This window comes from Henckelia pumila, chromosome 2, assembly GCF_033568475.1.
Source record: "Henckelia pumila isolate YLH828 chromosome 2, ASM3356847v2, whole genome shotgun sequence".
Lineage (NCBI taxonomy): Eukaryota > Viridiplantae > Streptophyta > Magnoliopsida > Lamiales > Gesneriaceae > Henckelia > Henckelia pumila.
The window spans coordinates 37,605,269-37,677,357 of NC_133121.1; the positions used below are offsets into that span (position 1 = coordinate 37,605,269).

A 72,089-nucleotide genomic window follows, 5' to 3' on the forward strand; every position below is an offset into this window, starting at 1 on the left:
TCCCATACATGATACTACCTATAGCTGACGCATATGGTACATGTGTCATATTCTCTATCTCTGCATCAGTCTTGGGACACATAGACTTGGATAAAGAAACTCCATGACACATGGGTAGATGTCCTCTCTTGGACCCATCCATTGAAAACCGTTTCAATATGGTGTCGATGTAGGTTGATTGAGTGAGTCCTATCATTCTCTTAGATCTATCTCTATAGATCTGTATCCCAAGAATGTAGGATGCCTCACCCAAATCCTTCATCGAGAATCTACCTGATAACCATATCTTTGTTGACTGCAACATCCCTACATCATTCCCAATGAGTAGGATGTCATCAACATAAAGTACTAAGAATGTCACAGCATCCTTAACTACTTTCTTGTACACGCATGGTTCCTCCGGGTTCTTGATGAAACCAAAATCTTTTATTGTTTCATCAAATTTCTGGTTCCAACTTCTTGATGCTTGTTTTAGACCATAAATTGATCTCTGAAGCTTGCATACCTTATGCTCGCTTCCCATGGATGTGAACCCCTCAGGCTGCTTCATATAGATTTCTTCCTTAATGTCTCCATTAAGAAAGGCAGTCTTCACATCCATTTGCCATATCTCATAGTCATACCATGCAGCTATGGTAATAAGGATTCTTATGGACTTGAACATTGCAACTGGTGAAAAGGTTTCATCATAGTCAACTCCTTGCCTTTGAGTATAACCTTTTGCCACCAATCGTGTCTTGTAGGTCAATACCTTACCATCAGGCCCAAGCTTTTTCTTGTAGATCCATTTACACCCTATTGGAACAATTCCATCAGGAGGATCTACTAAAGACCAAACTTGGTTTGTATGCATCGAATCCAATTCAGACTGCATAGCTTCAAGCCATAAATTTGAATCCGCATCAGAAATTGCTTCCTTGAAGTTTCTTGGATCACATCCAATGTCGGGTTCATCTTGATCCCCTTCAAGAAGAAGACCATATCGAACAGGAGGTCTAGAAGTCCTCTCGGATCTTCTAGGTTCAGGCGTGTCCAGTAATGGTTCCTGAGGCGTAGGATCGTTATTTTGTATTTCGGGTTCTTCTCGAATTTCTTCGAGTTCCATCATCTCGCCTTTCTTATCCAATAAGAACTCCTTCTCCAAGAAGGTGGCATTCCTTGAAACAAACACCTTTGTTTCAGCAGGATAATAGAAATAATATCCGATTGAATTCTTCGGATACCCTACAAAATAACATAAGCTGGATCGACTATCCAACTTATCTCCCACTGTCCGCTTCACGTAAGCAGGACATCCCCAAATCCTCAAGTACGAATACTTAGGAGCTTTGCCATTCCATAACTCGTATGGTGTTTTGTCCACTGCTTTAGTGTGGACGTTGTTCAACAACAATACCGCCGTTTCAAGCGCATAGCCCCAAAACGAAGGTGGAAGCTCAGTGAAGCTCATCATGGATCGAACCATGTCCAACAAAGTTCGATTACGACGCTCCGATACACCATTCAGCTGTGGTGTCATAGGAGGAGTCCACTGAGAGAGAATCCCATTCTCTTTCAGATAGTCCAAAAACTCGGTACTCAAGTATTCTCCACCTCGATCCGATCTAAGTGCTTTAATACTTTTACCTAGCTTGTTTTCTACTTTAGCCTTGAATTCTTTGAACTTTTCAAATGCTTCAGACTTATATTTCATTAAATATAAATACCCATACCTTGAATAATCATCAGTAAAGGTAATGAAGTAGGTGTGGCCATATTGAGTCCCAACTCTAAATGGACCACAAACATCTGTATGGATCAAATCCAACAGATTTTGACTACGCTCAGGTTTCCCCTTAAAAGGAGATTTAGTCATTTTTCCTTTTAGGCAGGATTCACAAGTAGGTAGAGAGTTAATATTAGACATATCAAACATGCCCTCTCCCACTAGCTTGTTCATCCTCCTTGAGGAAATATGACCTAGCCTAGCGTGCCAAAGGTTTGCCGGGTTTTTGCTATCGATTTTCCTTTTGTTTGTTGTTGCCGGTTTATCAGCATAATTTATTGGAACGTCTTTTAGTTTTAAGTTGTATAGATCGTTTTCAAGTTGTCCATTTCCAATCAAACATTCATTCTTGTAAATATTGCAAATCTCATTCACAAAATTGCAAGAATAACTATCTCTATCAAGCATAGAAACAGAAATAATGTTTTTAATCAAATCTGGAACAAATAAAACATCTCTCAAAAAACTTAAAATTGTTCTGCAAAAATGTCTCCTATAGCTTTGGATTTATCTCTGGAACCATTCCCGAGCCTTGACTGGGTCTCACCCATCCTTAGCCTATTACTTCTTGTCATCATTTGCAACTCATTGCAAATATGAGATCTACATCTGGTATCCAATACCCAAGAAGTAGTATTAAGAAAAACATTTTAATGTAAAACATACCCTTTGCAGTTCGCAACTGCTTGAGGTATTCCTTGCAGTTACGTTTCTAATGACCGGGTTTCTTGCAGTGATGGCAAACTTGTTTAGACTTGTCCAATTTTGCATGTAACATTTGGCCTTGAGATCATGGTCCAACCATTTCTCTAGTTCGGCCAACCTTTCGGCAGTTACATCAGCCGGGGCTGTTTTCGGAGAAGCCTTTTCTAACACTTTAGAAAATATTTTCCGAACTTAGGACAATCTTAACTTATGGAATCATTCTGTATTGTTTGCGCCAGTAAGTTTGTTTTGTTGGAGAATAGAAACATGTGGATTACTGAGATGAAACAGACAATTATCGATGATTGTTTAAGCAATTTACTAAGACATAAAATAGGCGAAATTTAATTTTATGAATCTCACTCCCACTATTTTAACGATTTCACTACCCTCTAGTGAAAACGGGAAACTTTTTTCTTAGTGAGAACATGGAGTCCAATTGACAAACTTATGGTCCCGAATAATATCAGTCAACCATAATTCTCAAAAGGTAGAGCCCAATTGCTTCCAAAGCAACCCCCATGTATTTACCTCATGTCCAATAAGGGCTCAATAATATGACGCCGTTTATAGTGACATGTCAAGATGACCCATCAATATTAAGTTGTGATGGACGGTCGCCATGTGGATCCCCAATAATATGAGCCGATCCCATGGGAGTTCCACCCAACTTACAACATGTGTCGATCCAATGTACAGCTTTCCGACGGACGGGCCCCCCCAATAATATGAGCCGGACCGTATCCGCGGGTAGCATCACATACATTGACCGTTGATGGAAGGTAGGAACATTTAAACAAATTTAAATTTCCTTTATTTATCTTGATATCAATTTTAAATCATTTTTAAAATGAGGGATTTTTAATTATGAAAATTTGTCTCATCATTTTTAAATTATTGCATGCTTGCCGGATTCACGCAATTATGTCTAAAACATGCATACAATCATAATATCATATATTATATATAGGATGATCGATTCCATTTCTAATTGACTCGTGGTTGCCAATCACGAGTCTTAGTCCAATCCTAGGTAATATGCAGTATGCAATGCAATCCTATTACATTAGCTTCCAATTTACATTTCTTCGTCTTTATTGTCTGCTGGGCCCACCATCTTCAAATCTTGATCTCCCACTAAATCTAATGTATTTACAATAAATAGCAATGACAAGTAGGGGATACATTTTAGGGGTGGGAACGGGCCATAAACCAAGCCCACTTTTATTACATATGACATTCATATTGGGCCATAAACCAGGCCCATTAATAAAACCAACAACAATAAAACAAATGTAAATTCCTAACATACACCTACAAAATTGGTCATGGCAATCGATCATCCTTATCCAATAACATTTAATTCAAAATTAATTTATTGGATATCATGCATATGGCAATTTAAATTTAAACAGGATAAAATCATATTTTATATATAAAATCATATTTTACATATAAAATCATATTTTACCTTTTATTAAATAAAATCATATTTTATCTACTGAATCTAATTTTATAGATAAAATCATATTTTACTTAATATATACATAAGATCAAATCTTATCATCAATTGTACCAAAAATAATTGATTTCAAAATTCAATTTAAGGATAAAACATTAAAATTTTCCAAAAATTCAAATTTATCCAAAAATCAATTTTAAAATTTTCGGACTCGAACAATTCGATCCGATGCCTCGTGAATCAATCAAAAACAATTTTTGACCGGACCAAAAATAAAATTTTAACAAATTAAAATTAATTTAAATAAATAAATAAAAAAATAATTTTTTTTCCCGCGGGCCGCCCGGGACACTCCCGGGCCGGCCCGCACCCGTGGGCGCGGGCCGGGGCAGCCCGGCTGCCCCTTTAGGGCAGCGACAATCGCTGCCCTGGCGGCGACGTGCACCGCCGTGGGCGGCGCTGTGCGCCCCCTTTGGGCGGCGCCGTGCGCCGCCCGGGGCAGCGACCGTCGCTGCCCCACCGGGCAGCGATCCAATCGCTGCCCGGGTTTTGCCCGAAAAAAAATTTTTTTTTTTTTTTTATTTAAAATATTTATTTTGTTTTAAAAAACCAAGACTCAAAAATTTTTGTACAATCGATTAATTTAATCGTTTGATCTGAGCAACCTGGCTCTGATACCACTGTTGGAAAACTGGCGTTCAGATCAATCACGATTGATACCCGGTGCAGCGGAAGTTTAAAAATTTTATTATGGAACAATTCCATAGTGTGGGTATCAACCGTTTAACGATTAAATTATAAGTGTGTGTAAAATTAAATAACAATTATTAATTTTACCTTCAATCTCGAAGCGAGATTATTGGACACCACACAGATTTCTCTGCGCTTCTTGTATCTCCCTGGAACTGATGAACAAGCTTTCCTTCAATCAGGTCCACGAATAGAGGTTTAATCCCTCTGATAGATTGCACTAGAAAATCTATCAGAAGTTTTCTACGAAGAGAATAAACGAATTTGATTCGTTATTCCAGACTGCAATTCAAAATCACAGACCGGAATTTCTCACGCAGAGAAGGGAGGGTGTTCGGCCACTTTGAGAGAGAGGAGGCTAGGGTTTTCGAAAAACCTGTCTCAAATTATGACCTGTTGTGTGTAATTTCTGTACTGCAATAACTTATTTATAATGCAGGCCACTAACACCTTAGGGCCCATTAGTCATAAGTTGAGGCCCGACAAGCAAAGCCCGCATGTTCAGAAATTAATATAAAATTCATCGTGACTCCGATTGATGAACCGATTTCACCAATGTGCACAGAAACCATTTCTGCACATTTTAAAGTCAAGATAAATTTTCCTGAATCCGAATTCAGTGGTTTCCAAAAATGTACATCCCTATGTCATTTTAGGAAATCCTACTCCCTTACTCTTATTTAAGAAGTCCAACTTCTTTATTCATTAAATTTAACTCTTTAAATTTAACTATCTCAACGGGGATTAAAACTCCATTACACTGTGTGACCCTCAATGGTTCAGGGATACAGCTAGCCGTGGGCTCACAACTCCTTGTGACTCGGAACAACGATTTCCGACTTGCCCAACGAATCATGGTAAAGCGCCTAGCAACATCGCCCCATGATTCCCTAGGTATCACTGATAGTGCCTACAAGAACCAGTAGATTTTGGTTAGCGTACAGTACGGTCCCTTCATCCAAATATCCCGATCGAATCAACAACCATTGGTATATCGAGAGTCGCTCAAGATTCGATAACTATGCAATACATCTTGAAGATCAAATTAGTGACATCGCATGTGCTACTAAGAAACCATTTCTTAAATCACATCAAGTACTCTGGCCAGAGATTCGTCACACTAATATCTCCTCAGATCGCATAGGATATCCACACTCGCAAGTATGTGGTGAATCCTTGACAACAATGCATCGACTCCTATATGTGTTGTAACTGTACCCAATCCCGACACCTGATGACCCCCATAGAGTCGGTAAACGAGTCAAAGCACAGTACTAGCATATAGAGTCTCCATGATGTTTCAAGTAGTAAGGACTAATGGTGTACAACCAAAACCGCGGACTTTATCCACTCGATAAGTGATAACCACTTGGAAAGTCCGGATAGGGTAGTTCGATTATTCATCCTATGAATATCCATTTGCATGCTTCGAACATCTCCATGTTCCCTACCAATGAAACGTGGTACTCCGCATCGCAAATGCTAGTCTCAAACTCGAGCGATCCTTATCCTTATTATCGGACGGCTCAATCGACTAGGAACAGTTTAGAATATACAGTGACTATAAGATGTATTTCATGATAGACATCCCCATGTTCTACCACATCTTACATACACTATAGTATATTCAAGGTCTTTATCAAAACAACAATAGTATATCATAATATAACAATATGAAGAAAGATAAAGTCATTGCCATTAATAAAAGTGTAAATTACATTAAACAAAAGATCGTTTGTACAAAGAGTCATCAAAGCCCATAGCCACAAGTTGGCTCACTAGGCACCCACTCTTTCACGTATATATAGTCTTATACATGAAACAACATGTTTGAAGGCGTAAGGATGCAACCCATGACAGAAAAACCCAAAAAGAGTCGTGACTTTTCAGTCTGCAGAAAGCGCGCTCGGTCAGTTATTTTTGACCGATCGAGTGCCCCACTTTTGACAAACTTTCAGTCTCGCTCAAATAAGGGTGCGCTCGGTCGGTATAATTTGGCCGACCGAGCGCCCAACTTTTATGGAACTTTCGGCAGACGAGGGCTGCGCTCGGTCGGTAGTTTTTTACCGATCGAGCGCACTAAAAAAATAATTTTTTTTTCTTTAACCAAATTTTATCCAAAAAGAATAATTGATCATAAGACCTCGCCTCTCCAAGCCACGCCCCGCCGCGCGTGCGCGTGTTTGTTTGTTGCATCGATTAGCGTCTTGCCCCTTTACAAAACATCTGGTGCCCTAAGGGCCCAATCCCATAATCCAAAGTTGGATTATATAAGGTGAACAATGAAAGAGTGGGTGCCCGGTGAGCCAACTTGTGGCTAAGGGCTTTGATGACTCTTTGTATAAACAATATTTTGTTTAATATAATTTACACTTTTATTAATGGCAATGACTTTATCTTTCTTCATATTGTGATATTGTGATATACTATTGTTGTTTTGATAAAGACCTTGAATATACTATAGTGTATGTAAGATGTGGTAGAACATGGGGATGTCTATCATGAAACACATCTTATAGTCACTGTATATTCTAAACTGTTCCTAGTCGATTGAGCCGTCCGATAATAAGGATAAGGATCGCTCGAGTTTGAGACTAGCATTTGCGATGCAGAGTACCACGTTTCATTGGTAGGGAACATAGAGATGTTCGAAGCATGCAAATGGATATTCATATGATGAATGATCGAACTATCCTATCCGGACTTTCCAAGTGGTTATCACTTATCGAGTGGATAAAGTCCGCGGTTTTGGTTGTACACCATTAGTCCTTACTACTTGAAACATCATTGAGACTCTATATGCTAGTACTGTGCTTTGACTCGTTTACCGACTCTATTGGGGTCATCAGGTGTCGGGATTGGGTACAGTTACAACACATATAGGAGTCGATGCTTTGTTGTCAAGGATTCACCACATACTTGCGAGTGTGGATATCCTATGCGATCTGAGGAGATATTAGTGTGACGAATCTCTGGCCAGAGTACATGATGTGTTTTAAGAAATGGTTTCTTAGTAACACATGCGATGTCACTATTTGATCTTCAAGATGTATTGCATAGTTATCGAATCTCGAACGACTCTCGATATACCAATGGTTGTTGATTCGATCGGGATATATGGATGAAGGGACCGTACTGTACGCTAACCAAAATCTATTGGTTCTTGCAGGCACTATCAGTGATACCTAGGGAATCATGGGGCGATGTTGCTAGGCGCTCTTACCATGATTCGATGGGCAAGTCGGAAATTGTTGTTCCGAGTCATAAGGAGTTGTGAGTCCACGGCTAGCTGTATCCCTGAACCATTGAGGGTCACACAGAGTAATGGATTTTTAATCCCCGTTGAGATAGTTAAATTTAAAGAGTTAAATTTAATGAACAAAGAAGTTGGACTTCTTATTTAAGAGTAGAGGAGTAAGATTTCCTAAAATGACATAGGGATGGGCATTTTTGGAAACCACTGAATTCGGATTCAGAAAAATTTATCTTGACTTTAAAAGGTGCAGAAATGGTTTCTGTGCACATTGGTGAAATCGGTTTATCAATCGGAGTCATGATGAATTTTATATTAATTTCTGAACATGCGGGCTTTGCTTGTCGGGCTTGAACTTATGACTAATGGGCCCTAAGCTGTTAGCGGCCTACATTATAAATAAGTTATTGCAGTACATAAATTAAAAACAACAGGTCACAATTTTCGAAAAACCTAGTTATTTTCTCTCAAAGGTGGCCGCCCCCCTCCCCTCTACTCGGGAAAAATCCAGTCTGTGAATTTTGAATTACATTCTGGTTTAACGGATCAAATTCGTTAATTCTCTTCGTAGAAACTTCTGATAGATTTTCTAGTGCAATCTATCAGAGGGATTAATTATCCGTTCGTGGACCTGATTGAAGAACAGTTCGTCCATCAGTTCCAGGGATATACAACAAGAGCAGAGCAATCTGTTGGTGTCCATAATCTCACTTCGAGATTGGAGGTAAAAATTTATAATTGTTATTTAATTTTTACACGCACAATTTAATCGTAAAGTTTTGATACCCATTATGGAATCGTTCCATATAAAATTTTTAAACTTCCGCTGCACTGGGTATCAATTCTGATTGATCTGATCGCCGGGCTATCCAACAAACAATACATTGAACATGTTTCGATGTGGGACAACTTTTTCTCCAATTTATTTCACCAAATTAAAATTTTTGCATCAATTTGGACAAGTATACAAGTCTTTTGGACAAGTACTTCAAGCCCATTTCATGTCATTTTATTCCAACAATTCATTCAACATTTTTTTTCCAACAATCCCCCACATGAATGAATTTCACGTATATTAGCATTCTCACTAGAAAGTCATTTTGAGTTATTGGTACATCAGGATAGGTAGCTTGTGGCCTTGAACCTACCTTAGTAAAATAATATCGGATTTACTAGTTGCATAGTGACGCGATGTCTTGAACTAGTCAACCGTTTATGTAAACCAAGTCAATAGTACTTACATAACTATATTCTAACATATTTTGTTCTCACATTGTGTCCATTTTGGCCCTGGACCGTATCTTAGATTCATAAGTGTTGCAATCAAAGCGGTCAATACTTTGCACTTATATAGGTGATCTCCTATCAAGAGTATCATGTGTTACTCTACCTCATAGGTATAGGAATCATTAAAAGAAAACTTAACCTCACCACATTTTACAGGTCATTTATACTTGGATATTTCAGGAATGAGCAAGTAACAATTCCAAGCACTCAAACTAATATTTATAACTTAGTTGTCCCATTGAACCAAGGTTTTGGGATCTCCAATTCTCAAGGTTGGGTTACCGCTATAAATATTTTAATTTGTGGATTTTAAACACATTCCTCCTAGTAGTTTGTACATTTGATCTCTATTTATACTTTTTGTAAGCGGATCCGCAAGGTTTTCCTTGGACTTCACATAGTCAACCGAAATAACCCCATTCGAGATCAATTGTCTTATGGTATTGTGTCTCCGACGAATATGTCGAGATTTACCATTGTACATACTACTTTGTGCTCTTCCTATTGCTGACTGACTGTCACAATGAATCGTAATGGAAGACACCGGTTTATTCCAACATGGAATATCTTCTAGAAATTTTCGAAGCCACTCAGCTTCTTCTCCAGCTTTATTTAGAGCAATGAACTCAGACTCCATAGTCGACCGAGCTATACACGTTTGTTTAGAGGATCTTCATGACACCGCTCCTCCACCGATTGTGAACACATATCCACTCGTAGACTTGGAGTCTTTTGTATCAGAAATCCAATTTGCATCACAATATCCTTCTAGGACCGCAGAATATTTTGTATACACTATTCCATAACTCGAAGTGTATTTCAAATATCCAAGCACTCTCATTAGTGCTTTCCAATGATCCTCACTTGGATTACTTGTGAATCGACTGAGCTTATTTACGGTATATGCAATATCAGGACGGGTACAGTTAGTTAAATACATTAAACTACCTATCACCCTTGCATATTCCACTTGTGAAACAGGTTCTCCTCTATTTTTGGCTGAATGTGTACCCAATTCCATAGGTGTTCTAGCCGGAGGACGATTTGTGGCATTAAATCGTTCAAAAACATTTTCTACATAATGATTTTGGGATAACATAATTCCAGCAGGAAGTCTAGATACTTTAATCCCTAGAATAATATCACACAATCCCAAATCCTTCATGTCAAAATGTTGTCTCAACATTTTCTTGGTTTTCACAATCAATTCATGGTTGCTTCCCATGATTAACATGCCATCTACATAAAGGCAAACAATTACATATGCATTTATAGTACCTTTAATGTAGACACATTTATCACATTCATTTATTGTGAAACCATTTGACAACATTGCAGTGTCAAACTTTTGATGCCACTGTTTAGGTGCTTGTTTAAGTCCATACAATGACTTGACAAGTTTACACACCTTTTGTTCTTTTCCGGGTACAACAAACCCTTCTGGTTGTTTTATATATATTTCTTCTTCCAACTCTCCATTTAAAAATGTTGTTTTAACATCCATTTGGTGTATCTCAAGATCATGCAATGCTGCAATAGCTATGAGAACACGAATGGATGTTATTCTAGAAATCGGAGAGTATGTATCAAAGAAATCATATCCTTCCTTTTATCTAAAACCTTAAACCACTAGACGAGCTTTATATTTATCTATAGATCCATCTTCTTTGTATTTCCTTTTAAGAATCCACTTGGACCCCAAAGGTTTACATTCCGGAGGGAGATCAACCAACTCCCATGTATGATTATGCATGATGAAATCTATCTTATTTTGTATTGCTTCCTTCCAAAAAGGAGCTTAAGGAGTTGATAAAGCCTCTTGAAGAGTTATTGGTTCATTATCTAACATGTATGTTAGAAAATCCGGACCAAACGACTTTTCAACTCTTATACGCTTGCTGCGTCTTGGTTCTTCTTTGGTTTGTGGAGTTTCAATTGTGTTTTCATAAGTTCGCTTGTTCGAACTTATTTCTTTCCTTTCTTTACAAGGAAATATATTTTCAAAGAATACAGCATTCCTTGACTCCATTATTGTGCCTTCTTTTACATCACAAATCGTTGACTTATGCACTAAAAATCGATATGCACTACTATTGTATGCATAACCAATAAATATACAGTCAACCGTTTTAGGACCAATTTTTATTTGTTTTGGCTTTGGTACATCGACTTTAGCCAAACACCCCCACACTTTGAGGTATTGGTAAGAAGGTTTTCGACATTTCCACTGTTGATATGGTGTTTCATCTTTTCATTTGATTGGAATCTTGTTTAGAATGTGAGTTCTGAGAGAATCGCTTCACCCCACATATTTTGAGGTAAGCCAGAATTTATTAACAACGCGTTCATCATTTCTTTCAATGTTCGATTCTTGCGTTCTGCAACGCCATTAGATTGAGGTGAGTAAGGGGCTGTCGTTTGATGAATGATGCCCGAAGTTGAGCAAAATTCTTCAAAAGGAGCCACATACTCTCCACCTCGATCACTTCGAATCATTTTAATCTTTGAATTTTGTTTATTTTCAATCTCAGTCTTATATTTCTTGAATGCTTCGATTGCCTCATCTTTGCTTTTCAATAAATATACATAACAAAATTTGGTGCAATCATCAATGAATGTTATAAAGTACTTATTTCCACCTCGTGTGTGTACCATTTTTAAATCACATACATCAGTATGTATTAATTCAAGTGGCGCAGTACTTCTCGTGACATTATGAAATGGAGCTTTAACCATTTTCGATTCAACACAAATCTCACACTTGTTTTGTGGATTTATTTTAAACGTATGTATTACATTTAAATTTGCAAGTCGTTGCAACGTGTTGAAGTTAACATGTCCTAGACGTTCATGCCATAAATCATAACTTTCAGAAAAGTAAGCAGAACCAACAATTTTATTCTCCGCCTCAAGGCGGAAAACATTCATTACATTCAATTTAAAGAGACCACTATCTTGGTACCCTTTACCAACAAATACACCAGATTTGGTTAATACAAATTTATCAGATTCAAAAACCATTCTAAATCCTGTCTTACTCAAAAGAGAACCCGAAACTAAGTTCTTCCGAATGTCTGGCACATGCAGCACATTCTTGAGCGTCACCTCTTTGCCCGAGGTCATTTTCAACACCACATTTCCCACTCCAACAACTTCAGACGTTGCGGAGTTTCCCATGAACAGCTTTCGATCCCCAACGGTGGCATAGGTGGAATAAATATCTTTATCGGCACAAACGTGGCTCGTAGAGCCGGTATCGATCCACCATCCTCTTGGATCATCCACCATGTTGGTCTCACAAATAACGGCACTTAAATCAATATCATTAATTTCTAAAGGTACATACCTTTCTTGAACCATGTTCACTTGCTTTGGTTTCTGATTTGCGTTGGTTTTCTTTGGAAATCGGCAATCCCTTGGCATATGATTTGGTTTGCCACAGTTGTAGCAACTTCCTTGGAATTTTTTCGCTTTCCCCTTTTGCTTTCCATCATGGAGGCGCTTCCTCTTGTGACTCGTACTAGATTCCGCCAGATTTGCTTTGGCCTCGATTTTCATCATCTTTTTATTTGACTTGGCCTCAATATTCCTGTTGTCCTCCTCGATGCGAAGTCTCACAATTAGATCTTCAAGTTTCAACTTCTTACGTTTGTTCTTAAGGTAGTTCTTGAAGTATTTTCACATCGGAGGCAACTTCTCAATGATAGACGCAACTTGGAATGGTTCATTGATTTCCATCCCTTCGGCCAATAAGTCATGCAAGATGATTTGTATCTCTTGAACTTGACTCATCACAGTTTTTGAGTCTATCATTTTAAAGTCCAGATATTTGCCAACCACGAACTTCTTTATACCGGCATCTTCAGTTTTGTATTTCTTTTTCAAGGAATCCCAGAGTTCCTTGGCCGTCTTGACAGAGGAGTAGACACTATAGAGAGTGTCATCAAGGCCATTCAATATGTAGTTTCTGCACAGAAAATCTCTGTGGTTCCATGCATCAACAGCGGTCCTCCTTTGGGTGTCAGAATCGCCATCAACGAAGACAGGGGGATCTTCCTTGAGAAATCTAGACAGATTCAATGTGGTAAGGTAGAAGAGCATTTTCTGCTGCCAACGTTTGAAGTCGGCACCAAAAAACTTAGGCGGCTTTTCTCCATGTGCGGGGGCGGAAGCGAGCGGAGTGAATGAAACTGTAGACATCTTCAGAATCCAAGAAATACAAAATTTCGTCTTGCGATTGTTATGAGGGTGTACTCCGAATTCTGAAGAAACTTGTACAGCAACACCAATAAAAGCAGCAACTAGTCGAGGCGAGAGAATCTCTCTATCCGCAAGACAAAATTGTCCGTCAACAGTGCTCAACCTTGGCGGCAATCGTCTCTAAGATACAACGACTATTCAATCGAGATATAGCAGCACAACAAATATCTCGATCTTCGTCGAACTAAAATATGTATCAGCTTTTCTTTGAGAAAGTGAGGGAGAGATTTTTCAGAAATCTGATGTATACGTTATCAGATTTTCTGTATATCGTTTTATGTGTTATAACCACCGTATATATAGTCTTATACACGAAATAACATGTTTGAAGGCGTAAGGATGCAACCCATGACAGAAAAAGCCCAGAAAGAGTCGTGACTTTTCAGTCTGCAGAAAGCGCGCTCGGTCGGTTATTTTTGACCGAACGAGCGCCCCACTTTTGACAGACTTTCTGTCTCGCTCAAATAAGGGTGCACTCGGTCGGTATAATTTGGCCGACCGAGCGCCCAACTTTTATGGAACTTTCGGCAGACGAGGGCTGCGATCGGTCGGTAGTTTTTTACCGATCGAGCGCACTAAAAAACATAAATTTTATTTATTTATTTTTTCTTTAACCAAATTTTATCCAAAAAGAATAATTAATCATAAGACCTCGCCTCGCCATGCCACGCCCCGCCGAGCCGGTGGCGGGCGCGCGCGTGTGTATTTGTTGCATCGATTAGCGTCTTGTCCCTTTACAAAACATCTAGTGCCCTAAGGGCCCAATCCCATAATCCAAAGTTGGATTATATAAGGTGAACAATACATTGAACATGTTTCAATGTGGGACAACTTTCCCTCCAATTTATTTCACCAAATTCAAATTTTTGCATCAATTGGGACAAGCTTTTTGGACAAGTATACAAGTCTTTTGGACAAGTAATTCAAGCCCATTTCATGCCATTTTATTCCAAAAATTCATTCAACATTTTTTCCAACATAGCTGAGCTTTAGATAACCTAAATTTTAATAAGATTTTCAAGCTAATGGAATAATTGTGCACAGGAAAATTTGTGACAAATTTTGGTTATTGATAAATATTAACGGTTGGAAACTGACTAAGCTAATATATTTGTTTATGTGTATATCTAATCGTGTAACTCAATTTATTTATTGAGAAGATTTTATAGTGAGAATCGTGAATCCATTTATTCATTTTCTGTTTTTATGTTTGAGATACATTTGATTTTTCTACATGTATGGTGAAATTTGATTTAATATGTATCTTTTAATGTTCTTTTTCATGTTCAACATGAGAAGATGGGGGATGCTAATGAAGATTCTGCCATGAAAAATCAAATGGAAACAACACCCAACAAGGAACAAGAACAAGCTCAAAATATTGAATCAGGTGAAATTCCTCAACAGAATTTGTGTGCAACAAAAGAAGTTGATAGAAACCTGCCTAGGAAACCACCTGTGAAAAGACAAAAAACTTAAGCAACTGATATAAATAAGAAAGAAGGCTCAAAGAGTGTATCTGATACATGGGTCATTTTACTAGATTGGAAGGCACTAATCCACCTAGAGCAACATGTAATTATTGTGGCACAATTTATGTTGCTCATCCCAAGCTTAATGGAACTACTAATTTGTGGGCATATTTAGAGTCTTTACGTAAGAAGTATCCATACAGGTTGGATAAGTCACAAAAAACGATGCTTGATTATAAATCATGAGTGAAAATTCTAATATGAAGGTAAAGGCTTTAAATATTGAAGAATTGAGGGAAGGTCTTGCAAAAATAGTGATAATCGATGGTTTACCTTTTAGAATTGTGGAGGGTGAAGGATTTAAATCTTTATGTCGGATTGTGGTTCCTTCTAGGCATACTGTTGCTAGAGACTGCGTGAAACTTTTTCTCGATGAGAAAAATAAATACAAAAGGATTTTGAAAACGCAAAGAATGTGCCTAACTACTGATACTTGGACTTCGATACAGAACTTGAGTTATATGTGTCTTACTGCACATTGGATATCTAGTGACTGGAAATTAGAAAATAGAATCATAAAATTTTGCATTGTTGAGGATCATAGAGGAGAAACATTTTCCACACAGATAGAAGAATGTTTGATTCATTGGGGGTATTGATAAAGTTTTCACAATTACAATGTTTAATGCTACCTCTAATGATATAGCAATAAATCATTTTAAAAAAGAAAATCAAGTGCAAAAATGCTATCTTGAATAATTATTACATGCATATAAGGTGTTGTACGTTCTCATATTGTTAATTTGATTGTTAAAGACGGACTAGAAGAGCAAAATGAGGTCATATTGTGGGTTAGAAATGCCGTAAAACACGTTAGGTCTTCTCCGGCTAGGCTAAAGGCCTTCAAGAAGTGTGTAGAGAAAGAACACATTGATTCAAAGTGTCTTGTTTGTCTAGATATTGAAACACGGTGGAATTCAACTTATACGATGCTTGAAGCTGCTGAGAAGTTTGAGAAAGCTTTTGAAAAATTAAGGGATGAAGACCAAAAATACGTAAACTACTTTGATTGTTATGAAGTGAATCAAGATGCAAGTTTGGAGGGGCAAAAGAGAAAAGTGTAAGGGAGTAAAATAATTGGTCCTCCGATGGAGATAGATTGGATTCACTCTACAAATTTTGTCAAGTTTTTGAAAATTTTCTATCAATTGACTTTAAAGTTTTCTGGTTCATAATATGTCACGTCAAATGCCTTTTTCCTAAACTTGCAATTGTGCATATTGGTTTGTCTACAATGATTAGTAAGGGAGATTGTCATATGACTTGTATGGCTATAAGAATGAAAGAGAAGTTAAATAAATATTGGGAAAACATTGACAACATCAATTTGTTATTATTTGTTGCTATTACTTTAGACCCGAGGAACAAGTTAAAGTATGTAAATTTTGTCATGAAAATAATTTACGAAGATGATGTTTACTTTGGTAAAAAAAAATGACGGACAAAGTAGAAGAAATGTTGAATTTGTTGTATAAGCAATACACAAATTCAAATTTCCAAAAACATGATATGCAAGAACATTCTTAGGCTATAATTATATGTTTGTGGGTGAAGAAGATGACCAAGTAAACTACTAGAATCTCAATTTGCTAAGCATTTAGAAGAAGGGCAATGTGTTGAGAGTAAATCTGAAATAGAAAGATATTTACTTGATGGTTGAGAAAAATATAGCAATGATTTTGATATATTAAACTGGTGGAAAGTGAATGCTTCAAAGTATAATGTTCTTTCCAACATTACAAGAGATGTGTTAGCTATTTCAGTATCTACAATTGCTTCAGAATCTGCTTTCAGTACAAGTGGTCGTGTGATTGATCTTTTTAGAAGATTTTTATCTCTCAAAATGGTAGAGGCTCTTATATGCGCTCAGGATTGGTTACGTGTTACATCTGCCTCAATGGACCTTTTTCACACCGATGGAGGATATTGAAAAATTTGAAGAACTAGATAAAGGTAACATCTTTATTATTATTATTATTATTATTATTATTATTATTATTATTATTATTATTAGTTTGTGTTCAGGTGTTTGTTTCATTGACTAAGGATTATTTGATTATCTTTTAGAATTGTATTGCACAAGTTTTTATGGGATAAAAAATTATTAATGTAAGCGAGCTTGTTTTAAAAGGTTAAATTAGACAATATTGTTTTTCTTTTCTTATCCAATTTTTTTTCTTTCCAGACAAAGAAGTACAATATATTTTTTTAAGCATTTGTTTCTTTCAATATTGCAGGTTATTGCTTGGAAGTTGAAAGTAATCATATAATAATCAATGTTCTAAAAAAACGATAGGCGGTAGGTCACTCACTGCCTAGCGCCTAGACGCTTAGGCGACAGTCTAGGCGAGGCCTAAACGGTTTTCTTTTTAACCTAAATATCTAATTATTCTAGTTCGATCAATCTTAATATTTTTCCAATAATTTTTCTTAATCGAATTCACTTTGCATAAATTGTGTTTTTCAATCTAAATATCTAATTATTTTTGTTCATCTCAATATTTCTCCATTAATTTTTTTTATCGAATTCAAACTCGAATTACATGACACGATACAAATTGATAGAAAAATATGTCAAATAATCATTTTTAAAAAAATTAAAATTTTAAAAATAAAAATATATTATATGTTAATCTAAGTGGCCGCTAGGCGGATTTGATGCGTCTAAGCAACGATTAGACGGTCTAAACTGTCAATTAATATAATAACTCTCAAAAGCTTCAACTGTCTAAAAATCGAAACGGTGAACAACCGTGTATAACCTAGATGTCGCCTTTTAAAACACTGATAATAATGCAATGTACATATCATTTTCGGTGGAGCATTTACTTTGAATTACGTGATTACATGACTCAAATCTTGATTATTATTTTATTTTTGTAAAATTTGAACTAAATTGTTTTATTTGAAAAACATTCCACGTTCATTTAATATTTTTATATCAACTTAAATATTTTGGTTTATTGTTTTCATAACTTATATTTTGTTCTATTTGATGGGCAATATTATTTAATGAACTAACCGTCTAACCGCCCGACAACGCCTGACACCGCATATCTATTTTTACAAGAAAAACCGCAATTTAAAAAATCTTTCGAACTACATCATGGTTTGAATTTTATGAAAAATCAGCCCGAACCGCACCATGATCACCCCTAGCTCTCGGTTACGCTTTGCTGGCTGATTTCCGCACTTTTCTGGCAAACAGGTTGTGCCCTAGCCATTTAACTAGGTAAATTTGTATCCTCAACAACACATATATAGAATTCTAGCCTTAAATTGCTTGTTGCCATGCTTCATTAATTACATCTTAATTTTCATATCTAGGTTTATTTTTAACTATTAGAACGAAAATTTAAGGATTTTTTAGAAGAAAATGCTGATGTGGCAAGTAAAAATGGTTACGTGGCACTGAGAAATCATGATCCATTAGTTGCCACGTCAGCACTCAAAAGAAAAAAGGCCAAAAACCAAAACATAGCCTAACTTACAAGACCAAAACTCAAATTTTAATACTACAAAATAAGAAAACTTAGAAGACTATTTTGGCTATTATCCCTTTCTTCTTTAATATCTTTTTATCCCTTGACCACTAAAATTTAATATCTAATGATACAACAAATCTAGCCTAAGCTTAAAACTCGCTCAAATCTAGCCGAAGTCGGATGAGATCTTACCATTGGCAATAGATTTTGTCATTGCAGCTTAAATAAAATATTGTAGTTTCTTCTATACTACAAAGATAGAAAGGGAAATAAATCAAAATATTGATTAGCACACACATTATCAACACGTGCTCTAATGCTTTTACCCTTCATTGTGTAACACTCAGTGATGTCAACTAGAGAACTTGCCGAGTGCATCAGGAACAAATGGTCAAAGTGTATACCTCAATTTATAACTCCGGAGCCAATCTTCGCCCTTTTCATAATAATCCATCCTACTAAAAGTTTGCCCAGAAAATTGCATCGCAGCGGCATAGGCAGCCGCTCCGTGCCAAGCGTCATAGATTGGATCCAGTGCTTTGACAATCTTTATCGGTGTCCCACAAGGTCGAATCATTCGAATTCCAGCTTCTAAACGCTCACTCAAACCCGGAAAGAGAGAGCTCCCACCAGTTAAGAGGATTGAGTTGGTTATTCTTTCTTCCACGCCTTGACCCTTAAAAGGTAATCTCCTTATCGACGCCCCGGCCATTTCGGCCAACCCTGCTTGATCTATGCCTATCAAATTTGGGTGGAACAGAATTTCTGGGCAACGGAATCTTTCTACTCCAAGTATAATCTGGAAATCTTCCTTGGTCAGCGGGCGAAATTGAGGTGCCTCTGCAGAAGTGGATCCTGGTTCAGATTTGAATATAAAGGTTGGATCTATTTCCTGTACAAGATAGTGATAAAGGTCTAAGCTTCAGTAGAGGAGAATCGAAGTAATGGTAAGAAACACACAAATACCAGCTGGATATACCAGGTAAAAGAACTCTCGAGGTTTGAATTCAAGACAACTTCAACACTAGGTTTAAACAGTTCCTCAAAGAACAATAATGCACTTGATCAAAGGAAGAAATTAACCCCATCGATTCTATTTGTAATTACCCAGAAACTCTCTCTTAGACTTCCAGTGCAACATATACATTTATTTATTCACACGCCTAAAGACACCAATGTATGGGGCAAATTTTCAGTTAAAATGAAAGAACCGACCTAACATATTTAATTCAAAAATTCTGTTCAATTAATTGGGAAGTTATTTTGAAAAAATCGGTTATAATTTAACCAAAATAACCCATTTTTTAAATTTAAAATGTATTTTTTTAATGCCATAAGCCATCTTTTGCTTTGTTCAGCAGTCGGTCTATAAATCACAAAAATAAAAAAGAAAATAATAATAAATAAGAGATTGACATGAGAAAAGAATCAAACACTTCGATACTAGCAAAAGTAACTAACAAGAACTATAGCAATATGTGGGATTAATAGAGATGATTCTTATAATCCTACAACGTTTATGACTCAAGTCCTGCTTCGAGAATTGCCGATAAACTGATTTTTGAAATATTTTTATTTTTCCTATAATTTTGGTTGGTTTAGCTACTCACCGAAATAACCGATTTTAATTCACTTCAGTTGCTTTGGCATTGATGAAAATTTCAACCAGTTTGGTTTGCTCAAAATAGAAAATCGGTTTATCAATTTTGCACACTTGGTTCTTAGGCTACCAAATTAACTGAACACACACCCCTAACCCCATGAAGTATTAACACATTTAGACAAAAACTGGGAGTGGGGTGACCAAGTGAGTGAGTGCTAATTCAGCCAAAACTTGGGAAGGGTGACGACAAATATAAATACATGAAGCAATAGCTCACCCGGAGTCTAGAGGAGATGCGGGCTAACTCAATTTCCTCTGGATCAGGCTTGCTATTACTATCTTCATCATCATCCTCATTATCCCTACTCATCAACTTATAGAGCTGCCAATCCTCATCCTTCAAACCAAAAGTATCCTCTCCCTTGCCCCGGTCAAATGCTGCGGTAGTCAACAGGCGCATTCTCTCTCTCTGGGAAGAATTCAATCTTTCCCCACGACCAACACCACCTGATCCATTATGATTTCCATTTGTATGTCCACCATTTGTCTTTAGTCTCTTTCGCTGCTCAAGTTTCTCAGAAAGATCCCTATATTTTGCTTGCAGCTCCTCCAAATAATGCGCTGGATTCTCTCTATTAAAAAATGAAAAACTAGAAACTGAGAAAAGAGATGCAAGAGCAGTGAAAATACACACCAACATAATACAGAACCATTGGATCAAACAGAAAATAAAACCATTGAATCACATATTTCATTCCAACACCAAATGACCAAATAATTTCTCCTATCTATAAATTCAGTAATGCATAATGAAATTGCAAGGCGAACAACTTACAGGCGTCTTTCCTCCTCTAACTTCTTTTGTCTTTCTTTTTCCAATTCCTCCTCAACTTGCTTCTGTTTTTTCTGCTGCCTTGCCTCAGACGTGGATTTTATGAATAACTGCTTCTTCTTTTGCTTAAGCTGCCAATAATGATTGGGTTTTCAAATCAGACTCCGATGTTCATGAAACAATGAACTGTTTTCATAAGTTACAAGCCCAATAAAAACATGCAATCAAATATCATAAGAATGAAGAAATTTACTACGAAAGGAGGACTATGTAACACCCATAAAATGAAGAACCTGTTCTGGTGTCAGCATCTCATCTGGTACATTAACAAGATTGTACTTTTCAGCAGTTGAAATATCCATCTTATCGATATTTTCAACAGGTTCGCCCTTTGCCTTGCGTAAAGATAGCACTGTCTTAGCAAGAGCAGATTCTATATCCTGTTTAGAAATATAAACAGTTTTTGCAAGGATTGACGGAATGTCATTTTCTTTGGCGTGCCTGAGCTTCTGTAAAAGTGTTTCCAGGTCTCTCATTTCATTTTCTAAATCATTTATCCTGTTAAACTTCTTAGCCTCAGCCATTTCTCTTAATCTTTGACCTTGCTTTTCTTTAAGAGCTGCCTTTCTAGCAATCTCTTCTTCTGAAGGTGCCTCCTCGGTTGGTGACGGAGTCCAAGGAAGCTGCCAACACTTGGACTTTTCTTCGGCTTTCTTGTCCCCTTTCTGTAGCAGCAATTAAATGGTAAGTTTGCATAGGGAGTTTGATAGGGAGAGCGAGAGAGGACAGATGTCCTTATTAAGAGAATTGTTACCTGAAACAATCGAACTTCAGATGCATAGTCAGGCGCAATATAACAGTGCTCCATTTTTAGGTCTTCAACTTTCTCCCACGTAAGCTTAGTCCTGGTTTAGAGTTTCCATATGTTTTCTATTTTATTACCATTTATTTGACGGGCATCAAATGTGAAATATATCTAGGCATTCAAGCTTACATATGGTGAGGATATTTAAGTGAAAGAAGCTGCTTTAGATAATCGGTAATGTAATATCCACCAACATTAGTCCGGCAGCATGCTTCATACACAGGTTCTCCATTCACAAACTGAAATGACAAATATGAGCCAAAAATGTTGCCAGCGGTAACACAAAGGATAACATAGATGGTAAGTAACTGCACGAACGGAAATTTTTCAACAGTAGGACTAATTTGTGTCTTATACAAATTGACAAGTAATTTGGTACCAAACTCATAGGACAACCGGGGAAAACTTAGCAGACAGTTAAATAATAAGCAAAATTTGCTATGTAGCAATAGTACTTTTTTTAGTTTTTCTCTTTGATATTCTCAAGAATATCTGGAGTCTAACATATGCAGGTTGCAACTGGAAAGAAAATTATGAGTAAGTCCGGGAAAGATAAAACTCCCCTCTTCTTTTATTTTAGATTGATGACAGATTGCTGATTCCGCAAATAGTAACAGTAATATCAGGTTAGAAAAATCACAAATTTTCTGACACTTGATGTACTAAATGTGCTTAATCAATGGCCCATCACCATCCAATTACATAACAGGTTGGACTTCCTAAAAATAGATAGTTAGTAGACTTCAGATGTACACTCACACCCCAAGCCCTTGAAAGCCAAACTGCAAAACGAGCCTCCACGAGTAAGCACATCACATCCTTTACAACCTGTTGAATAGAATATTGTCGATTGTATAGAAGATTCTGTAGTTTAAATAGGACCAGATTTTAGGGATTTGATTAGTCCTTTAATTACGTACAGATTTGTTTCCTTTTTAAGTTCTCCTTGCAGACTCTATTTAAGAGTTTTGTACTCGGTTATAATACTTAAGGCAGTATTAACCTTTTCTACTTGGCATCAGAGAGAAAAACGATCCTGAGGGAAAAAGAAAGGCCCAATTCTTGAAAGCCTATCCTTCTCTGTTTCGTTTTTTGGCCTCCGCCCCTCAACCCATCGCAGTGCAGTCTTCGTCGCCCAGCCTGCGTGTCTCATCCCTTCCACTTTGGCACCTCGGTCCTTAGCCCTAGCCTTTGCTCGCCATGTCGGAAACTGAATCTAGGTCTTCATCTTCTTCTGTGCACCAAACAAAAGCTGCTGAAACTCGAGTCCCGTTATCTGACCAGCACTCGGTCCAAATTACAACTATTCGACTGAATGGGCAGAACTTTCTGCGCTGGTCCCAATCTGTAAGGATGAATATCTGAGGTAGAGGGAAAATCGGCTACCTGACTGGAGAAAAAAAGGAACCAAAGCTCGATGAGTCTTTATACGCCACTTGGGATGCAGAAAACTTGATGGTCATGACATGGCTGGTCAATTCAATGGCTGAAGACATCAGCGTCAATTATATGTGTTATCATACAGCTAAAGAACTTTGGGACAATGTAAACCAGATGTATTCTGATTTGGGAAAGCAGTCTCAAGTCTATGAACTGACGCTGAAGCTTGGACAGATTCGTCAAGGTGAAGATAATGTCACAAAATATTTTAATTCCTTAAAAAATTTGTGGCAAGATCTTGATTTACTCAGCAGCTATGAGTGGAAATCACCCAAGGATGGCAAACACTACAAGATAATGGTAGAAGACAATCGGATTTTCACATTCCTTATTGGGCTAAATGCTGAATTTGATGAAGTGCGAGGCAGGATCATTAGACGTCAACCGCTGCCATCAACTGGTGAGGTTTTTTCTGAAGTTCGACGAGAGGAAAGTCGCAGACTTGTGATGCTTGGAAAGAAAGTATCAACTGGAACTGTAAATATGGAGACTTCTGCCCTTGTTACATGTGAGGTAAATGCAGGCCAGAAAAGAGATGAAAAGCCTTCTATTTACTGTGATGTTTGTGAAAAACCTTAACACACACTTGAAACTTGCTGGAAAATTTATGGTAAACTATAGTTGTTAAGGACGCAAGGCGCACTAAGGCGCAAAGTGTCCTGGAGCCTGAGGCGCAAGGCGAGGCACGCGCCTTATCAAAGCAAGGCGCAATATTAATTTTTTAGAAAAATATATTTATTTAATGCTATTATATGACAAAAACTTTTATTGAAATATTTAGTCTAAGCAAAAATATATCATATCACAAAAAATATTTATCTATTCCTGCTATTTCATAGTAAAGTACATATATTTTGATAATGCAGTAAGAAAATCTTTCATCATTCATCTATTTATGCGTTACTTTTACTTTTTTAATCTAGAATACAGATATATTATTTTTAGCATGTTGTGTGTAGTTAAGAAATCTGCTATTACTAACAGATTTTTTCTCTACTTTTATTTTTTTTTTACCGTAACAAGTGTAGGGATTTTCTCTACTAACTTGTAGATTCTAGTTTAAGGCAGATTGACAATTTAGATCCTAGTTTATAGTTGTTATCAATCTATCTATAAATGTAATTTTTGAATATTTTGGGAAATAAAACCTTAATTAAATGTTCTTTAAATTAAATTAAAAATTAAAAAAGGGAAAATATATGACTTTCCTTAGGCCCATTTATTTTATTCTAGGGTTTGATAGACTTTCCTTTCTTATCTTAAAATTTAAAACACAAAAAAAAAATTATAAAAAACAGAAAAAAAAAAACTGAGACGCGCTTTCAGTGGGCTTCAAAGGCGAGCCCAGGCGCGCGACTGGGCTCGCCTTAGTGAATCTCTGCGCCTGGGAACAGGCGCTCGCCTTTGACAACTATGTGGTAGACCAGGAAATTGGAAAAGTAAGCAAAATGGCAGATTCAATTGAAACCCAACAGCTCATGAAGCAATGGTTCATCAACAGAAAACAAGTGGATTATCTTCTCAAACTATTGAAATCCAATTTATCATTTGGTAGTCCTAATGCTTCTTTGGCTCAAACAAGTAACCACTTTAAAGCCTATACTTGACGTTCCAAATCTCTTGGTGCTCCTTGGATAATTGATTCAGGAGCATCTGATCACATGACAAATTGTCCCCATTTATTTCAAACATATTCACCTTCTTCTGGTTCTAAAAAGGTTAGGATAGCTGATGGTTCTTATTCTCCAATAGCAAGTAAAGGTTTAGTTCAACTGTCCAATGCTATCAGTCTTAAATCCGTTCTTCATGTTCCTAAGCTCACTTGTAACCTTTTGTCAATCAGTAAATTGTCCAAGGACTCTAACTGCCTTGTTATTTTTTTTTAATCTCACTATGAATTTCAGGAACAGAGCTCGGGAAAGATGATTGGCAGTGCTAAGTTGATAGATGGCCTCTATTACTTTGACAATGACGTTTCAAACAATAAAACAGCTCAAGGGTTGATTAGTACTAGTTCTAACTCCGCTAGAGGACAAATTATGTTATGGCGTCTTAGACTAGGACACCCGAGTTTTCCTTATCTGAATAAACTATTTCCTACGTTGTTTAAAGGATTAAATTGTTCATCTTTCTATTGTGAGAGTTGTTTTTATCAAAAAATCATCGTACTACTTATCTCCCTAGACCATATCAAGCATCAAAATCATTTTATCTAATCCATTGTGATGTTTGGGGTCCTTCTAAGGTGACAACAATTTCTGGAAAAAGATGGTTTGTGACTTTTATTGATGATCACACCTGTTTGTGTTGGGTATACTTGATGAATGACAAACCAGGGGTTGAAAAATTGTTCAAAGATTTTTATATGATAATTGAAAATCAATTTCAAACAAAAATTGGGATCCTTCATAGTGACAATGGCACCGAATACTTACAAGGAATTTTAGGGAGCTTTTTAAAAGAAAAGGGAATTCTTCACCAATCCACATGTGTTGACACTCCTCAACAAAATAGAATTGCTGAGACAAAGAATAAACATTTGCTAGAAGTTTCTCCTGCCATTATGTTTTACGAATGTTCCCAAGTATTCGTGGGGAGATGCAGTTTTAACATCTTCCTATTTGATTAATAGAATGCCTACTCGTGTCCTTAACCATGTGACACCTCTGAATTGTCTAAAATCATTTTTTCCAAACACTCGTATTTATTCTAACCTTCCTTTGAAAGTATTTGGTTGCACTATTTTTGCTCATCTACCTAGCAGATTTAGGTCTAAATTGGTTCCTCCCGTAGAGAAGTGTATTTTTGTTGGTTATGCTCCGCATAAGAAAGGTTTCAGATGCTTCAACCCCATAACAAGAAAATATTTTGTCAGTATGGACGTTACTTTTGTTGAATCTCAGCCTTATTTTCAAAAAAAAATTCTTCAGGGGGAGAAAGATGGTGAACAAAATTTTTGGCAGAATTCTCCCACAGATTCTCTTCCCATACCTATTGTTTCACATGAAAGTAACTTGAATGTTGAGATTTTTGGCCAAGAAAATGATATTCTAGAAACAAGAAAACTTGTTCCTAGTCCTCATCAGCAGCAATCAAATCCTGAGCTTCTAGTTTATAGCAGAAAAAAGACTTTTCAAAGAAATAAAGTGCCTACTGTTGCAACCGAGCATGGCCAATCAGAGGACCCGAGTAATGACTCAATGAACATTCAAGTATGTTAAACTCTACTTTGCCCGCAATTACCCCCCAATAATTCAGATCTTGATGTTCCCATAGCTATTAGAAAAGAAACTCGAACTTGCACCCAACACCCGATTGCCAAATACCTGTCATCATAATTGTCAAGGGCGCAAGGCGCACCGAGGTGCGTGCCTTACCGAAGCAAGGCGCATATTTTTAAAAATAGATATTTATCTAAGAATAAATATCTTAAAACATCAAATAATTAAGTCAGAATCTTAAAACATCAAATAATTAAGTCAGAATGTCACACAAAACAAAATAATCAATTAACAAGTTCAGAATTCTTCAAAGTTCAATCATCCCAATCAAGTTCATCTTCTTCCATCGAATCATCATCATCCCCAGTTCTTTCAGACTTGTATTCTTCTTGGTCTTCATCACTTTCTTGATCAACATCAATTTCTTCTTTCTCTTCATCAGAAAAATGGGAAACCGGTTTTTTTCTGGTTGTTTTGGATGTAGATGCCCTTCCCTCGTTGTTTGAAGAAGATAAAGCACGAGATCTAAACCCATAAGTCTGTTCACCAGCCTCAAAGGCACGAGCTACATCACCCCATGTCAAATTATCATCCCCAAACACTAGATTATTTTCTTCATTGTCCTCCAATCCTCCATTCATTGATCTCATCGATATCATCTAATGAAATAGGCTCAATTTTGTCGCGCAAATCATATCGACGTTTCAATGCCCTGTTATATTTAATGAAGACCAAATCATTCAAATGCTTCTGCGCCAACCTATTTCTTCTTTTCGAATGAAGCTGCGAAAAGCCAAAAATTTTAAAATAAATTCATTCATCATGAATCTGTCGGTTGTCCACTATTCAAGGTTAAAATTTAAATACTTACATGATGAAACATACTCAAGTTCCGCTCACAACCAAAAGCACTGCATGTAAGGTTCACAATTCTCACAACAAAATCTTGCAATTGTGGGGTCGTAGAACCATAGGCCAGCCACCATTCAGCTGTCAAAAGAGATATCCAAATTTTCAAAATTCAAATATTTCAAGTTTTCGAAAATATGCTATGATTTTGATTGTAAAAAAGAAGACTTACACGGTGATAATTTATTTCTCTGTCTAATGGTCATAGTAACGCCAAAAAGCCCATCAGCATTTTTATATGTTGAGAGTTGATCCGTGACTTTATCTTGAAACTCAGTATCTTCACACATCTTCTCAATACAAGAGTACAATCCCTTCATAACTTCAGCATCCTTTTCTATCTCAGGATTTGCATAAAAGAATTTCGGATTCAAAAAGTAATCAGCCGCATGCAAAGGCCTATGAAGCTTATCCGTCCACTTTATATCAATGATTTCAAAAATCTTTTTGTACTTCTATTCATTGTTGTTAAAAGCCAAAGCAATAGCCTCCTTAGCTCGATCCATAGCCTCGTATATATACCCTATTGCAGGTTTTTTTTCACCATCAACTAGTCGAAGCACTTTAACAATTGGGCCAACAAATTTAACGGCATAAACAACATGATTCCAAAATGAAGGCATCAATATAACCTCGGTTGCACGTTTACCTTCGGTCTCCTAAGCAAATCGACTCGTGTTCCACTTTTCTGAAGTGAACATATTTCTAAAATTCACCTTCTATTGTTTAAACCTCTTCAATGTCCAAAAAAGTCGTGGCAAATCGAGTTTTCTCAGCCCTAACCATTTCTCTTTGACAGGTGAATTCTCTCATCATGTTCAAGACTTGTGGCCTATTGTATATATAGCCATTCACCATCATTCCGCTCTCATAAACCTTCTTCAGTACTGAAATTTTGAACAAATTTTCAAGCATTAAATCCAAACAATGGGCAGCACATGAAGTCTAGAATATGTGTGGAAACCTTGACATCAAATGCTTTCCTGCATATTAAAAATTTTTGGTGTTACTTAATTAACAAATTTAATACTCATTAGAAAATAATCACTTGAATTCACATTCATACCTACTGAAACTTAAACATTTGCAGAGACATTATCCATAACCAACTTGAAAAAACATTCTTTAAACCAATTTGCTCCACATACTTTTTAAGTACTTCAAACAACTTGAGACCTGTATGAGAAAAACCCGAGCCATCCATAGATTCCAGAAATACTGCCCTTCTTGGATCGTTCACGAAAAAATTAATCAAACTTCTATTTTTTCCATCAATCCATCCATCAATGAACATCCATATTTTCTATAATCAGTCTCTTACTCTTTCAAAAAAAGTTTCGTACTTTGTATTTCTTTATTCAAATAAGTTATCCTAACTTTCATAGTAAGTTGGGGGTTTCCAATCAATAGTACAATAAATTGCAGTTTTACAAAATTTCTTAAAGCTCTGATACTTTAGAGCGTTGAATGGAATACCTACATCGTCCATCTATTTGGCAAAACACTGCACCACAGACTCTTCCACTATTTTTTGAACTTCATCATATTTTTTTGATTCTTTTGCTCCTTTTTGCTTTCTTTGATTCACAACTTTTATTATTGACAAAGAAATAATCAAGTGGACCAACTGTCTTTGTCTTTTGACTTGAGAAAACAGGAGGGATGGCGGCGGACTCTCTGATGAACTTGTCATTGGTTGTTTCCCTTTTCGATGGGTAGGAATCGGAAACACATCATCTTCCAAAATTTTCAATTGCTCAGCAAAATCATCAAATTCAGGATTCACGTCCATTTGATGATTTTGTTGGTCCACTTGATTATTTCTTTGTCAATAATATGGATCAAGTTGTAAATCAAAGAAAGCAAAAAGGAGCAAAAGATTCAAAAAAATATGATGAAGTTCAAAAAAGAGTGAGAGAGTATGTGGTGCATTGTTTTGCGAAATGGATGTACGATGCAGGTATTCCATTATTCCATTCAACGCTGTAAAGTATCAGAGCTTTAAGTAATTTTGTAAAGCTGCAACTTATTGTACTATTGATTGAAAAACCCCAACTTACCATAAAGTTAGGGTAACTTATTTAAATAAAGAAATACGAAGTACGAAACTTTTTTTGAAATGAGTACGAGGCTGATTATAGAAAATATGGATGTTCATTGATGGCTGATGGATGGACCGATGAAAAAAATAGAAGTTTGATTAATTTTTTGGTGAACGGTCCAAGAGGAACGGTATTTTTGGAATCTGTGGATGGCTCGTGCTTTTCTCATACAGGTCTCAAGTTGTTATATGGAGCAAATATGGAGCAAATTGGTCCAAAGAATGTTGTTCAAGTGGTTATGGATAATGCCTCTGCGAATGTTTCAACAGGTATGAGTGATTACTTTCTAATGAGTATTAAATTTGTTATTAAGTAACAACAAAAAATTTTAATATGCAGGAAAACATTTGATGTCAAGGTTTCCACAAATATTATAGACTCCATGTGATGCCCATTGTTTGGATTTAATGCTTGAAGATTTGTTCAAAATTCAAGTACTGAAGAACGTTTATGAGAGGGGAATGATGATGAATGGCTATATATACGATAGGCCACAAGTCTTGAACATGATGGGAGAATTCACCGGTCAAAGAGAAATTGTTAGGGCAGGGAAAACTAGATTTGCCACTGCTTTTTTGACATTGAAGAGGTTTCAAAAACAGAAAGTGAATTGAAGAAAGATGTTCATTTCAGAAAAGTGGAACACGAGTCGATTTGCTAAGGAGGCCGAAGGTAAACGTGCAACCGAGGTTATATTGATGCCTTCATTTTGGAATCATGTTGTTTATGCCGTTAAAGTTGGTGGCCCAATTGTTAAAGTGCTTCGATTAGTTGATGGTGAAAAAAAACCTGCAACGGGGTATATACATGAGGCTATGGATCGAGCTAAGGAGGCTATTGTTTTGGCTTTCAACAACAATGAAGAGTACAAAAACATTTTTGAAATCATTGATAAAAGGTGGACGGATAAGCTTCATAGGCCTTTGCATGCGGCTGATTACTTTTTGAATCCGGAATTCTTTTATGCAAATCCTGAGATAGAAAAGATGCTGAAGTTATGAAGGGGTTGTACGCTTGTATTGAGAAGATGTGTGAAGATACTGAGCTTCAAGATAAAGTCACGGATAAACTTTCAACATTTAAAAATGCTGATGGGCTTTTTGGCGTTACTATGGCGCCATTAGACAGAGAAATAAATTATCACCGTGTAAGTCTTCTTTTTTACAATCAAAATCATAGCATATTTTCGAAAACTTGAAATATTTGAATTTTGAAAATTCGGATATCTCTTTTGACAGCTGAATGGTGGCTGGCCTATGGTTCTACGACCCCACAATTGCAAGATTTTGTTGTGAGAATTATGAACCTTACATGTAGTGCTTCTGCTTGTGAGCGGAACTTGAATATGTTTTAGCAAGTATTTAAATTTTAACATTGAATAGTGGACAACCGACAGATTCATGATGAATGAATTTATTTTAAAATTTTGGCTTTTCGTAGATTCATTCGAAAAGTAGAAATAGGTTGGCGCAGAAGCGTTTGAATGATCTGGTCCTCATTAAATATAACAGGGCATTGAAACGTCGATATGATTTGCGTGACAAAATTGAGTCTATTTCATTAGATGATATCGATGAGAGCAATGAATGGTTGATGGGAGGATTGGAGGACAATGAAGAAAATAATCTAGTGTTTGGGGATGATAATTTGACATGGGGTGATGTAGCTCATGCCTCTGAAGCTGATGAACAGAATTACGAGTTTAGATCTCGTGCTTCGTCTTCTTCAAACAACGAAGGAAGGGCATCTACATCCAAAACAACCAGAAAAAGACCGATTTCCCATCTTTTGGATGAAGAGGAAGAAGAAATTGATGTTGATCAAGAAAGTGATGAAGACCAAGAAGAATACAAGTCTGAAAGAACTGGGGATGATGATAATTCGATGGAAAAAGATGAACTTGATTGGGGTGATTAAACTTTGAAGAATTCTGAACTTGTTAATTGATTATTTTGTTTTATGTGACATTCTGACTTAATTATTTGATATTTTAAGATATTTATTCTTAGATAAATATCTATTTTTAAAAAAAATAAAAATATGTGCCTTGCTTCGGTAAGGCGCGCGCCTCGCCTTGCTCCTCAGGCTCCTTGCACCTCAGTGCGCCTTGCTCCTTTGACAACTATTGCCGGGCAGAGGACTTAAGTTCAAGAAACAAGATCAGTTGAATGTGGAAGTATATACTTATGCTGATTGGGCAGGTAGCACATTGATAGACGGTCTACTACTGGGTATTGCACATTTGTTGGTGGAAACTTAGCACTTGGCGGAGTAAGAAACAAAACGTAGTGGCAAGGAGCAGCGCAGAAGCTGAATTTAGAGCTCCAACCAATGGAATATGTGAAGTTATTTGGTTAAAAAGACTCCTTGAAGAATTAAAAGTGATTGTTTCTCCTCCTATCAAGGTCTATTATGATAACAAGGCTGCCATTTCAATTGCACACAATCCAGTTCTTCACCATAGAACAAAGCATGTTGAAGTTGACAAACACTTTATCAAGGAAAAGCTTGAAAGTGGTATGATTTGTATTCCCTAAATCTCTACCAAGGAACAAGTTGCTGACATCTTGACTAAAGGGTTACACAAAGGGCAGTTTGAAGTGTCAAGGAGCAAGCTAGCTATGGATGATATCTACAAGCCAGCTTGAGGGGGAGTGTTGAATAGAATATTGTCGATTGTATAGAAGATTCTGTAGTTTAAATAGAACCAGATTTTAGGGATTTGATTTCCTTTAATTATGTACAGATCTGTTTCCTTTTTAGGTTCTCCTTGTAGACTCTATTTAAGAGTTTTGAACTCAGTTATAATACTTAAGGCAGTATTAACCTTTTCTACTCAACCTCATAAAATGATTAACACAAGCTACTAGAGAATTAAATGAATTTGTTACAGAAGTGGACCCAAGTGGAAGCCCAACTAGCTCAAAGTTAAAAGTATACACCAGAAGGGTGTGGAGGGGAAAAAAATAGATTAAAAGGGAAATATTCGGTGAGGTTTTCTTTTCTATATTTAGGGACATATTTCCTATTAGGTTTTTTGTAAATGATTTATTATGTTGTTGGATATGGATAAAAGAATGTTCATCTCCTAGCAAATTACTTCATGGAAGTTTGTTACTGTTTTTCTATGAGATCGTAACAAATTGGTCCGACTTGCCGCATTCGAAGGGAATGGGAAAAAAACGACATGACAACCACTAGAAACGAGACAAAGATGGAATCAATGGAGAAGACTGGGATGAGCATCGAGGAAAAGGGAAAAAAAACACATGATCGACTAAACACCAGGGAAGGAAGCTGGAAATCATTCATCAATCTATGACATCCTTGCTGGAAATGAAATTTTTAGTGGAACGTCTCATCCGGGGGATGGTGCTTACAGGAAACATTGCTCAAAAGTCTCGAAACATAGGGGAAGAGGATTCAGCCACTCATGCGGACTAGCGAATATAACAAAATAGTGGGTGAGGATGAAGAGATGAATCAAGCTTTAAGAAGAGTGGAACTCCCTAGTTTTGAAGGGGTTGACCCAATTGGTTGGTTGTCAAAGGCAAAACATTGCTCAAGAGTCTCGAAACATAGGGGAAGATGATTCTGCCACTCATGCGGGTGGCGAATATAACAAAATAGTGGGTGAGGATGAAGAGATGAATTAAGCTTCAAGGAGAGTGGAACTCCCTAGTTTTGAAGGGGTTGACCGAATTGGTTGGTCGTCAAAGGCAAAACAATACTTTGAGATTCAGGGTACCCCAGTGAACAGCAAAGTCCCAATAGCTGTCATTTGTATGGAAGAAGAAGCCATGCATTAGTGTCAATGGGTGAAGAAGAGGATCACAGACATCACTTGGGGAAGATTTACGAAGGAGATATGGAGGGAGAAGAGCATTGAATCCCTTTGAACTATTGGCTTCTCTCAGCCAGGGACAACAATCTGTGGAAGAGTATGTTGAGCGGTTTGAATTGTTAAATGGTAGTTGAGTGGGCCACCTAGGCGACAGCACTGCCTTAGCCCAAGGAGGTTATGTAGGAAGTCGAAGGTGAGATGGGCCAGAAGACACAGCGAGGCGGGCAGGTTTAGACGATCAAAAAGTCCAACAAATTTTAAAAACCTACTTTACTAATACATTATGCACTCTCTTCAAAACGTAATGGCTAACGACTAATCAGTCAATAAATCACCCACACGAGCAAATAACCCCAACTCCTGCCTCAAACCGCTGCCGCCACCCAGCCCACTAGGTGAGAACTATTAATACATTAGTATGTTACGTTTTTTGAATTAATATGATGATAAATCTTTATTGATCATCTTGTTAGTTGCATTCATATATCTATTTGCACGTGTATAAATTGTATTACAACGTATGAAGATCATTTATGCATAAAATCATTTAATTTATGCATATATTGAATGATTAGTAGGCTGACACCGACCGTCCCGCCACTGCCATTTACAACACAGATGGCACAGGTCGAAGGACTCTCAGAAGATCAGATGATGTGATATTTTCTGAGCAAATTGAAAGAGGGCATAAGGAGAAAGGTGAGGACTCATGGGCCAACCACTATTGTTAGGGCCATAGAGCTGGCCCGTTCAATCGAGAAAGAGCTTATGGCGAACGAAATATGCCCAAGGGGAAATAAAAATTTAGTTGGTCGCACACATGGCCCACTAATTACAGCCAAACTGTAACAATTAGGGAGAAATGGGCCGCCCAAATCAGCAGTCCAATATTGGGCTGAATAGACAGATCCGAAATCGCACATAAGGGAGGGGGAGCAACAGCCTTGGCTTACACTTGCCGGGCTTGGGCAGCATCTGCACCGGCAGGGGTGGCAGCACCGGCAGTGTCGGAAGAGGCGGTAGTATTGTTGGGTGCAGAGGCGGGTTCAACCCAACGAAAATCGTACCTATTCACGTCAAGAGTTCTTCACGGGAAGGAAAAAGGTTTGTGCTTCTGGTGTGGGCAAAATTTTAGCCCACAACATCAATGTCCTGCTAAATCTTTACGGGGTTACCATTCTAGAAAAGGATGAGAATGCTTTTAGCGGAGACATTCCAGAAAAGAAGGAAGTATAGGGAGCATTAGAAGAGAAAGCGGCAGTGGATAATGTGGAATATGCAGAACTTGACCTTCCGTTGTAATCTGTAGAGGATTCAATCACCCTCAAACGACGAAAACGTGTGGCACACTCGCGCATACCTCTCTGCTTGTCATGATTCATCTCAGTGCTAGTCACAATATTATATCTGAGAAAATTGTCGAGCAATTAGATTTAGAAGTGCTGGAAACCAAAGAATTTGGGGTCAGAATGGGAGAAGGTTTCCGATTAATGTCCAGGGGGATTTGTAGGGAGTTAGAGATGGACTTAGGGGGCTGTGCAGTGAAGATTGAAGCTAATTTGATTGGATTGGGTGGCGTGGATCTATTATTGGGAGTACCGTGCTCCAAACTTTCGGGGAAGTTGGGGAAGATGAGCATTTGTGAAGTTGGGCAACCAGGTGGAATTACATGGTGACCCATCTCTGACAAGGACAATCGCATCCCTTCGATCAATCTCTAAATCCTTGGATACCGTAGGATGTTAAGGGGAATGTTTGTCAACAGGTATATCGAATGAGAATGATGGGTTTGTGCACGTGTTGAGATATCCTACATCGGTTGGATAGAGTTTTTGGGAGATTAATACACATACAAGGACAATCCTCTCCCCTTGAACTAAGGTTTGGGGTTGAGTTAGTAAGTCCATTCTCTTTAACATGGTATTCAGAGCCTGGACCCGCTATAATGTGTTGGACTGCCCATAATTGGGTCATCTTTTAATGTCGTCACGCTCCAGGGTTGAGTTAGGTCTTAGTCCAATTTCTTAACATAGTATCAGAGCCCAGATCCTCCGATATGTGTTGGACCGCCCATAATTGGGTTGTCTTTAGTTATGTCATCCGTTAATATCTCCACACTTCACATGTTCATCCCTTGGCGTGTGAGGGGTGTGTTGAGATGTCTCACTCGGTTGGATAGAGTTCCTGGGAGTTTAATATATAGACAAGGACAATCTTCCCTCCTTGAGCTAGCTTTTGGGGTTAAGTCAAGTCCATTCTCTTAACATGGTATCAGAGCCCGGACCCGTTGTTATGTGTCGGACAGCTTATAGTTGGGTCACCCGTTCATGTCTCCACGCTCCGAAGTTGAGTTGGGTCCAAGTTCAATTTCTTAACAACACGACAAAGGGTTAGAAAAATCATGAAGGAATTTGAAGAGGTTTTTAATGAGCCGATGGGTTGCCACTGATAAGAAAGCATGTTATCGTTATTCAAGAAGGGAGCGGGCCTGTACGAGTGCGTCCATATGGCATATAGGTATGCCTGGAGTAAAAAAGACAAGATTGAGCGATTGTAAGGGAGATGTTGATGGTGGGGTCATACAGCGTAGCTCTAGTCCCTATTCGAGCTTTGAAATCTTGGTTAAGAAGAAAGATGTAGCGTTGGAGATTCTGTGTTGATTATAGGCCATTGATTGAGATCACAATACCCGATAAATATCCCATACTAGTCATCGATGAGCTATTAGACAAGTTGAATAGGGCTCGTGTGTTTCCAAGATAAACTTGTGCTTGGGATATCATCAGATCAGAGTGCGTCATGAGGATCCCGAAGACAACATTCCGTACTCACAATGGGCATTATAAGTTCCTGATCATGCCATTTGGACTCATGAATGCCCCACAGCCACTTTTCAGGCCACCATGAACTATAATCTTAGACCATACCTAAGAAAATTTGTGTTGGTGTTCTTCGATAACATATTAGTATATAGTAAGAATTGGGATACACAAATGAATCATTTAAGAACAATGTTGCAAGTTTTAGCTGACAACAAATTAGTGGCTAGCAAGAAAAAGCGTAGTTGTGGAACGCCAAAAGTGGTGTATTTGGGGCATATTACATCTAAAGAAGGTGTCGCCCTAGATTCCATAAAAGTGGAAAGAGTAAAGAATTGGTTGTTTCAAAATCTATGAAGGGAGTGTGTGGATTTTTGGGATTGTCAGGATATTATCGGAGGTTTGTAAAGGATTATGGAAAAATTGCTCGGCCATTAACTGATCTACTCAAGAAAGACGGATTTCAGTGGAGAGCAAAGGCTCAAAGTGCTTTGGAACAATTAAAGCAGATTTTAATGACAGCTCCAGTTTTGGGAACCCCCGACTTCTATCAAGAATTTGTAGTCGAGTGTGACGTTTAGGACGGGGAATCAGGGCTGTTTTGATGCAGTTAAGACAACCTCTGGGTTGCCAAATAGGTCCTTGGCGAAATCTACTTATGAGAAAGAACTCATGGCATTGGTGTTGGCCATACAACATTGGCGTTCACATTTGTTCGGGCGGAGATTCAAGGTGTTGACTGATCAGAAATCCTTACACTACCTATTACAACAGAGGATAACCACTCTTGGTCTACACGATTGGTTAGCCGAACTCTTGGGATATGATTTCGAGATCATTTATAAGGCAGGGAAAGCTAAACAAGCAGCAGATTCTTTGTCAAGACGAGAGGGGGAAGGAGAGTTGCAGGCAATTAAGAGACCACGATGGGCAGACTTGAGGGAGTCTAATGAAACGGTGGCTAAAGATCCATAGTTGAAGCCAATTATAGATAATTTATAGAATAAACCGGAAATACCTTGAGAATATTTCATGAAGAAGGGTTGTTTATTCTATCGAGGGAGATTGGTGGTTCTGGTCAGGTCCGTTTGGGTCAACGGATGTTGGAAGAATTTCACAAAACTCCCACCAGGGAATATGCTGGAGCAGTTTGTACTGTGTAGATTGTCTGCAAATGTATATTGGGTTGGTATGAAAAAAGGACGTGAATCACTATGTGACTGGCTGTCATATTTGTCAACGGCAGAAGTACCAAGCAACGTCTCTGGGTTGTTACAGCACCTACTTAAACCGGAAGTTGTGTGGGAGGATGTTTCCATGGACTTCATCACCAGACTTCCAAATTCCAAGGGATATGAGGTGATATGGTTGTGGCGGACAGGATGTCCAAATAATGTCCAAATATACTCATTTTATATTGATGAAGCATCCGTATTCTGTTAGGACTGTGGCAGAGATTTTGCGAAGGAAGTGGTTAGGCTGCATGGGGTGCCTAAATCGATTATCAGTGAACGTGATCCAACTTTCATCAGTCATTTCTGGTCAGAATATTTTATGCTACAAGGGATACTGTCAAAACGAGCTCATCCTATCATCCAAAAACAGATGGACAGACAGAGGTGTTAAACAGGTGATTAGAAACATATCTACGATGCTTTGTGTCAGAGCAACCTAAGTTTTGGGCAGGGTGGCTGCATTGGGCTCAAATTTTGGCATAATACAGCTTTTCACACGGCAGCAAGAATGCCCCCATTTGCAGTGGTGTATGGGAGGGCACCGCCAACACTTGATCAATATTTTCCTGGAGAGATGTTTGTGGAGGCGGTTTCTCAAGAGTTGGCTGAGAGGGACAAGGTGCTCCGGCAGCTAAAATACAATCCGCATAAGGCTCAAAAACGTATGGTGCGTTATGCTAATGTGCATCGCAAGGATGTGTCCTTTTCAGTTGGGGATTTGCTGTATGTCAAGTTGTGACCTCATAGGCAACGAACGGAGGCGAAAAGAAGCAACCAAAAATTGGCTTCAAGGTGCTATGGACCCTTCAAGATTGTAATAAGGGTTGGGGCAGTAGCTTACAAGTTACAACTACCAAAAGGATCAAGGGTGCATCCTGTTTTCATGTGTCACAGCTAAAGCGATCAAAAGGAAGGCCAGAGGCAGAAGGTCAGTTACCCGCAGAACTAGAAGTTGAACTTGAGTAATCATATGCTCCGGCAGCTTGTGGGTAAATGTGTGATCCAAAAGAAAGGGGAGTTGGTGGAGCAGGTTTTGTTAATATGGAGAGGCTGATCTGTGGATGAAGTGAAATGGGAGTCAGCAGATAAGAATCAGTTTCAGTTTCCTACCTTTAGCCTTAAGGACGAGGCAAATCTTCTAGATGGGAGTAATTATTTGGAAGTGGACCCAAGTGGAAGCCCAACTGGCTCAAAGTTAAAAGTATACACCAGAAGGGCCTGGAGGGGGAAAAATAGAAAAAAAATGGAAAATATTCTGTGAGGTTTTCTTTTCTATATTTAGGGACATATTTCCTAATTAGGTTCTGGTAATTTATTTTTAAACGACTTATTATCTTGTTGGGTATGGAGAAAAGAAGAACGTTCATTTCCTAGCAAATTACTTATTGGAAATTTGTTACTGTTTCTGTGAGATTGTAACATTATTCACTTAAAAAGCGTACACAGTTCACACCTCAATCCGTCCCTTCTCTAATATTAAGGATTTCTAACTGATGTTAAATGTCCTAAATGACAATTTTTTCCCTAAACATTTTCTTGAATCCCACTGAGTTAACACCACTAACTAAAATAGAATAGTGTACCGGAATAGCATGACTAGTATTGAATCCAGAGCAGATAGCAAGGCCATCGTTACTACAAAGTCCAAGTTGTTGGTTGTACTTGTAGCTAAATGCAGCATCAATGCCAAATGCTGTAATGCCATGAAAACAAGAGGTTATTCAGCTGTGGATTGAAAGTACAAATGTCAATTAACAATAACCAAAGTAGATGGACGAACAATGAATAAGATCGGGCATGTCAAATTGCAATCATTTTTACCTACTGATGGAACTCCATATGTCTCAAAAAGAAGTTCTGCCATTTTACTTCGAGACTGAAAAGGATTGCAAGCACATTCAGTCATCAAGACAGGATGATCGATCTGTTCGACAATCAAATGTGACAGGTTTAGGCAACACAGTACAAAAGGAAGCTCATGAGTCCTCATAAAATTTTCAAATTTAGTCACGAACTTGAAGATAAATTAAAACTCTCATGCCAATCTAGTTAAATTGTCGTCACAATCAAGCAGCTTCTGTAAAGTAGATTTTCTCAAGTTTTCACTACACAGATACAGAGAGGCTCACAGTACATAACTCCAGTCCTGGCCTCTAATATAAACACTTTCACCAGGTGGATAGCCCTGTGCCCCATGTGTCCATACATTAATAGACACACTCCCACTCCATATATTATCACTCCCCAAAAACTCTCCTCCGACCACAAAAATAGAAGCTAATAATATATGAAGTAAAGGTATACCTGTGATTGATCTGCGCCCAATCGATCGAAGCCAAAGTCAAGAATCTAGTCATGCATCAAAAGGTCAAAGGGTCATTAAACAAAATGGTGTGCCTGCTCTCAAAACTAAAGAATCCAGTTGCACACTGAAAACACAAAATGATTACATAACAAAATCCAAGGGCTGAATTTATTAGATATCAAGCCCTAAACCTTGGGTTTCCAATAACCAATCATATAACTGCATTATATTGTTATAATACCCATGAACACCTGATCAAATCATAAATCTCAGCTCTAGATATTAGAAGAGGAGGGGGGGGGGGGGGGGGGGGGGTGGGGGGGGAGGAATGAAATGGTGCAGTTGGCCTGTGATTTGTTGCCTACCATAGTATTCCACGCATAACTTTTCAGATCAACTCATAAAAGAATAAATCAATTACCATGGGTGGCTATTTAACAGATTAAAAAAGAGCCATGGGATTGACTATCACACAAATAAGCATCAACTCAATAGTTGATCTATTATAGGATGCAGAAAAACCATACATCAGTGCTAACTATGATCATAGGAATAAAGAAACTTGCCCAGACCATTGGTCAGGTGGCTTTCAGTATAAAGACCATTGGTTTGGTTGCTTTCATTATAAAACCTCACATAGTAGATCGTACAAATTTTTGTCACATAATAGCGAGAAGTAGCTCTTGATATTTTGTGCCATACAACGACCCTTCACTAACCATGCTCTATGATATTCTAGAAAACATTTATATTTATAGCTCACTAAGATATGGCAAAAGCAATGACATATTCATAATAAAACAGCAATAAAAAAAATGACTTTGATTATGAAGCAATGCAAGCTAGCTTCTTTCAGATTATGTATTTGTTTCACTATTTTTTTTTACTGCATCCATTCTCCATGTGGAAAGTTTGTGCTAAGTATGAGCACAAAATGACAGCAAACACAATTTATTCCAATATCAATATATAAAATGTTTCTAGCTCCCAAAGAAAATGGCTAATGAAGAAATTAATTAACCAGAAGTGCATGAAGTCAGCCTTACATATTCCATTATTTCAAATTGATAAACAACATTGCTGTCAAATGCTGAACGAGGTCCTGACCTAGTGCAATCGAAGTATTTCAACAATGCAGTATCATGATCGCCTACAATTGTAATTGTTTCACCTGCATAAAATCCAAATCAATAGGTTGCCAAACATGTCCAGCATACTTGCATGTTTATAAAGTGATGAAACTGAAAGCACAGGTATATGAGTACTTCCAATGCAAATAAAAGAGCTAGCATTCCCAACTTTTAATTTTCAGGCATGGAGAAGAAACAAGTAGAGAGGAAATGTAGCCCCTCAACATGCCATATTAACTGTAATCTCATTATCAAGATCTTCTGAAAAGACAAGATATATTAATCCTTCCCTGCCAATTCCATTTTATTCTAGCATCCACATTCTTCCTTGTTATTCGACAAAACTAGGTGTGTGATGTTCAATACACCATTTATATTTTTTTCCTAAAGTATGTCATTTATGTGATCGAAGGCCAAATTAACTGTTACTACACATTTTAAGCTCTAAGATAAATCATACCTAGTTGAAATTTCCAAGAATACGTAGTAAACCAACTGAAATTCAAGATATCCAATTTGAGTGCCAAAGCTAATATGAGATCTCCTTGAGAACTTGTCTTGCCATCATTTTGGCAATATTCAGTGATTCGGCTGAAAAATCAGAAATTTATCTGATCCAGAAGCCATTCATGGCATATCACAAGAACTGTACGAATAGAAAAACAATTCACAAAAGAAAAGCCAACGAAATAATAAACAAATTTTAAGCAAAGCCACTTTCCTTCAAAACTTCAAGTCCACCAACACTTCAGAAAATAATTCCCCCACAAAATTCCAGCTAAAAGCTCCTCTAAACTCAAAGGTTTAAAAAAATGCAGCTAAGAAACGGTCGTCAAGGATTACCAGTTATCTTATGACGGGGCCTCTGGATGATATTCCGAAAAATAACTCGGGGATCGCTCTCTCCTGCCCATCTGCCGCCACACACACACAAAGGAAAAAAATCCAACTTTACGCATAATACTTGAATTCCTGAACACTCAACTTAAAATTATAGATCCCCGCAAGCAAAAAAAAATACAAAATTGCAGAACTTAGGGTATTTTTGCTCACCCAATTCGAAAATAGGAGCCACCATTGTCGATAACGATAGGATGGCTGGAAGGAAAAGTACTGTAATCGAATTGTCTCTGTATCTTCGAGATGAATGGCATTGCACGCGCTCGCTATGTGTAGCAGCCGGGAGGCGAAGAAGACAGGCAAATTTTCAGCGGCGCCTAACCTAAGGCTTTTCCTCCGCACATTCATCATCTGAACCGGACCGGTTTTTGAGTGGACGGTTCAGGTTACGAGGTAGATTGCCTTCATGCCTTTGGATTAAAAATAAATTAGTAAATATATGCACATATGCGTGCATATAAATTAAATTTTTATCGTGTATAACAAACTTTTATATGAAATATAATAAGAATTGAGTAATTTTATATTTAATTTTATGTTTTTTTAATTAATTTTTGATTATTTATTTTATTAAACAGAATTATAAAAGTTGGTAAGGGTATTTTGGAGACAAAAAATGGTATGACATAACTTATCAAAATTAGTTATTATGGTCGCCTCAAACTTAACAATATAGAAGAGATGGTATAATAATAATAACTAGTGACAACGAATGGCATCTTCTTCTGGAAATCCTAGCTATTCTTAGCATGATATTGGGAAATATCATTGCTATTACTCAAACAAGCATGAAACGTATGCTTGCATATTCGTCCATAGGTCAAATCGGATATGTAATTATTGGAATAATTGTTGGAGACTCAAATGATGGATATGCAAGCATGATAAGTGGAACCATGCAGTACCAGACACGAGATAGATCTTCCAAAGAACAAGGCCTTTTTCGAATAAGCCAATTCATTTGGGACCCTGCAGATCCGCTCTTTTTCCTATTCAAAGATCAGCCCCCCGACTCTGTGTTTTCACATCGAGAATTATTTGCAGATGAAGAGATGTCAAAGGGGCTTCTTACTGAAATGCATGTACAAAAACGAATTAGCAGTTTTGAAGGATTGTGGTAGAACGCGTGTTAGTGTATTGGAGTTGGAAGGGCCTTCAAATTTACACAATAACTCATAGAAGATATTCTTTTTTTATTGTTGATATGAAGGATTTATTTGGCAAATCATATAAAAATATCAAATATGGTTATTATCACCTCGTCTTGCTTTATTAAATAGTAAGAGATAGTAAGAGATAATAAGATAAAATAATAATAATAATAATAATAATAATAATAATAATAATAACAACAACAAAAATTGGTCGTGGATTCAACGAGTGATGCGATGTATTTCAACGGTTAGTTACTCATTTTCCCTAAATAATACCGTTGCCGGCAGTTTTAATCCGGGACAAGTAATACGTAAGGGGACCCTCTATCGCCATACCTTGATATCTGTGTGCAAGGACTTTCGGAGATTCTATCATCATATGTTGCTCGAAGTAATCTAATGGGAGTTAAAATTGCATCTACTTTCCCCATGCTGTCGTATCTGTTATTCGCGGATGACAGCCTCATCTTTTTTCGGGCTTCAGTGGAAGATTGCACTAGTGTGAAAGAATGCCTTAAAGCTTATGAATTGGCTTTGGGGCAGTTGATAAATTTCGAAAAATCAGTCCTGTCTTTCTCTCTGAATACTTCACTTGCCTTGGTGGATTGGATAAAAACAACATTAATGATTCCAGTGGTCCAAGGTCATGACGTGTATCTTGGTTTGCCTACTTTTTCTCTTAGTAGCAAAAGGGTCCAATTCGGTTATCTATTGGAGAGGGTGGTTCGCAAGATCAAGGGCTGGGGCTGATATGAATCTTATGTATGAAAGACAACACGATTACAACGAATCACACCTCAATTCGATAACAAAAAAATTCAAAGATTTTTGTCCCGACTTTGAAACAAGTAACAGATTTGGATCTCCACCTCTAGTTGAACCCGTAACTAGCAACAGAGAATCACGATAGAAAATAATCAATAATTCAATTAGACCTTCAAAGGAACCTGTCTATAACAACCCAATCAAAATCGACTGACAAACGCCACAAAGTTATGAAACTTTGATAAGTTTGATTTTTGGTAAAACAAAAGCTTTGATAAAATTCTAGAGAGAATTTTTGTATTGAATAATCAATAATCTGAAATTATAATTCTATATCAAAAAATAATGAATGTTGTAGTATTTATATTACAACCCAAAATATTGAAAGATAATGCAAACTAAATCAAAAAGATATCAAAGATATCTCCTAAAGTTTCCTAGTAGGAATAAAAGACCTAAAATAAAAAAATAAAGCCAAAATATTAAAAATCCCAAACACACACACAAACACCTTCGGTGCATGTAAAATACGTCGGGGCGGGCGCGCTAGGGAAAGGCGCGGGCGCGCCGAAGTTGCACAGAACACGGCGCGTGCGCGCCGAGAGTTCGCAAAAACTTCGTCAATTTGGCATCCGGATGCGCTGGCGCGCTGTTGGCTCGCTAATCAAAGGCGTGGGCGCGCGGACTCTTGGCACGGGGGCGCCGTAGCTTCGAGCTTGGTCTTCAATTTTTTCACTTTCTTGACCTCCTTTGACCTCAATAAGATTATAACATACTCCAAATTGAATATCAAGAAATCCATTGCTCTCTTGTGACTTTAACATCAAAGATTGAAGTGCTTCCTTAAACTTCTGAGTTCGGCCTCTCGTAACTGGTCCTTGTGGTATCTCCAACGGATCCTTAGCCACTTGATCAGCATGCAAACCATCCATGATCGCATCATCCTCCCCTTCTTGAAAAGGATTTGTCCTCAAATCTTGATCATCACCTACATCAAACGGAGATAAATCAGAAACCTTAAAAGTAGCACTGACATTATACTCACCTAGCAAATCTAATTTGTAAGCATTGTCATTGATCCTTTCCATGACTTGAAAAGGGTCATCGCCTCTTGGTAACAACTTAAAATGTCGCTTCTCCGGAAAACGCTCCTTCCGCAAATGCAACCAAACCCAATCACCGGGTTTGAAATACAACCTTCTTTTTACCTTTGTTTGCTTGCTTTGTGTATTGCAAGTTCTTTTTCTCGATGTTCGCTTTCACCTTCTCATGCAAATTTTGCACAAATTCAGCCTTTTTCTTTCCATCCAAATTAACCCTTTCACTCATAGGCAAAGACATTAAATCCAACGGGGTTAAAGGATTAAAACCATACACAATTTCAAATGGTAGAATGCACACTACGATTATATGCAAACTCAACAAATGGCAAACATTCTTCCCAACTTTTCAAATTCTTCTTAATTATAGTACGCAACAAAGTTTCTAACGTCCTATTAATAACCTCAGTTTGACCATCCGTTTGAGGATGACATGTAGTCGAAAACAGTAATTTAGTACCAAGTTTGCACTACAATGTTTTCCAAAAGTAGCTCAAGAAACAAGTATCTCTATCAGACACAATACTCCTAGGCATGCCATGCAATCTAACAATTTCATTAAAGAACAAGTCTGCAACATGAGATGCATCATCAGATTTATGACACACAATAAAATGAACCATCTTAGAAAATCTATCAACCACAACAAAAATTGAATCCCTCCCCTTCTTAGATCTCGGTAGTCCTAAAACAAAGTCCATAGAGATATCTACCCACGGTTCACTAGGAATAGGAATTGGAGTATACAAACCATGTGGTTGTTGTCTAGACTTTGCTTTCCTACAAGTCACACATCTTTCGCAAATTTTCTCAACACCATGCTTCATATGTGGCCAATAAAAATGTTCATGCAAAGTTTCATAAGTTTTAACCACACCAAAATGTCCCATTAAACCACCCCCATGTGATTTCTTAACAAGTAATTCACGAATAGACGACTTAGGAACACACAACTTATCCTCCTTAAACAAATACCCATCATGCATGAAGAATTTATCTTTTGGACCATGTAAACATAACGCATATATCTTACCAAAATCGAGATCACTAGTATATAACTCCTTCACATACTCAAACCCTAAGAATTTAGAATCTATAGTAGATAAAAACACATACCTTCGTGATAGAGCATCCGCTACCACGTTTTCCTTCTCTTGCTTGTACTTGATAATGTAGGGAAAAGTCTCTATAAACGCCACCCACTTGGCATGTCTCTTGTTCAACTTTTGTTGTCCTTTGAGATGCTTCAAAGACTCATGATCTGTATGAATCACAAATTTTTTTGGCCTCAAATAGTGCTGCCACGTCTCAAGCACACGAACCAAGACATAAAATTCCTTGTCGTAGGTAGGATAATTCAACGCTGCTCCACTTAGTTTTTCATTGAAGTATGCAACTGGCTGTCCACCTTGCATCAAAACACCTCCAATCCCTACACCTGATGCATCACATTCAATTTCAAAGGTATTAGAAAAATCAGGTAAAACAAGCAAAGGAGCATTAATTAAACGTTTTTCTTGCTCCTCGCGCCAATGGAATGAAACGTTTTTCTTGATCACCACAGTCATAGGAGCCGCCAAAGTGCTGAAATCTTTCACAAATCTCCTATAGAAACTTGCAAGACCATGAAAACTTCAAACTTGACCAATAGAAGTAGGCGTTGGCCAATCTCGAATTGCACTTACCTTGTCCTCATCAACTCTGACACCTTGGGAACTCACAACAAAGTCAAGAAACACAAGTTCTTTTGTACAAAACACACACTTTTTCAAGTTGGCATACAAATTTTCAGCTTTTAGTGTGATTAGCACAATTCTCAAGTGTTCGACATGCTCATCCAAATTTTTGCTACATACCAAGATATCATCAAAATATACCACAACAAATTTTCCAATATAAGCACGCAATACATGATTCATCAATCTCATAAAAGTGCTAGGTGCATTAGTTAATCCAAAGGGCATAACCAACCACTCATACAAGTCATATTTGGTTTTAAAAGCAGTTTTCCACTCATCACCTTCTCTCATCCTAATTTGATGGTAACCACATTTTAAATCAATTTTACTAAAAACGCTAGAACCATGCAACTCATCCAACATATCATCTAGTCTAGGAATATGATGCCTATACTTGATGGTAATGTTATTAATGGCTCTACAATCCACACACATTATCCATGAACCGTCTTTCTTAGGAACCAACAAAACAGGCACTGCACAAGGAGACATAGACTCAGGCACAAATCCCTTATCGAGAAGTTCACTTACCTGCCTTTGTAGCTCTTTTGTTTCCTCCGGGTTAATCCTATAAGCTGGACGATTTGGCAATGCACTTCTGGGCACAAGATCAATTTGATGTTCAATCCCCCTCAAAGGTGGTAATCCTTGAAGCAAATCCTCCGGAAATAAATCTTCAAATTCCTGTAAAAGAGAAACAACATTGCTCGGAAGATTTTCGGCTATATCACTTGTGTTAAGGAGAATCTCCTTATAGAAAATCAACACAAGTGGAGTATGCACATGTAAAATCTCTCGCAACTCACTCTTTTGGGTCATACATATTTTTTTATCGGCCTCTTTCCTCTCAATTTTTTTTTCATCTTTTTTTCTCTCAATCTTTTTTTCTAAGGCCATCTCACTTTTTTGTTCACTCTTTTTTCGGCCTCTTCTTTTTTTTTCTTTTTCAAATGGTCCTCCAACACTTGCTTTGGAGTCATAGGTAACAATACAATAGGATTCTTTTTCAAGGTAAAAGAATAACGATTTTTAAAGCAGTTATGTATCACCTTCCTATCAAATTGCCACGGCCTACCCAACAAAATATGACAAGCTTGCATAGGAACTACATCACACAACACTTCATCTACATACTTACCAATGGAAAACGGTACTACCACCCGCTTATGCACTCTCACCTCCGAGCTATCATTAAACCACTGCAATTTATAAGGTTTAGGATGCTTTATAACATGCAAACTCAACTTTTCCACCAGCTCATAACTCGCTACATTAGTGCAACTCCCACTATCAATAATAACACTACACACTTTGTTATTCACAAAGCACCTAGTATGGAATAAATTTTCCCTTTGAGTTTCTTTCTCCTCCTTTTGTTGTACATTCAACACTTTCCTAGTCACTAATAATTCTCCGACCACCGCATCATATCCCTATTCATCGGGATCCACCAACGTAGGCATACCATCATAATTTTCCTCCTCACTCTCCGACTCAATCTCACCACCAGCATTCATAATCATAATTTTTTTATTAGGACACTGACTGACAATATGACCAACACCTTGACATCTAAAGGATTTAATATCTCTAGAACGAGTGTTAGTAGTTTCAGTTGTACCTTTACTCACTTGTTTTGGTGCCTCCGATTTGGGGTCAAATTTTGGTTTGGACACCGGCTTGTTGTCCTTCCTTTTTGCAATGTTTGGACGGCAAGAAGTCGACGATCCTCCACCTGTAGAAAATCGAACAGCTCGTCTCCTCTTGAGCTGCTGCTCCACCTTTATGGCCGTCTGCACCATCTCATCCAAATCAAAACAGTGGCGAAGCTCCACTTGATCGTGGATTTCTCTATTCAAACCGCACAAAAATCTGGCCATCGTAGCTTCATTATCCTCCTCAATGTTGGTCCGGATCATCGTGGTCTCCAATTCCTTGTAGTAATCCTCCACGCTTCTTGGACCTTGCTTCAGAGTTTGTAAACGCCTGTACATATCACGATAATAATAGTTAGGCACAAACCGCTTCTTCATGACATGCTTCATCTCCTCCCACATCTCAATAGGTGGCTCTCCACACCTCCTTCTAGTGTTCACTAATTGATCCCACCAGATTAACGCATAGTCTACAAACTCAACCACTGCCAACCTCACTTTCTTAAGGTCAGAATAGTGATGACAATCAAACACAAACTCCACACGCTTCTCCCATTCCAAATACGCCTCCGGGTCAGATTTCCCATGAAACGCTGGAATTTTCATCTTAATACTACTAATATTCCCATCCTCCTTACTGCCCTCCATATATTTTCCCCGTACCGCTTCTCGCCTATGTCTATCCCCATGTACTCTTCTCTCCTCATCCCAATTCTCATCAAAACTCTCCTCATCACCTTCAAAATCATTCCCCTTCCTATCTTTATTTTTTTTTTCACTACCACTACTCTCCTCCAATTTATTCATCCGCTCATGAAGAGGCTCCAACTCCGACCTCATCACCCTAGTCAACTGCCCCATCAACGCCTCCATCTGAACCTTGGAAATTCCTTGGTTCACACTCTCACTAGCATCTTTATTAGGATTCATGGTACCTGCAAGAAAATTGTTAGTAATAAACTTTCTCACACAAGTTCTCACAGTTCACTCCAAACGAATCACTCAAACACTCTTTTTCTTTCCACTCAAAATTTGTGTAGGCTTTTGCTTTGTGTAAAAGTGAATCAAACTCTCAAGTTCACAACTTTTAGATGCTTGAAGATCAACTCTCGAAGTTTGACAAAAACAAGAATAAGAAATTTATGGATGCTCGAATTTTGACTTGCACCCAAGGATGAACAAGAACAAAAATTGTCCACAAGTTATCTTGCTTCTTCTATTATTATTATTATTATTATTTAGCTTTCGGCCCTTAATTTTTTTTTGACCGAAATTTTTGAATTTTCTCTTTTTTTTTGAGATAACTTGTAGCACAAGACACGAAAACTTGGGCAACAAAATTGACACAGAAACGATTTAGAAATTTGAAATAAAATAGACTCAGATGAAGAATGAAGATGAAGAGCGACGAACACGAAGAACACGAAGAACGAAAATATATGATACTTACTTGATTCAAAACCTTGGCTCTTGATACCAACTGATATGAATCTTATGTATGAAAGACAACACGATTACAATGAATCGCACCTCAATTCGATAACAAAAGAATTCAAAGATTTTTGTCCCGACTTTGAAACAAGTAACAGATTTGGATCTCCACCTCTAGTTGAACCCGTAACTAGCAACAGAGAATCACGATAGAAAACAATCAATAATTCAATTCGACCTTCAAAGGAACCTGTATTTGACAACCCAATCAAAAATCGACTGACAAATGCCACAAAGCTATGAAACTTTGATAAGTTTGATTTTGGGTAAAACAAAAGCTTTGATAAAATTCTAGAGAGAATTTTTGTATTGAATAATCAATAATCTGAAATTATAATTCTATATCAAAAAATAATGAATGTTGTAGTATTTATATTACAACCCAAAATATTGAAAGATAATGCAAAATAAATCAAAAAGATATCAAAGATATCTCCTAAAGTTTCCTAGTAGGAATAAAAGACCTAAAATAAAAAAATAAAGCCAAAATATTAAAAATCCCGAACACACACACAAACACCTTTGGTGCGTGTAAAATATGTCCCGAAGTTGCGCAAAACACGGCGCGGGCGTGCCGAGAGTTCGCAAAAACTTTGTCAATTTGTCATCCGGACGCACGGGCGCGCAATTAGAAGGCGCGGGCGCGCTGTTGGCTCGCTAATCAAAGGCACGGGTGCGCGGACTCCAGGCACGGGCGCGCCGTAGCTTCGAGCTTGGTCTTCAATTTCTTCACTTTTCTTGACCTCCTTTGACCTCAATAAGATTATAACATCCTCCAAATTTATTATCAAGAAATCCAACGCCCTCTTGTGACTTCAACATCAAAGATTGAAGTGCTTCCTTAAACTTCTGAGCTCGGCCTCTCGTAACTGGTCCTTGTGGTATCTCCAACGGATCCTTAGCCACTTGATCAGCATGCGAACCATCCATGATCGCATTAGGGGCAGTAAGATTTTTTTGGTTGGTGGGAAGGAAGTGTTGATAAAATCATTGTTACATGCTATCTCCACATATACGATGTCGTTCTTTTGTATTCACAAGGCTACTTGTGCATCCATTGAGCAGGAGTATGCTAATTTTTGGTGGGGATTGATGGTGAAAAAAGAAATTTCACTGAAAGACATGAGACCTTTTTTGCCAGCCCAAAATTCTAGGGGGCCTGGGTTTTTGAAATCTAGAATGTTCAATAAAGTCTATTGGCCAAGCAGATGTGGAGAATCATAAGAAAACCTACATCCCTAGTAGCATAAGTTCTCAAAGCCCGCTACTTCAAACACTCGGATGTCATGCAAGCAAAACTTGGCTTTAATCCATCATATATTTGGCGGTCCATGGTTTGGGGCAGAGACATTCTTGAGACGGGTTTGGTTTGGACAATTGGTGATGGTAAATTAATGGATAACTTCCATGGTAAATGGAAACCTTCGATGAACTCAAAACTTATGCCATGTAGCGTTCAACTTCCAGAGGGCACCGAAATAAGTTCTTTATGTAGTAACCCAGATTCCATTTTAAGATAATAATATGTTAAACATGATTAAGGGTTAGTAATTAACCAATCCGAGGCTTAATCGGACTTCAGACCGAAGAATTGGACTTTCAATATTTGAGCCAATTCGGACGGTCCGAAGAGGACTTCGGACGATCCGAACTGAGCAGTCCGGGAGCTCCGAAGATGGACTTGTTAACTTCGGAGTTAAGGGACGTTCGAATGGTCCGAACCAGGATCGGACGGCCCGAACTCCTCCTGTGCCAAGTAGGCAGGATTACTCAGCCATGAATTTTGACAAGTGTCGGATTTAGGACACTTCGGACGGCCCGAAGTGACAATCGGACGGTCCGAACTCGACGTGTCTTGCATGCAGGCAGTGAGTTGGATCGGACGATCCGAACTCGAGTTCGGAGGATCCGAACCTAGGCCGGGTCTTGGCCTATAAATAGGGGTCTCCGGAGTTCATTTTGAATTACGAATTCCCGAGTTTCCTGCTTTAGTTATATAGTGTGAGATATACACTTGAGGGCCCTATCGGTTATTATAGAGGTTCTGAAATAACCAAGGTGTAGTTATAGTCATCCGGGACTAGCGACTCCAAAGGGCTTACTATGGACGAAGGTATGGTCCGGGAATCTATTTAAGTTTTGGGAGTACTTATTAGCTTAGTTAAGGCTTATAAAACTTGTGTAGTGATACGGTGAACTTTTGAATATAGGCTTGGAACCTAGGATCCTACTAGACTTAAACTAGCCTAGAGGTACGTACACATTGACTGAGATTGTCAGCGAGTATACATGTTTATATGTTGCATTTATTTGGCATTATTATGTGGCATGATGTATGTTTTATCGCTTTCTATATTCATATATCATGTGCACATATACGTTGAGCCTATACCTTGTTATACCTGATTATAGAGCCGCTCAGCTCTATACTCGATAGTCTGTCACTGAGAGTACCGCGACGGCGGGGACATGTATGTCTGACTACTCTGGTGTACTAGACGAGTGTGGTTGCACCCAGAGGTTGATCCGCGCGGTGGCAGCACTCATGTGGCGCCAGTACTGAGCACGACTTTTCAGATGACCCTTTACCAGTCATCATGTTGCATGCATCATATATATATACGTGTACGAATATTTATGTACTGAGCGTTAGCGCTCACGTCCTAGTTGTTATCTTGGACACCCTATTCCACGGGGCAGGTCGCAGGATGGACGGAGCCGGTAGTTTGAGGCAGGACTAGGAGAGCCGGAGCTTTTCAGGGGATTTTATACAGCAGGATTTGTTTAGCTGTATAAATCTTTTAGACAGTTCACTTTAAGTTTTTCGATATGGTTGTATCACTACAGTATTAAGCCTGGACTTGTTTTACTAAGCTGATATTTAAATTATGGATTATGTTTTCGCATGTTTTACTCTGTTAAGAATTATTGCTTTATTAAGTTTAATGCATGCTATTAGTTTCCAGTTAGTAGGTGATTCCATGCAGGGTCACTACACTTTAATCGTCAATCGACAATGGAATGAGCCTCTTATCCAAAATGCCTTTCTGTCATATATTGCACAGGATATTCTAAATCTTCCTCTGTCAAGCAATGAATCAAGTAATATCAGAAATTTTTGAAATATGAACCTAAAGGTCAGTTCTCGGTAATGAGTGGATATCGTAGTGGAATTGGCATGCACTCCCCCGAAAAACGAGTCGAATATTGATATGCTACAGCATTGGTGGGCCTCTTTCTGGAAACTATCAACTCTGCCAACAATACGTATTTTATGGTGGCAGGATTTCCATAATATCATTCCGACATGGATAAATCTTGCAAAAAAACCATGTTCCGGTGGTCTTGTGGTGTCTACTTTGTCACATTTCTTAGGATACCAGCTATCATGCATTATTCTACTGATATGCATTGCGGAACTATTGGAAGAACAATGATCTTTGGAGGATATTGAAACAATATAGATATAAGAAAGTGCAAGAAATGTGCTGGTGGTTATTGGAGAATACAAATAGGGATGAGTTAGAAGAATTTATTTGCGAGACTTGGATGATTTGGGGAATAAGATGTCGGGCGATACACAACAACGAGTCTAGAGATGTTCGAGTTGATACCGTAAGTGCCTTCGCTTTGTTAGAAAATTATTGACAGTGCAAACAGTCACGGAGCCACTGAAGAACTAAGTTATGCAAGTTTATGTGCGTCAGAGATTAATTGTTTGACCTCTATACCATATATAATTTCCATTTTTCATGTTAGGAGTTGTAAGGTCCAAAATCCACATAACTTACTCATGAGAGAAAATTTTAAATAGCATGAGAGAATTTTATGTTTAATTATTTAGAATATGATATTTGATGTTTTCATGTTAGTTTTAATGTTTTCCAGGTATGGATTAATTCCGGAGACCGAAGGAGTCGATATTAGCCTAGGAATGGAGAGTTAGAAAAAATTTAAGTTTAATGTGTGGTGTTGGTTGTGCAGATTTTCAAAAGAATGAAAGTTAAGCGGCACAAGGCCGAGACGATACGCATATTGATACAAGGCTGGTTGGGTTGTATCATTATATGCTTGTTGTACAATGACCATGATTACGGGACCCTAAAGGCTCTAATGGTTGCCACATTTACACATTTTACATCACCCCATAAATAAAATAATGAAGCTATTTATTATGCATGAATGTCCAAACATTTTTTAAGAGTTTTACCATGTACATTATATTTTTCCATTGTACTTGTTGAGTCTTTCGAATTAGTATGCTTGAATGGTGCAGGTGAGAAAGACTTAGTTCATGAGCCTGAGTTGGGACAAGACACGGAGTGATCGAGGAAACGAGAGGTTGCATGCAAAGGCCGTGGGGGACCGTCTTGCGAATAGTTTCATGATTTGGAACAATGTTTCTTTTTTAGTGTGTTTGAAACAAGTTTAATTTATTTGACACGTGAATATTTTTGAATGCATGCTTGCATGATTCCTGTCATGTTTAAAAGAAATTTTTTATTTCCGCATATTTTATTTTTTAAAGAGCATGTGAGTTTCAGTTACGTCTCGTTAGGGGACGTCACAGAAGGACGGCTGATGTGGTAGCCCACTCGATAGAGAAGTTTACTTATTCTCCCCCTGCACCTTTTATTTGGGTGTCTGAGAGTTTTCGGTCTTGGCTGGTTAATCTTGTAACGAGAGACATCGTTGTTCATGAATAAACGTTACAATTTTTCTCATAAAAAAACTAAATAAATAAATAAATAAATAAAACTTATGTACTCCTTACAATATTCTTAGGGCTGGAAAAATTTATGAAAATCCCGACCCTTCCTGAATCTCATCTATCCCGAAAAATTCCCGACCCGAATCGTCGGGATTTTTCCGTCCCGATTAATATCAAGAGAGGGATCGAGAATGAATCCTCTTCTCGACCTGACCCGAAGTAATATTTTTAATAAATTTTATCAATAATTTTATTAATATATTGGGATACATGTTTATTGGGCTTCAGCCTATACCAAAATTAATTGTGGACATATTTCTCATAATTATGTATGATTGAAATGATCGAATGCTAGAATCACAAAATAAAATTTTATTTTTTTAATATTTTCTTAGAAATTATTAATAATTTGATTAATTCATATTTATAATTTTTTAATTATAATAAATATGCAAAATAAGAGATGCAATTTGCCCTTCATCTATTTAACAAATTTTTTTTGTTAACTCATAATTTGAATGTAATTTGAATACCGAGAATTTTATCAATAATAATAATAATCCAGTGCATAATTGATGTTCTTCTCTTCGATAAAAATGTGAAAATACGGGATTTTTCATATGTTAATTACAACTTTTGATGTGAAATTTTGTTGTGCATGAACAACACATTTCGTGAACAAATTTTCTAATCTTATTTATTGCGTACAATACTTAGAATGTTATGATCATTAAATTTAATAATGAACATGTACAGTGATCTTGTTATGCACTTATATGTTTCTAGTTGAATGTTCTGTTTTATTTAGAAATATAAATTTCTAAATAATTTTTTTAAAAAATTATTAAAAAATAGTAACAATTTTTTTAGTATTCTGAAAAAATCCCGGAGCATAATCTCTAATGTTTTAATATTATTATATGTTATTGAATATTTATTTTTATTTAGACATATAAATTTCTAAATAATATTTCTAAAAAATAAAAAAAAAATTTGTGACAAAATTTTGAATATGGAAAAACTTATCGGGATATTATCTCTTTATCCGACAGGATCTCAAAGATTTGGGATCCTGACATGTTTTGGATACGAGATCGGGAAAAAAAAAGGGTTCTTGATTCTTATTAGGACAAGAAATATTGAGAAGAGGGGTTACATGATGGGTCCCTACCCGATCCCGCCCCTATTTTATGGATGTCAAAGATTTGGGTGATCGGAGAAAATCTATTGGAAATATGAATTAAAATTATAGTTTGAATAAAAATTATGGCTCATGAATGTGGGAGTGCTTTTTTGGCTTTCTACATTCTTGAGTTAATTTGATACTTTTGGCTCTTCACATTCCTGAATTAATTGCAAGATTAATTGAGTTAATTATTTTTGTATGACTATTGGAGTGCATTTTGTAGTTATAAATAGTGTGTCCATTTTCTCAATCTATATAGTTGTTACAAACACACTCAAGATCTCACTCAAATATTCTCTTACATTTCATATACCTGGATTCTCATTTGATCTCCTTTAAGTTTTGATGATAAAGTGAAGATATAATTTGAGTTCACCAAAGTAGTGAATATGTGTTCAATTTGCTACTGGTTCAACCGTTGTATCCTGGAAAATAGATGTCCGTATGTTTTGATCCTTAAGCACGTGGTGGAGGGGACAAATATTTTTTTATGAAAATTGCACTTTGCTACATGCCTCGTTTTGGTTTACAGTTTTTTTTGTTTCTCATTTATACTATTGTTATACTGTTTTAGATCATCGTTATGTATTTTTCCTACGAGATCATTTTCTATTGTGTTCATATCTCGAATTTATGCACTTTGGCAAACAAAAGCATAACCAAATCTTTGAAAGTGGGTAATGAACAAGATAATATCAATTCCTTATAATATCATAGTTACCATATCCGAAAATTTCTTGTACCAATAAATAGGTCATTCATGTAATATTTTTTGTTAAGCGTATTTTAATATTATTAAGATTGGCTTGTTTTGATTATTTTGGTGTGTTGATATTCTATGTTTTGATATTGTTGGACTATAAATATTAAGATAGCTAGATAAAATACTTTGAATACTTTGATCTATATTTTGGGACTTGACATTATTAACGATTTAAAGTTTTAAAATATTCTAGAGTTGATCAGTGAGATATTTATTTTCATATATTTAGATTTGATAAGATTTATTTTGATTATCATATCTCATATGTGGATTGCTAAAGATAGCAAGTCTGAATGGGCGGATTCAGACAGTGAATCTTCTGAATCAGAGATTTCATGATGTTCTAGTGACAATGAGAAAATCAAATGTTTGGTGGCAAAAGATGAAGAACTGGAATCTATGAACATGTATTTGATTTCAATTCAACTGAATTTACATAAATGACTTGATTAATGCATTACATGAAATGGTAAACGAGTATCAGATACTTTCCTTGACATTTGAGAAAGCCAAAGGTAAGAAAAATGATCTGATACACAATAAAACTGAATGGAGTGAAAAGCTGAGTCTTCAAGCAGAGATTGCAAAGATGAAAACTGCAAATGAAAAGGTACATGTTGAAAACCGTAAGCTGGACATCTGGACATCGAGAACAAGAAGTTAAATGATCTGGTTAAAACTTAGAACAAGTACTCAGTTACCCTAATTGAGATTGTAGTGACCCTGCATGGAATCACCTACTAACTGGCAACTAATAGCATGCATTAAACTTAATACAGCAAAATACTTAACAGAGTAAAACGTGCGGAAACATAATCCATAAATTACATATCAACTTAGTAAAATATATCCATGCTTAATACTGTAGTGATACAACCATATCGAAAAACTTAATAGTAAACATTATACAGCTATATCGAATCCTGCTGTATAATTAACTCCTCAAGGATCCTGCTCCCTAGTCCTGCCTTGAATTACCAGCTCCGTCCATCCTGCGACCTACCCCGTGAAATAGGGTGTCCAAGATAACAACTAGGACGTGAGCGCTAACGCCCAGTACATAAACATGAGTAAACATATGTATATAATGCATGCAACATGATAACTGGTAAAAGGTCATCTGAAAAGTCATGCTCAGTACCGGCACCACATGAGTGCTGCCACCGCACGGATTAACCTCTGGGTGCAACCACACTCGTCTAGTACACCAGAGTAGTCAGACATACATGTCCCCGCCGTCGTGGTACTCTCAATAACAGACTATCGAGTATAGAGCTGAGCGGCTCTATAATCAGGTATAACAAGGTATAGGCTCAACACGTATATGCACATGACATATGAATATAGAAAACGGTAAATCATATATCATGCCATATAATAATGCCAAATAAATGCAACATATAAACATGTATACTTGCTGGTAATCTCAGTCAATGTGTACGTACCTCTAGGCTAGTTCAAGTGTAGTAGATCCTAGGTTCCAAGCTTATATTCAAAAGTTCACCGTATCACTACACAAGTTCTATAAGCCTTAACTAAGCTAATAATTACTCCCAAAACTTAAATATATTCCCGGACCATACCTTCGTTCGTAGATAGCCCTTTGGAGTCGCTGGTCCCGGATGACTATAACCACACCTTGGTTACTCCAGAACCTTGATTATAACCGATAGAGCCCTCAAGTGTATAACTCACACTATATAACTAGAGAAGGAAACTCGAAAATTTGTAATTCAAATTGAAATCGAATGAGTCCTATTTATAGGAAAATTTCTGGTCGAGTTCGGGCCCTTTTAACTGGGGTTCGGATCGTCCGTTCCAGCTCAATGCATGCATGCAAGCCACGTCGGGTTTAGAGCCTCCAAACTCAGGTTCGGATCGTCCGAACTTCTCTTCGTCCGACACTTGTCAAAATCCATGGCTGAGTAATCCTGCTTGCATGGCATGAGGGAGTTCGGGCCGTCCGATCCTTAGTTCGGATCGTCCGAACTTGCCTTAACTTCGAAGTCAACAAGCCATCTTTGGAGCCCCCGAGTTGGTGAGTTCGGGCCGTCCGAAGTTCTCTTCGGACCATCCGAACTGGCTTCGAAAAATGAAAATACAATTCTTGATTCTGAAGTCCGATTAAACCCCGAAATTTGGTTAATCACCAACCCTTAATCATGTTTAACATATTATTATCTTAAAATGAAATCTGGGTTACTACATTCTCCCCACCTTTAGATATTTCGTCCGCGAAATAAAATCTAAAGACAAATCAAGATAACAATATGAAACATCAAACCATGTTTTATTACAACAACTGTAATTACATCTTTACATGGTAATCAAAAGTACAAAGCAAACAACTCAAGATATTCAGCCCGCATATAGCTCTCGGTTTCCCAAGTTGCTTCTTCAACGCCTCGGCGCTGCCACTGTACCATCACAAGTGGTATAGTCTTGTTCCAAAGAATTTTCTCCTTCCTGTCTAGGATACGGAGTGGTCGTTCAACAAAAGATAGATTTGGTTCTAGCTGAATATCAGTATGCTGGATAATATGAGATTCATCAGCTATGTACTGTCGAAGTAACGACACATGAAAAACATTATGTATACTGGAAAGAGATGGCGGTAACGCCAAACGATATGCAACATCTCCAATTTTCTCCAGTATCTGGAAAGGCCCAATAAAATGAGGTGACAACTTGCCTTTCACACCGAAACTCATCACCTTCCTAAAAGGTGACACTCGTAGGAACACATATTCACCAGGCTCAAACTGAAGTGGCCTGCGGTGAATATTAGCGTAACTGGCTTGCCGATCTTGAGCAACTTTTATCCTCCTCTTGATCAAATCTACCTTGTCTATAATCCGCTGCACCAATTCAGGACCCTCGACTTGTCATTTCCCGACTTCATCCCAGAATAACGGAGTACGACACCGTCGACCATACAATGCCTCGAAAGGTCCCATATCAATACTACGATGATAACTGTTATTGTAGGCAAATTCGATCAAAGGTAACTGATCCTGCCAAGATAAGATAAAATCCATGACAAAAGAACGTAGCATATCCTCCAGCGTACGAATAGTTCGCTCTGACTGCCCGTCAGTCTCCGGATGATATGAAGTGCTCAAACTCAGAGTGGTACCCAACGCCTGCTGAAAACTACCCCAAAAACGTGAGGTAAATCGCGGATCTCTATCACTAAATATGCTCACTGGAATCTCATGTAATCGCACTATCTCCTGAATATATAAGTGTGCCATGCGATCATAAGAATACTCCCGGTTGTAAGGAATAAAGTGTGCTGATTTTGTCAAACGGTTAACAACGACCCAGATAGCATTACACTGACGTGAAGTCATAAGCAAGTGGGTGACAAAATCCATAGTCACATGCTCCCACTTTCATTCGGGAATCTCAAGATTCTGCAGTAATCCACCTGGTCGTTGGTGTTCAGCCTTGACCTGTTGACAAACCAAACATCTTGAAACAAACTGATATACAGTCTGCTTCATCCCTTTCCACCAGAATCTGGTTCGCAAGTCCTTATACATTTTCATGCTTCAGGATGAACAGACAATCGACTCCTGTGAGCTTGAGATAGAATATCATTCCTGAGCTCTGTAACATCAGGTACAACCACTCGATTCGATAAGCACAATAAACCATATGCCTGAAAATGGAATCCAGATGTATTACCCCCATTGGCTAGACGTGCCAAACGCTGAGTCTTAACATCAGATATCTGAGCATCTTTGATCCGAGAATACAATGTTGGCTCAGATAATATAATATACAAATGAATTCCATTTCTTCCTTTCTTGTGCTTGAGTGTAAAACTCAATGAACAGCACTCTTGAACCAAATGAGATATTTCACTAGTCTGAAGTGCAGAAAGTCTCACCTGCCGACTCAAGGCATCAGCAGTAAGATTAGCAGAACCTGTATGATATTTTATTTCATAATCATAATCCTTCAAAAGATCCATCCAACGTCTTGTCGCATATTCAACTCCGCCTGAGTGAATAAATACTTCAAACTCTTGTGATCCGTGAATATCTCAAATTTCTCGCCATAAACATAGTGCCTCCAAATCTTGAGTGCAAATACATTGGCGGCTAACTCGAGATCATGTACTGGATAATTATTCTCATGCGTCTTCAACTGTCGAGAAGCATAGGCAATAACATGTCCATGCTGTGTAAGAACAAATCCTAACCCCTGACCAGAGGCATCAGTATAGACAACATAACCTCCTGATCCAGAAGGTAGAGCTAACACAGGTGCAATAGTAAGACGTCTACGCAGCTCGTGAAATGACTTCTCACAATCCGAGGACCATATGAAGGCAACATCTTTTCGTGTAAGCTGTGTCAAAGGCCTGATCAACTTGCAAAATTATCGATGAACCGACGGTAATAACCCGCTAGACCCAAGAAACTTCGAATCTCAGCAACCGTCGTCGGACGAGACCAGTTCAGCACTGCCACTATCTTACTTGGATCAACAGATATTCCTTCACTAGAAATCACATGACCGAGAAACACTACCCGATCAAGCCAGAATTCACACTTGCTCAATTTTTTATATAGCTGCTTATCTCGTAACGTCTGTAAAACAATTCTCAGATGCTGTGCATGCTCATATTTGCCATGAGAATAGACAAGAATATCATCAATGAAGACGATGACAAATCTATCCAGATATTCTCGAAATACCTGATTCATCAGATTCATAAAGACTGCCAGTGCATTCGTCAAACCGAATGGCATCACCAGAAATTCATAATGCCCGTATCTGGTCCTGAAAGCAGTCGTAGAAATATCTGAGTCTCGTACCCGCATATGGTGGTATCCAGATCTCAGATCTATCTTCGAGTAAACAGAAGTACCCAGTAATTGATCGAACAGATCAATCCGCGGCAAAGAATACTTATTCTTGATGGTGACACGATTCAACTGCCTGTAGTCAATACATAATCGCATCGATCCATCCTTCTTCTTGACAAATAAAACAGGTGCTCCCCACGGAGAAACACTCGGACGAATATATCCCTTATCAAGCAGATCCTGCAACTGCTGTTTCAATTCCCTCATCTCTGACGGTGCTAGACGATAAGGTGCTCGGGATATAGGCGTCGTTCCTGGTACTAGATCAATACCAAATTCAACCTCTCGAACCGGAGGAAATCCAGGAATCTCATCAGGGAATACATCAGGAAACTCGCTGACAATCGGTAGCTGATCAATACTCGAACTACTCGTGGACATATCAACTGCATAAATGAGGTAGCCCTCCCCACCTGACTCCAAGACATGACATGCCTTCAGAGCCGATACAAGTGGCATTGGAGGTCGCGCACCCTCACCATGAAAGTACCAGCTATCACCCTCATCCGGATGAAACTATACCAAACGTTGATAACAATCCACAGTAGCGTGATACAAAGTCAGCATATCTATTCCCAAAATACAATCAAAATCTGTCATCGCAAATATCATCAAATTAGCCGATAACACATAACCCTCAAACTCTAGAAGGCAACCCATCACTAGACGCTTAGTTGCTACCTCCTGCTCCAGCGGAGTAGATACAACTAAATCCATATCTAATGATACATAAGGTAATTTATGTCTCTTAACAAAGCGGCTAGAAATAAAGGAATGCGATGCTCCAGTATCAATTAAGACAAATGCAGGAATACCACATAACAAAAAGGTACCTTCCAACATGCGATCGCTTCCCTTAGTAGCCTGCTCCTGAGACAGAGCAAACAACTGCCCTTGAGTCCGTGGACAGTAACCAGAAGAACTCTGTGGTGCTGGCTGCTGACGTGAAAAAGTAGAAGCCTGAGATCCAACCTGTGATCCTGATCCACTAGCAGAACCCATGCGCTGAGGACAATCTCTCCGCAGATGTCCCTGCTCACCAAAAATATAACAAGCACCAGTAGCCTTCCTACATGAAGCTGCAGGATGCTTCCCACCACAGTGATTGCAAAACTCCTCCTTCTTCTTCTTCTTCTTCTTCCCAAAGCGGAATGTATCTCGTGAGCCACGAGAACCAGACGAAGTAGTAGGAGTAGAAAAAGACATAGGTCCAGATTGCACAACAGATTGAGCCCTAGGCCCAAGAGATCCACTAGGCTGTTCTGGCATCATCAACAGTGCCCGCCTATTGCTGTTCTCTACTTGACGGCAACGGTTCACCAAAGTCTCATAAGATGTCAGATTATCAGGTACGACAACTTGTGAGTAGATATCTTGATTCAGGCCTTGCAGAAAGATATCATACTTGGACGCATCACTGTCATTGATATGAGGACTAAAAGGTAGCAGATCAAGAAATCGTTGCTGATATTGATCAATAGTCATTGATCCTTGCCTCAGAGTCAACAACTCCATAGATCGTGCATGTCGAACTGCTGGAGGAAAATACAGTTTCTGAAACTGCAGACAGAAATCCCCCCAAGTCACCTGTCCTTTCTCCGTACGTGCTTGAGTAGCTTTGGCATCCCACCATAAGTGTGCTCGATCCTCTAGAACGAATTCTAGAACTTCCAATTTCTGCTCCTCAGTGCAATCGAAAGCTCGAAACGCACTCTCAAGTTTAGACATCCAACCTCTTGCCTGTTCAGGATTCTCGCCTCCCACCAAGGGTTTCGGTCCTACTTGCATGAACTTATTGATAGAGTAACGACGTCTACCCTCATGAGGACGATATCGATCATCATGATGGCGATGATGACGATGATGACCACCTCCCTAGCCAACACTATCGTGACTCTCGTCAGCCATATCCTGAAAAGAATTGCACATTAAAATCCCAAATGCGCAAGAATTACTCAAGACTAAACTAAATCCCAAGTACTAATTCCCAAAATCTATGCATGCTCTGATATCAAAAATGTAGTGACCCTGCATGGAATCACCTACTAACTGGCAACTAATAACATGCATTAAACTTAATAAATCAAAATACTTAACAGAGTAAAACGTGCGGAAACATAATCCATAAATTACATATCAGCTTAGTAAAATATATCCAGGCTTAATACTGTAGTGATACAACCATATCGAAAAACTTAATAGTAAACATTATACAGCTATATAGAATCCTGCTGTATAATTAACTCCTCAAGGCTCCTGCTCCCTAGTCCTGCCTTGAATTACCAGCTCCATCCATCCTGCAACCTATCCCGTGGAATAGGGTGTCCAAGATAACAACTAATACGTGAGCGCTAACGCCCAGTACATAAACATGAGTAAACATATGTATATAATGCATGCAACATGATGACTGGTAAAAGGTCATCTGAAAAGTCATGCTCAGTACCGGCGCCACATGAGTGCTGCCATCGCACGTATCAACCTCTGGGTGCAACCACACTCGTCTAGTACACCAGAGTAGTCAGACATACATGTCCCCACCATCGCGGTACTCTCAGTGACAGACTATCGAATATAGAGCTGAGCGGTTCTATAATCAGGTATAACCAGGTATAGGCTCAACGTGTATATGCAAATGACATATGAATATGGAAAACAGTAAATCATATATCATGCCATATAATAATGCCAAATAAATGCAAAATATAAACATGTATACTCGCTGGCAATCTCAGTCAATGTGTACGTACCTCTAGGATAGTTCAAGTATAGTAGATCCTAGGTTCCAAGCCTATATTCAAAAGTTCACCGTATCACTACACAAGTTCTATAAGCCTTAACTAAGCTAATAAGTACTCCCAAAACTTAAATAGATTCCCGGACCGTACCTTTGAAAGAGTGGGTGCCCGGTTAGCCAACTTGTGGCTAAGGGCTTTTATGACTCTATGTAAAACAATCTTTTGTTTAATATAATTTACACTTTTATAATGGCATTGACTTTATCTTTCTTCATAATGTTATATTATGATATACTATTGTTGTTTTGATAAAGACCTTGAATATACTATAGTGTATGTAAGATGTGGTAGAACATGGGGATGGCTATCATGAAACACATCTTATAGTCACTGTATATTCTAAACTGTTCCTAGTCAATTGAGCCGTCCGCAAATAAGGATAAGGATCGCTCGAGATTGAGACTAGCATTTGCGATGCCGAGTACCACGTTTCATTGGTGTGGAACATAGAGATGTTCAAAGCATGCAAATGAATATTCATATGATGAATGATCGAACTACCCTATTCGGACTTTCCAAGTGGTTATCACTTATCGAGTGGATAAAGTCCGCGGTTTTGGTTGTACACCATTAGTCCTTATTACTTGAAACATCATTGAGACTCTATATGCTAGTACTGTACTTTGACTCGTTTACCGACTCTATTGGGGTCATCAGGTGTCGGGATTGAGTACAGTTACGACACATATAGGAGTCGATGCTTTGTTGTCAAGGATTCACCACATACTTGCGAGTGTGGATATCCTATGCGATCTGAGGAGATATTAGTGTGACGAATCTCTGGCCAGAGTATATGATGTGTTTTAGGTTACTTGGTGTTCCTAGTAACACATGCGATGTCACTAATAGATCTCCAAGATGTTATGCATAGTTATCGAATCTCGAACGACTCTCGATATACCAATGGTTGTTGATTCGATCGGGATATATGGATGAAGGGACCGTACTGTATGCTAACCAAAATCTACTGGTTCTTGCAGGAACTATCAGTAATACCTAGGGAATCATGGGGCGATGTTGCTAGGCGCTCTTACCATGATTCGATGGGTAAGTCGGAAATTGTTGTTCCGAGTCACAAGGAGTTGTGAGCCCACGGCTAGCTGTATTCCTGAACCATTGAGGGTTACACAAGTAATGGATTACTAAAACCCCGTAGAGATAGTTAAATTTAAAGAGTTAAATTTAATGAAAGAGAAGTTGGACTTCTTAACTAAAGGGAGTGGGATTTCCTAAAATGACATAGGGATGGGCATTTTTGGAAATCACTGAATTCGGATTCAGAAAAATTATCTTGACTCTAAAAGATGCAAAAATGGTTTTTGTGCACATTGGTGAAATCAGTTTATCAATCGGAGTCACGATGAATTTTATATTAATTTCTATAACAACAGGCTTGGCTTGTTGGGCTTAAGTTATGGATTGTGGGTTTTAAGGAGTTAGAGTCCTGATACAATTATAACTAGAAATTATCTATAAATAGAGGTGTTGGGTTCGAAAATTAGATACATTGAATACTGCAATTTTCGAAATTCACTCTATCTTATTCAAGAGGATTTTTCGAAAATTCCTCTGTCCCTTTTGGAGAAAATTCGACTTGTGATTTTTTTGAAAAATTACAAATCGAATTAAGAGATCATATTTGTTTATTCTCTAAGTAAAACTTCTGATTGATTTCTAGTGCAGTCAATCAGAGGGTTTCTGTTTTTCATTCGTGGACCTAATTCCGGAGTTAGATCGTGACTGTCATCGGTTCCCGGGATTTACAAGAAGAGCAGATTAAATTCTGTTGGAGTCCACGATCAAGCCTTTGCTTGACGAGGTAAAAATTTAATTGTGATTTTATTTTTACTTGAACAAATTTAATCGTAAAAGTTTTGATACCCATATATGGAATCGTTCCATATAATAAAAATAAAATTTTTAAACTTCCGCTGCACCGGGTATCAATTCTTAATTGATCTGAACACAGTTTTCCAACAGTGGTATCAGAGACAGGTTGCTCAGATCAAACGATTAAATTAATCGATTGTACAAAATTTTTAAGCCTCGGTTTTTGAAATAAAACGAAAATTTTAAATTGAATATTAATGGGCAAATCGGGCGGCGATTGGATCGCTGCCCAGGGCAGCGCACGGCGCGGGCCCATTTTTGGGGCGCGGGCTGCCCGAGATTGTCTCGGGCAGGCCGAAAAAATTATTTTTAATTTTTAATTAAAATTTTAATTTTTAATTAAAATTTTAATTTTTTGAAATTCTAGTTTTTGATCCGATCGAAAATTGTTTTTGATTGGTTTACGAGGCATCGAATTGAATTGTTCGAGTCTGAAAATTTTAAAATTGATTTTTGGATAAATTTGAATTTTTGGAAAATTTATAAATTTTATCCGTTAAATTAAATTTTATAAAATTAATTATTTTGGTACAATTGATGATAAGATATGATCTTATGGATGGATAAGATAAAATATGATTTTATCTTTTAAATTATGATGCCTTTGCATGTTTATCCAATTATTTAATTATTAAATTAATTAATGGATAAAGGATGATCGATTGCCATGACCAATGTTTTAGGTGTATGTTAGGTGATTTACATTTGTCTTATTGTTTTTGGTGTTTATTTATGGGCTTGGTTTATAGCCCAAATATGATTATCATATGTAATAAAAATGGGCCTGGTTTATGGCCCGTTCCCACCCCTAAAATTGTATCCCATATTTGTCATCGAAATTTATTGTAAATTTATTATAGTTAGTGGGAGACAAAGATTTGAAGAAATGGTGGGCCCAGCACACAATGAAGACCGAAGAAATGTAAATTGGAAGCTCATGTAATAGGATTGCATTGCATACTTGCATATCACCTAGGATTGGACTTAGACTCGTGATTGGCAACCACGGGTCGATTAGTTAATGGGATCGATCATCCTTAAATAATATATGATATTATTGATGTATGCATGTTTAGACTAAATTGTATGAATCCCGCAAGCATACATAAATTGCATGATGAGACAAATTTTCAAAATTAAAAATCCCTCATTTTAAATATGATTTAAAATTGATATCAAGATTAATAAAAAGGGAATTTAAATATTGTTTAAATATTCCTACCTTCCATCAACGATCAATGTATGAGATGCTACCCGCGGATACGGTCCGGCTCATATTATTGGGGGGGCCCGTTCGTCGGAAAGCTGTACATTGGATCGACACATGTTGTAAGTTGGGTGGAACTCCCATGGGATTGGCTCATATTATTGGGGATCCACATGGCGACCGTCCATCACAACTTAATATTGATGGGTTATCTTGACATGTCACAATAAACGGCGTCATATTATTGGGCCCTTATTGGACATGAGGTAAAAACATGGGGGTTACTTTGGAAGTAATTGGGCTCAACCTTTTGAAAATTATGGTTGGCTGATATTATTCGGGATCATGATTTGTCAATTGGACTCCATGTTCTCACTAAGTAAAACAGTTTCCCGTTTTCACTAGAGGGTAGTGAAATCGTTAAAATAGTGGGAGTGTAATTCATAAAATTAAAATTCGCCATATTTTATGTCTTAGTAAATTAATTAAACAATCATTGATTATTGTCTGTTTCCTTTTCAGTATAATATTACAATGACTTCTCGCAATCCACTGTTTTCAATTCTCGAACAAAACAAATTGACTAGCGCAAACTATACGGAATGGTTTGTAAGTTGAAAATTATTCTTACTTCGGAAAAAGTTTTCTACGTGTTAGAGAAGCCGCCTCCGAAGGAAGTCCCGACTAATACAAGTCCGGAAGAGTTGGTCCAACTTGATTTATGGTGGGACCATGATATCAAGGCCAAATGCTACATGCAAGCTTCGATGTCTGATGAGCTTCAAAGGAGATTCGAGGATACCGTGAATGCTGCTTACATTCACAAGAACCTCAAGGAACTCTTTGGAGCTCAGTCAAGGTCGGAGAGGTATGCCACCATCAGAGAGCTCATGACGAGCCGCATGCGAGATGGGACTTCAGTCCGTGAGCATGGGGTGCGCATGATTGGGCTCATTGAAAAGTTGGTAACACTCGACTTGACTTTGGAGCATGAACTTAGCGCGGACTTGTTGCTTCTATCACTTCCTTCATCGTTTGACGGTTTTGTGATGAACTTCAATATGAACAAGATAGAGGCCACCCTTGAAGAGATGGTCAATATGCTTGTCACATATGAAGCCACACTAAAGAAGGATAAACCGGTACTCTTGGTTGGCTCCTCTTCTAACTCTAAGAAAGGACCAAGTGGAAAGGTTAAGAAACGTTCTGCCCCATCCAAGAAGATTGTACCAAATAAGAAGGGAAAGGCCAAGGTTTCAAATGGGATAAAAGATGAAAACGTTTGCCATTACTGCAAGAAACCCGGTCATTGGAAACGTAACTGCAAGGAATACTTCGAACAGTTGCGAACTGCAAAGGGTATGTTTTACATTGAAATAAATGTTTCGCTTAATACTTCTTCTTGGGTATTGGATACCGGATGTGGATCTCACATTTGCAATGATTTGCAGGTGATGACAAGAAGTCGTAAGCTAAGGATGGGTGAGACCCAACTAAGGCTCGGGAATGGTTCTAGAGTCGAAGCCAAAGCTATAGGAGACATTTATTTAGTTTTGCAGAACAATTTTAAGTTATTTTTGAGAGATGTTTTATATGTTCCGGATTTGGTCAAAAACATTATATCTATTTCTATGCTTGATAGAGATGGTTTTTCTTGAAATTTTGTGAATGTGATTTGCAATATTACAAGAATGAATGTTTGATTGGAAATGGACAACTTGAAAACGATCTATATAGCTTAAAATTAAAAGACGTTCCAATTAATTATGTTGATAAACCGGTAACAACAATTAAAAGGAAGAACGATAGTCAAAACCCGGCAAATCTTTGGCATACTAGGCTAGGTCATATTTCCTCAAGGAGGATGAACAAGCTAGTGGGAGAGGGCATGTTTGATATGTCTGATATTAACTCTCTACCTAATTGTGAGTCCTGCCTAAAGGGAAAAATGACTAAATCTCCTTTTAAAGGGAAACCTGAGCGTAGTCAAAATCTGTTGGATTTGATCCATACAGATGTTTGCGGTCCATTTAGGATTGGTACTAAATGTGGAAACACCTACTTCATTACGTTTACTGATGATCATTCTAGGTATGGGTATTTATATTTAATGAAATATAAGTCTGAAGCATTTGAAAGGTTCAAAGAATTCAAGGCTGAAGTAGAAAAAAAACTAGGTAAAAGTATTAAGGCACTTCGATCGGATCGAGGTGGAGAATACTTAAGTACCGAGTTTTTGGACTATCTAAAAGAGAATGGGATTCTCTCTCAGTGGACTCCTCCTATGACACCTCAGCTTAATGGTGTTTCGGAGCGTCGCAATCGAACTTTGTTGGACATGGTTCGATCCATGATGAGCTTCACTGAGCTCCCACCTTCGTTTTGGGGCTACGCGCTTGAAACGGCGGTATTGTTGTTAAACAACGTCCACACTAAAGCATTAAATAAAACACCATACGAGTTATGGAATGACAAAGCTCCTAAGTATTCGTACTTGAGGATTTGAGAATGTCCTGCTTACGTGAAGCAGACAGTGGGAGATAAGTTGGATATTCGATCCACCTTATGTTATTTTGTAGGGTATCCGAAGAATTCAATCGGATATTATTTCTATCATCCTGCTGAAACAAAAGTGTTTGTTTCAAGGAATGCCACCTTCTTGGAGAAGGAGTTCTTATTGGATAAAAAAGGCAAGATGATGGAACTCGAAGAAATTCGAGAAGAACCCGAGATACAAAATAGCGATCCTACACCTCAAGAATCATCACAAGACACGCCTATTACTAGGAGATCCGAGACGACTTCTAGGCCTCCTATTAGATATGGTCTTCTTCTTGAAGGGGATCAAAGTGAACTCGACATTGGATGTGATCCAAGAAACTTCAAGGAAGCAATTTCTGATGCGGATTCGAATTTATGGCTTGAAGCTATGCAATCGGAAATAGACTCGATGCATTCTAACCAAGTTTGGTCTTTAGTAGATCCTCCCGATGGAATTGTTCCAATTGGGTGTAAATGGATCTACAAGAGAAAGCTTGGGCCTGATGGAAAGGTATTGACCTACAAGGCACGATTGGTGGCAAAAGGTTATACTCAAAGACAAGGAGTTGACTATGATAAAACTTTTTCACCAGTCGCAATGTTCAAGTCCATAAGAATCCTTATTGCCATAGCAGCATGGTATGACTATGAGGTATGGCAAATGGATGTAAAGACTGCATTTCTTAATGGAAACATTAAGGAAGAGATCTATATGATGCAGCCTGAGGGATACACATCCGTGGGAAGCGAGCATAAGGTATGCAAGCTTCAGAGATCAATATATGGTCTCAAACAAGCATCAAGAAGTTGGAACCAGAAATTTGATGAAACGATAAAGGATTTTGGTTTTATCAAGAACCCGGAGGAACCATGCGTGTACAAGAAAGTAGTTAAGAATGCGGTAACATTCTTAGTACTTTATGTTGATGACATCCTACTCATGGGGAATGATGTAGGGATGTTGCAGTCAACAAAGATATGGTTATCAGGTAGATTCTCGATGAAGGATTTAGGTGAGGCATCCTATATTCTAGGAATTCAGATCTATAAAGATAGATCTAAAAGAATGATAGGACTCACTCAATCAACCTACATCAACACCATATTGAAAAGGTTTTCTATGGATGAGTCCAAGAGAGGACATCTACCTATGTGTCATGGAGTTTCTCTATCCAAGTCTATGTATCTCAAGACTGACGAAGAGATAGAGAAGATGACACACGTGCCATATGCGTCAACCATAGGTAGTATCATGTATGGGATGATATCTACCAGACCGAATGTGGCCTATGCTCTGAGCGTCATGAGCAGATACCAAGCCAATCCTGGTCAAATGCATTGGAAAGCCGTGAAGGATATTCTTAAGTACTTGCGAAGGACTAAGAATTTATTCATGGTTTATGGAGGGAGAGAATTGAAATTGGAAGGCTATACCGACTCTAACTTCCAGTGTGACGTGGATGACTCGAAATCAACCTCTGGATTTGTATTCGTGCTCAATGGCGGTGTTGTCTCTTGGAAGAGTTCCAAGCAGGACACCACAGCGGATTCCACCACTGAGGCAGAATACATTGCAGCATCAGCTGCTGCTAAAGAGGCGGTTTGGATAAGGAAATTCATCCAAGAGTTGGGTGTAATTCCTAAAGCTGTTGGTCCAGTCCCGGTGTACTGTGACAACACGGGTGCCGTTGCTCAGGCAAAGGAACCAAGGTCTCATCAGAAGTCCAAACACGTACTGAGGAAATACCACATCATCCGGGAGATCGTGGAAAGAGGAGACATCAGTGTCGAGAGAGTGGCCTTTACAGACAATATCGCTGATCCGCTTACTAAGCCCTTGCCAGGACCATTGTTTGACAAACATCGCGAAGCAATGAGATTACGTAGTATGACTAGTTGGCTTTAGGGCAAGTGGGAGATTGAAAGAGTGGGTGCCCGGTTAGCCAACTTGTGGCTAAGGGCTTTTATGACTCTATGTAAAACAATCTTTTGTTTAATATAATTTATACTTTTATAATGGCATTGACTTTATCTTTCTTCATAATGTTATATTATGATATACTATTGTTGTTTTGATAAAGACCTTGAATATACTATAGTGTATGTAAGATGTGGTAGAACATGGGGATGGCTATCATGAAACACATCTTATAGTCACTGTATATTCTAAACTATTCCTAGTCAATTGAGCCGTCCGCAAATAAGGATAAGGATCGCTTGAAATTGAGACTAGCATTTGCGATGCCGAGTACCACGTTTCATTGGTGTGGAACATAGAGATGTTCAAAGCATGCAAATGGATATTCATATGATGAATGATCGAACTACCCTATTCGGACTTTCCAAGTGGTTATCACTTATCGAGTGGATAAAGTCCGCGGTTTTGGTTGTACACCATTAGTCCTTATTACTTGAAACATCATTGAGACTCTATATGCTAGTACTGTACTTTGACTCGTTTACCGACTCTATTGGGGTCATCAGGTGTCGGGATTGGGTACAGTT

General features: G+C 37.9%; 4 protein-coding genes across 7 annotated transcripts; 1 reads left to right on the forward strand and 3 right to left on the reverse strand.

The window, feature by feature from the left end:
- Nucleotides 1–12,900: 12,900 nt before the first annotated feature.
- On the reverse strand, nt 12,901–13,422 carry LOC140877505 (uncharacterized). Its single transcript, XM_073281044.1, has one exon. The coding sequence runs from the start codon at nt 13,420–13,422 to the stop codon at nt 12,901–12,903; it is 522 nt and encodes a 173-aa protein (XP_073137145.1).
- Nucleotides 13,423–18,582: 5,160 nt separating this feature from the next.
- LOC140878576 (actin-related protein 5) lies at nt 18,583–42,053 on the reverse strand. Of its 4 annotated transcripts, none has more exons than XM_073282186.1 (12): nt 41,858–42,053; nt 41,648–41,718; nt 40,721–40,845; nt 39,674–39,718; nt 39,191–39,293; nt 38,953–39,062; nt 21,929–22,038; nt 21,749–21,839; nt 21,228–21,659; nt 20,938–21,065; nt 20,380–20,734; nt 18,583–19,391 (listed from the first exon to the last, which is right to left on the reverse strand). In XM_073282186.1, exons 1-12 carry the CDS (start codon nt 41,956–41,958, stop codon nt 18,891–18,893), a joined length of 2,172 nt encoding a protein of 723 aa, XP_073138287.1. In that variant the 5' UTR covers nt 41,959–42,053; the 3' UTR covers nt 18,583–18,890. The 4 variants fall into 4 exon arrangements, with proteins under 4 accessions (XP_073138287.1, XP_073138288.1, XP_073138290.1 ...); XM_073282187.1 differs by lacking the exon at nt 41,858–42,053 and adding an exon at nt 41,265–41,450; XM_073282189.1 differs by lacking the exon at nt 41,858–42,053 and adding an exon at nt 41,265–41,450 and having other exon boundaries at nt 40,782–40,845; nt 41,648–41,717.
- Nucleotides 26,578–28,352, reverse strand: LOC140878577 (uncharacterized). The gene is made up of 3 exons (XM_073282190.1): nt 27,542–28,352; nt 27,332–27,450; nt 26,578–27,243 (listed from the first exon to the last, which is right to left on the reverse strand). The coding sequence occupies exons 1-3, from the start codon at nt 27,687–27,689 to the stop codon at nt 27,076–27,078; spliced, it is 435 nt and encodes a 144-aa protein (XP_073138291.1). The 5' UTR covers nt 27,690–28,352; the 3' UTR covers nt 26,578–27,075.
- A 1,204-nt stretch (nt 42,054–43,257) lies between the features above and the next one.
- Nucleotides 43,258–43,608, forward strand: LOC140877506 (uncharacterized). The gene has a single exon (XM_073281045.1). It carries the CDS (start codon nt 43,258–43,260, stop codon nt 43,606–43,608), a length of 351 nt encoding a protein of 116 aa, XP_073137146.1.
- Nucleotides 43,609–72,089: the final 28,481 nt, after the last annotated feature.

What these genes read in the sequence shown, in the direction of transcription:
- LOC140877505 (XM_073281044.1), bottom strand. Translation starts at nt 13,422, where the DNA reads ATGTCTACAGTTTCATTCACTCCGCTCGCTTCCGCCCCCGCACATGGA.
- LOC140878577 (XM_073282190.1), bottom strand. Translation starts at nt 27,689, where the DNA reads ATGAAGGGATTGTACTCTTGTATTGAGAAGATGTGTGAAGATACTGAG. An exon ending in GAGAAATAAATTATCACCGT is followed by an intron (nt 27,451 to 27,541) that starts GTAAGTCTTCTT and finishes CTCTTTTGACAG; the next exon opens with CTGAATGGTGGCTGGCCTAT. An exon ending in ACTTGAGTATGTTTCATCAT is followed by an intron (nt 27,244 to 27,331) that starts GTAAGTATTTAA and finishes GGCTTTTCGCAG; the next exon opens with CTTCATTCGAAAAGAAGAAA.
- LOC140878576 (XM_073282186.1), bottom strand. Translation starts at nt 41,958, where the DNA reads ATGCCATTCATCTCGAAGATACAGAGACAATTCGATTACAGTACTTTT. An exon ending in TTAGAGGAGGAAAGACGCCT is followed by an intron (nt 20,735 to 20,937) that starts GTAAGTTGTTCG and finishes ATTTTTTAATAG; the next exon opens with AGAGAATCCAGCGCATTATT. An exon ending in GCATCTCCTCTAGACTCCGG is followed by an intron (nt 19,392 to 20,379) that starts GTGAGCTATTGC and finishes TATCTTGTACAG; the next exon opens with GAAATAGATCCAACCTTTAT.
- LOC140877506 (XM_073281045.1), top strand. Translation starts at nt 43,258, where the DNA reads ATGGGAGTTAAAATTGCATCTACTTTCCCCATGCTGTCGTATCTGTTA.